Source organism: Neltuma alba, unplaced genomic scaffold (genome assembly GCF_004799145.2).
Source record: "Neltuma alba isolate B1F8T4 unplaced genomic scaffold, ASM479914v2 tig00003474_pilon, whole genome shotgun sequence".
Classification (NCBI taxonomy): domain Eukaryota; kingdom Viridiplantae; phylum Streptophyta; class Magnoliopsida; order Fabales; family Fabaceae; genus Neltuma; species Neltuma alba.
The window spans coordinates 1-72,089 of NW_021633298.1; the positions used below are offsets into that span (position 1 = coordinate 1).

General features: G+C 33.0%; 4 protein-coding genes and 2 pseudogenes across 4 annotated transcripts; 2 read left to right on the top strand and 4 right to left on the bottom strand.

The window, feature by feature from the left end:
- Nucleotides 1-3: 3 nt before the first annotated feature.
- LOC114741706 (putative D-cysteine desulfhydrase 1, mitochondrial) lies at nucleotides 4-3,482 on the bottom strand (annotated as a pseudogene).
- Nucleotides 3,483-5,109: 1,627 nt separating this feature from the next.
- Nucleotides 5,110-15,905, bottom strand: LOC114741704 (bifunctional D-cysteine desulfhydrase/1-aminocyclopropane-1-carboxylate deaminase, mitochondrial-like; annotated as a pseudogene).
- Nucleotides 15,906-17,518: 1,613 nt separating this feature from the next.
- LOC114741705 (mitochondrial import inner membrane translocase subunit TIM14-3-like) lies at nucleotides 17,519-21,289 on the bottom strand. Its single transcript, XM_028929958.1, has 3 exons — nucleotides 21,013-21,289; nucleotides 18,515-18,693; nucleotides 17,519-17,995 (listed from the first exon to the last, which is right to left on the bottom strand). Exons 1-3 carry the CDS (start codon nucleotides 21,013-21,015, stop codon nucleotides 17,839-17,841), a joined length of 339 nt encoding a protein of 112 aa, XP_028785791.1. The 5' UTR covers nucleotides 21,016-21,289; the 3' UTR covers nucleotides 17,519-17,838.
- A 2,276-nt stretch (nucleotides 21,290-23,565) lies between these two features.
- LOC114741702 (probable cyclic nucleotide-gated ion channel 20, chloroplastic) lies at nucleotides 23,566-37,478 on the top strand. Its single transcript, XM_028929956.1, has 13 exons — nucleotides 23,566-23,826; nucleotides 24,648-25,157; nucleotides 26,046-26,237; nucleotides 27,478-27,576; nucleotides 27,711-27,848; nucleotides 28,138-28,386; nucleotides 28,827-29,114; nucleotides 29,917-30,062; nucleotides 33,019-33,096; nucleotides 35,487-35,616; nucleotides 35,801-36,047; nucleotides 36,411-36,573; nucleotides 37,100-37,478. Exons 2-13 carry the CDS (start codon nucleotides 24,663-24,665, stop codon nucleotides 37,206-37,208), a joined length of 2,334 nt encoding a protein of 777 aa, XP_028785789.1. The 5' UTR covers nucleotides 23,566-23,826; nucleotides 24,648-24,662; the 3' UTR covers nucleotides 37,209-37,478.
- Nucleotides 37,479-37,900: 422 nt separating this feature from the next.
- Nucleotides 37,901-43,749, bottom strand: LOC114741701 (uncharacterized). The gene is made up of 5 exons (XM_028929955.1): nucleotides 43,448-43,749; nucleotides 42,149-42,210; nucleotides 39,695-42,061; nucleotides 39,445-39,553; nucleotides 37,901-38,574 (listed from the first exon to the last, which is right to left on the bottom strand). The coding sequence occupies exons 1-5, from the start codon at nucleotides 43,560-43,562 to the stop codon at nucleotides 37,943-37,945; spliced, it is 3,285 nt and encodes a 1,094-aa protein (XP_028785788.1). The 5' UTR covers nucleotides 43,563-43,749; the 3' UTR covers nucleotides 37,901-37,942.
- Nucleotides 43,750-66,158: 22,409 nt separating this feature from the next.
- On the top strand, nucleotides 66,159-69,322 carry LOC114741703 (homeobox-leucine zipper protein HDG11-like). Its single transcript, XM_028929957.1, is given in 12 exon segments — nucleotides 66,159-66,304; nucleotides 66,419-66,536; nucleotides 66,633-66,821; nucleotides 66,912-67,382; nucleotides 67,472-67,573; nucleotides 67,661-67,870; nucleotides 67,971-68,151; nucleotides 68,279-68,486; nucleotides 68,488-68,545; nucleotides 68,627-68,716; nucleotides 68,931-69,098; nucleotides 69,101-69,322. Coding segments are annotated over 12 exon segments (2,163 nt in total).
- Nucleotides 69,323-72,089: the final 2,767 nt, after the last annotated feature.

Here is a 72,089-nt window from a genome sequence, read left to right on the forward strand (position 1 = left end):
AGCTTCAAGTCCATCAAGGAGCCCTTGGACAAAGTCATAGAAGTAATCAGGGCTATCACAAACAGAGAATGCATGCACCTACAATCATGAGGAGAACATAAATAATATTTGCGGCATGCAATAACATGAACTGTGAGTTTCCTAAAGAAACATACTCTAGCTTTCAATGAACTCAATGATGATCCCAAAGACAGACCAGCAATTGTACCCCCACTGGAAATGAACAAAAAGGGATGATGAGTAGATGAAATCATTATAAACCATGACTTTAGCAGATCATGCTCTTTTGAAATACAGTTCACTATTCTGGTACCTAATTAAATCACTTCTCGTGGAAATTTGGCTGTAAGTTGATATTATAAATACACATAATTTAGAGGAAGCTAAACTAACCTATCCTTGTCCTTTACATCTAATTGTCCACAGGAAATCCTGAACTAAAAAACTTTGCAACGGACCTCTTGATCTATTTACTGATAGGAACCCCCCCGCCCCACCAAAAAAAATCATTTAAGAAAAAATGCCTTCACTTGACTATATATCAAGTTGAGGCTCATTAGAATATCCTATAGCGATGTAATAGAAGCCTCCTTCAATAAATAGAGTCCTGTGAAAGAAAAACGCCTTAACTAAGAAAAGATAGATCAAGCAAGCAGAACTCAACCTGCCACATGCTACAACAATATCATCAAAATAAATATTGCTAGGCCCTCTTTTAATCTGCTGCTCAATCTCCCGAACTGCCTGAATATAACCCCTGAATAAAATAAATCAGACCAAACATGTGAGTTTGATAGATAATATAATGCCCAAATTTCAGGACGTAGAACACAATGCAATTCAGAACTGTCCTCAAGCCCTTGCAAATGAGTGCGAAACATTAAACATTCTATCCCTGCTGGTACTCATTAAACAATAAATCAGAACGGAAAGGTCATTTGTTTGTATCCCTCATGATTGTTGATTCGCATAGTAAAGACTTGCATAGACCAGAGAGATTAAGGAAATTAGTGCAAATGAAGAAAAGGGCAAAAGACACTAAAAAGTTATAGTCTCACCATGTCCCTAGAGAGTTTGATCCTCCCACAGGAATAACATATGGTCTCCTCCCTTCCTTTATCAACTTTTCTTTTAGGACATTGGCAAGTGTCTAAGGAAACAACAAATTATTAGTAATCAACAAAAATCATCATATATTGGCCAAAAAGGGGGGGGGTGGGGAAACACAAGTATCAAAATGCAGCACTTTTGATGACTCAAAAAATAGGTGCCAATAGACACAACTTGATAAATATGTGGCTCACAAATCAACTGGTCAAATGAATTTATCTTCACTAGTTGAAAAGGGGATATGAATCTCTATCCACCTTCTGTAAGTACAAAGCCAATTGTCAATGAAAAGAAACCAATTTCCTTTTTTTTTTTTTCCATTTTTGGAATACAACTGATGGTGAAATACAATGCTAATAGTATTTAGAGCAACGTGTAACGTGTGAACAAAAAGCAATCGGCAGTACTGTTGAAATGAATGGTCTTTGTGAAGCACGAAAGAATATCGGCTTCCAGTGCCTTGATAAAACAATTCTCTAAAAAGTTATGCTAAACCACGTTAGTACAAACAAACAGTGTCAGCTGCAATGAAGTGTACAAAGAAAATCTTCACCAGCAACCCAATAAAAAAACACCTTCAAAGTGGCCGTTTCTGTAGCTATTATGGTATCCTGACTTAGTCCAAAGCAACAATAACGCAGCTGCCATAGTATACGTATTTTAGATTAGATATCACTCTTCTACCCTCTACTTTTACGGTATGCCCAACATTGTCATGAACTCATGATGTTTATCTCGCTCCAAATAATACACAAAAGCAATCAAATATAAAGTTTAATCTACATTCTACAGTATAGATTTAGGGGGCCAGAAAAGAACTTGGAAGGAACCAAGCTAATAGCCTTCAAATGCTAGAAGTTTAACATCTTGAGAAATATTTTGGCCAAAAAGAAATATCTCGAGAAATATGTAATTTGTTCATGAATTACAACTATGGGGAAAAAGCACGGTTGGCACCAAATGGCCAATATTCTCACCACAGCACCAATTTTTGAATATTCTTCTTTGGATATAAGTTCAATGTGAGCTCCTGCCAAACGCTCAACTAGAAGGTTGCCAGTCAGTCCAGGATCTTGGTCAGCAAGGACCTGCAAATAGATAAAGGCTTATTAAATATTAAAAACATAAATAAAACCTTATCAGATTATTAGAGCAAAATCTAATTGAGATACATGAAAGAAGAAAAACAAAATGTTAACCTTAGAAATGCGCAGTATCAGATAACAGTCAAGATTTAAATACTTTGCAGCACAGCAGTTGCACGACAGTGATTGCTTTGGATGCCTCCAATTGTAATAATGCAGTCTGCACCTTGTGCTACGGCATCTGCCATCAAGAATTCCAATTTTCTGACCTTGTTTCCACTCAATTGCATTCCTGTAAGGTCATCACGCTATATTGGAAAACTTTTGCAGTCAGTAAAAGACCGGACGGAGGCTAAAAACATGCATCCAAATTGAACAGCTATCCAAGTGAATGAATATCTACAATATACTCAGAAACAGTTAAAATACATAATATGAACACAGGAAACTCAAATGAGGTTCTGACATCTGATCCACCAGATTTTGCTTTAAAAATGATCACATCATTGAATCTTAAAACAAGGTTTTATCCGAAGTGGTAATCAAAACAGGCCTATTAACAAACAACCCTGGACAACGCAAAACCATATCGCCAAAAAGATCTCTTGATGTTTTTGCTGGCATTCTCTTCTCCCAGTGACAGCATCAACAATAACCAACGGTTTAAATAACGTAAACCCAACAAATTAATACCTTGAGCCACACCTCCGTGCCGCTTGGCAAATTAGGAAGATTCCATTTGTGAATTGGAGTGGGAAGCTGATACCAAGAAAATAATTTGCTTTTTCAGTACAACTTCAATTGAAGAATCCCTTTTTTTTTTTTTGGCGCGACAAGCAACCAAACAGAAACTAAGTGAGAATTCAGAAACTGAAAGAGAGAGAGAGTGAATTTGTTTACCTGGGCAAGGGAGAAGATATGCGAAGGTAAGGGATTGAGATGGGAGGCCCAGGAAGGAGGCGAGTAAGCCTTCTTGGTGAGGAAGTCGAAGCCGGATGCCCGGGAAGACTCGTCTGTGTCTGTGGTGCTCCCAATGGCATTGAGTTTAGCATCCATTTTCTGAAAGAATCTAGCGTTGCTGAACTTGAGAGAAGGGGATTGTGACAGGGGAAGACCCTGGGGACTCAATCTGCAGTGAACCAGAGGGTTGGGAAGATGAAGGCAGTAGGGGCAGCGAGTGTACAACATCTCATTCCATGCCAAGTCAACAAGACGATGAACCTGAACCGTAATGTAATTTGATTCCCTCGTTTTGATCGCTCCTTCGTCGCCAAATGCCAAAATGATCCATTTCAGATTTCCCCCCTTTTTTTATATTAATCTAGAAAAAAGGAACATTGAAAAATTGATTAGCATATATCTAAAGACTTTGTGTAATTAATTACTTGTGTTTAACTTATTTTTCTGTAATTTATCCTCATTTATGTGCAATCATCTTCTTCTTGTATAACATCTTCTGAGTTTTCCTTATAAGTAATCCGTCTTTCAAATTATTCTCTTATGTCCCAGTAATGTTTTGTGTAAATTTTTTTTTTAACTTAAATTCTCTTATGTACAATTTATCCTCCCATTTGTAATTTGTCGTTCTAGTAGCCATTTCTCAATAAATTTTTGGATTAAGGTACAATTTTGATTTTGTAATTTTGTCTCTCATCTTTTCAGTGGTATAAAATCTTATGACTAAAGTTACATTAAAAAAAAATATCAGGGTCAAAATTATACTACCAAAAATATTAAAGATAAAATTACATATGAAAAATAAGATCAAGATGAAAATTACAGTTTAACCATAAATTTTCCAATGATTGATTTATCTTCAATTTTTTTTTCTTTTAATCTGGGCGAAAGGGGTTGCGTGTACATAATATAAATATGCAAACCATATCATTAAGTCACATAATATTTATGAATAAGGAGTAATTATTTATGAATAAAGAGCAAATATTTATGATTAAGTCACATAAGATCAGGGTCAAAATTACAGTTTAACCGTAAATTTTCCAATGATTGAAAAATTGATTAGCATATATTTCCCCCTAATTATTTGTATATATATGCTCTTATTTAATGCTTTGTATTTTAATCAAAGAGAGTTAGTGTGCAATAAGAAAAATATAATTATATCAATATAAAAAATATATTATTGAATAAAAATTACATTTTCCTATGCTAAATATGAACTTTGCTTAAAAATTCACTTATTAGGAAAGATATTTTTCGCTAGGAAACTTCTCCTTATAACAATATATTTTCTCATGATCTAAATACAAGACTTATTTTTAAATTCAAAATTTATGTTTTAGATAAATCATTCATATTCAGGTATCCTAATTTTCAGACCAAAAAAACTGACTTTAAATGCTTTTTTGGTAGCCAACAATTTGCTATCAATATGATTAAAATAATTAAAATAACATTTTCCTCCTGCGTTTGAATTAATGACCCTCATATTAACATATAATTTAATTGGATCAAACAGTAAGTATTCTAATTATTAATATTTATTGGGTCAAGTTACATCCTACACCCTGAAAAAAATTTTAGGTGTGTCAAGCTTCCTGAATTTTTTTTTGGCCTTGATCCTAGATATGTCAAAAAATATTTTTGAGTATTGAATGTATCTAAAAAATACTTTGAAATGTTGGATGCACCATAAAATATTTTTAAATACTAGATGCATCCAAGAAAATACTTCAAGATGTTGGATGCATCTTAACCCATGTTTATTTAACTTATTTATTATTGATCAATTAAATATCAACTCAATCTCTAAAATATGAAAAATAATTTGCAGAGCACACTTCTTTTGTGAAGAGTTCATGTACAATTTTCATTATCTTCAAGGATATCCCCGTAAGTTATGAGCATATATTACGTCTCAGATAATATAAGAAAACTGGTCACAGACATTATGCCATCGTAACATCTCTTTTGAGTTTCTGAGTAGTATCAAACACTTAACTCTTATTTATGAGTTAGGGCACTGAATGTATTATAAATAATAGTAGGATATTAGAAAGTACTAGAAAAGTAATATTAAGGTATTGGACGCACCACAAGCAAAATTAAGTAATGGATGCAACTGGGAAAAAACACCACACAGCTGCTGATTCTAGTAATGCAAAGTTGTGGTCTCTTGTCCAGAAAATCTTTCAAATGCCGTCATGCGGAGGAACAGATTCATGAACATCCATTCGATGCCAATTCCCTACCAGTGAAGCCAATTCATCCATCTTTTCAAACAAACCTAGGAGGCCACCAGTATGAATGAAAAGGATCTTTCTCCCTTCCCACTTCTTTGGATTCTCAGACATGTCTCTCAACATTCTGTAGACAGCTTTTCCGCTGAAAGGGTATTAATCAAGATATACATGCCAGTTGAGTAAAATCAGCAGATTTCACATTCAATACTATACTAAACATTCAGTTACCAATTATTTAGTTCTATCCATAGAAGATGAATATAAAGGCCATAAAATGAATGAATGGAGGGTGATTAGTATACTAGAGTAGTTTTGTCTTCGTTCGGTATCTTTGATGTTAAAGAGACATCCGAGATGAGATGTCTGTGTTTGGTCGGCTAGTATAGTGGCACTTAAGATAATGAGTGTCATGTAAGAGAATCTTCTATCCGTTCCATGACAGCTTTTAGAGGCTATTTGGATATTCCCAAAGTCACCTTTTTTAATCACTTTTATACTTTACGAGACAAAAACTCTCTCACATATTATCCCCATATAGCGCAACAAAGCATTGAGTCATATGCCTAGTTGTTTACCTTCCTTCATAATGCTCAAGCCATTTTAGCAAGAAAGCAACCATACAAACTTTGCAAGTCTAAAAAAGATGAGCAAGTACGATATGATTTTCCAGCTCTTAGTCTAGTAAATGGGGAGCTAATAATTGTATACAATCTTATAGGTCAATTTATTAGTTTGAAATAGCTGAACCCGAACATGGAGGAAGTTAATGAAATCATGATGATAGATACCTGTATGATGGGTGAAGAATTACGCCAGTGGTCACAGCGATTTCTTTCAATAAATTAAGCTCCTCTGAGGTGTTAATTGCATAGCCAAGACCTTTGGACTATCAAAAACATAAGAAATTTAGTTTAACTTTCATTATCAATTGATAAGCATACTTACCCACTTAATTTTCCACATCATATTTATTTATATTTTAGATTACACTTCTCATGAATTTTTACTCAAAGATCTCTAGGAGTTAGATTATTGATATCTAAATTATGACAGAGTCGACCCCTCTTCACAAGAAAGTCAATTCTGAACTCACTAAAATCCCTATATTCATTGTACATATTTGAACTAATTAAAACACACTATGCTGCAATTATACATATTATTTTTCGTCTTACCACATCTCATCATTTTCCCTGATATTCTCTTGTTTTCCAATAACTTTTCTTGTGCTCTTGACATCTCTGTGAAGTGAATCTCTTTTCGCAGGCTAGAATATTGAAACAATTATATTGGCATCCCTAAATAATGAATCAACTTATGCTAGCTTTTCCGTTAACTTAAAAACAAAACAAAAATCATACTCCTCCGGTCCTAATTATAAGACCCAATTGACTTATTTGAGGAAATTAAGGAAGTAAGTTAAGTTGGTTATTTATAATAAATAAGTGTTGTCATTCCTAAAATATCCTTGCTAATTAAGTATATTGGCTAAAACTATCATTATTAGAAGGATTATCTGGAAAAAATGCATAAATATAAGAGACAAAATGGATGGGTCTTATAATTAGGACCAAATAAAAAGTCAAATTGGGCCTTATAATAAGGACCGGAGGAGTACAACGCAACAATTAAGAAGAGACTCACATTGTGTACTTCAACAATATCACGCGAGTTAACACCAGCTTCAAGTCCATCAAGTAAGCCTTGAATAAAGTCGTAGAAATACTCAGGGTCTTTAAAAACAGAGAATGCGTGTACCTAAAACCGTGGCGTGAACATAAATTAGTGTGCACGGCGTGCAATAACTTGAAATGTGAGAGTCTTGTCAAAGGAAGGCATACTCTAGCTTTCAATGAACTCAATGATGATCCCAATGACAGACCAGCAGCTGTGCCCCCGCTGGAAAATGAATACATATAAAATGTAACTATGGTTTAACGTGTCATGTACTATTGAAACACAGATTGATCTAAGCATGAATCACAATACAACTTAAATCAATTTCTCCAGGAAATTTGGTTGTAAGTTGACACAGTGACTACTGCATACAATTCTGCAGAGAAATTATTACACTTGCCTACCATGAACTTTGCATACAATTGCAATATCATCCTGATCTAAATGACGTAGGAATGGAGCTTCTGATCTATTAGCCCCATGGGAATGACACTCCCAATATTGGTGGGAAGAAAAATAGAATCAGTCACTTGACTATATCAAGTTGAGGCTCATTAGAATATCCTAGAGCAATGTAATAAAAGCCTACTTCAATGTAGATAGAGTCCTATGAGAGAAAATTGCTGTAACTAAGTAAATGATATATCAAGGAAGTAGAGAATAACCTGCTACATGCTACAACAATATCATCAAACTTAATATTGTCAGGCCCACTCTGAATCTGCTGTTCAATCTCCCGAATTGCCTCAATATAGCCCCTGAATAGAGATAATATAATGTGGAAATTTCAAGACATGGAGCATCGTGCAATTCAAACTACTTAGCACATTGGGGATTGATGTGAAATTTGTTATTTCAAAAGGAATTTTTACGTACTTTTTCTTGCTAATATCAGCTATTGGGGAACCAAACACAATCATAAATATGAGAATATACGTATGATAAAAATTTGCATAAACCAAACAAGTTATATAATCTTTTTACAAGAAGCCTTATCATAACAAATATTAAATATTCCTTTCCTTAATGAAGGGTAATTTAACAAGAAATATAGTCAATATTGCCTTGCTCTGATCAGAATAATTTTCATGCCAGATATGGGAATTAAGGAAATAAGTTAGTACAAAAGAAGAAAATTGAAGACAATAAGTTATAGTCTTACCATGTTCCTAAAGAGTTTGTTCCCCCCACAGGAATAACGTATGGCCTCCTCCCTTCCTTTATCAGCTTCTCTTTTAGAATATTGGTAAGTGTCTACAAGAATACAAAATTATTCGATAAACAATGGTATTGTCTGCAATATACATATGGATCACAAATCAATCCACCAAAATGAATTTCTCTTCATTGGTTAGTAAAGTACAAAGCCAATAGGTGCTATCCAACAGCCAATTTCCTTTCTTTCTCTCTTTTTGGAAAACAAACAAATGATGATGAAATCCAATGCTACCAGAAATTAGAGGAATGCATGACAAATGAGCAAAAGCAACCAGCAAATATTATTGAAAGGTATTTATGAAACAGGAAAAAGATACTTGCTACCAGTGTCTTGATGAAACGGTTCTATGAAAAGTTACAATAAAGAGTAGCAGCATAAACACAGGCAGGGTCAAAAGGAGTAAAGTGTAGGGGAAATATTTCTTCATCCTTCTTCATCAATTAAAAAAATCCTTAAAAGGGGCAGTTTTTGCAGCTGTTGTACTAAATAATGAAGTCAGCTATGTAGTAACAATGAAGTCTCTGTTAAACGTCCTGTTAGTTGCTTTTCAAGTATATTAGAAATCACTCTACCATCTACATTCACGAAACGCTCAACATTGTGACGATGTTTCTTTTGCTACAGGCACTGCACAAAGTAATCGCACATATTGCTTTGATTACAATATATATTGAGGTCGCCAGAAAAGAAACAAAATATTACTTGGAAGGAACAAACCTATCCACCGTATATGCTAGAATCAGTAAAATTAATATCTTGAGAAAAATGTAGTTCATTCACAGACTACCATTGTGAGCACACGCACGTACACATATTTGGTACTAATTAAAGGGCCAATATTCTCACCTCATTGCCAAATGCTAAAAATTCTTCCACCGATAGAAGTTCAATGTGAGCTCCTATCATACGATTGACCAAGAGGTTGCCTGTCAGTCCAGGATCTTGGTCAACAAGGACCTGAAAATAAATAAAGACTCAATTAATAGGATATTAAAGATGACAAGGAAACCTTGTTAATGAAGCAAATTGTTATTGAACTGAATTAAAGAACAAAAAAGAAATTTTCAACCTTAGAAGTGATCAGTATTAAATAAGAGTCCAGATTCAAATACTTTGCAGCAACAGCAGTAGCACAACAATGGCAGCTTTGGATGAATCCGGTTGTAATAACACAGTCTGAACCTTGTGCTACGGCGTCTGCCATCAAGAATTCCAATTTTCTGACCTTGTTTCCGCCCAGTTCCGTTCCTGCAAGGTCCTCACGCTATATTCGGAAAAGTTTTTCCGTTAGTTAAGGACCGGACTCAGGAAAAAAAAAAAAACATCCAGATTGAACATTTATCCAAGAAAGAAAAAGGATCGCAAGTGAATGAATGAAGAGATTATCTGTACAACATACTCAGAAACAGTTAAAATCCATGATACGTACACGGTAACATCAAATGAGATTCTAATAATCTGGTCCATCAGTTTCCTATCAAAGATCATATAATCGAATATCATGCAAACTATTGATCAAAACAGGCCAGTTCACAAATAATCCTGGATAACACAACCACTTTATCAAACCATATCACCAGAATAATCTGTAGATGTTTTTGCTCGCATTCTGTGAGTGTCAGTTTCAATGTATAGAACCATAAAAACCAAATAGATGAAGCGGAAGAAAATATGAAGGAAAGAAGAGATAGAAGGCAGGCCCGAGCGACGAACATATTTGAAAAGTGTAAATTGCAATGCCATAGTTTTAACGATTGGGTGGTGACAGAATGCGCGCCCATGCCCTGGGGTTGACGTACTTCCGTCCTCCCTATCAGAAATTTTCCTCCTCTTCACAGGTGCTCATTATCATAAACATGCAAAACAATGCTACATGTATTTAATAGAATTAGTTTGATATTTAATTTGTTCCTAAATATAAAAATAAGACATATTTATATATTTTTTTCTTTAAATAATCCTTATAGTAGTTGTACATGTTATAATTTTAGCCAATATATATTATTAGTAAAGATATTTTAAGAAAAACAATACCTAATTATTAAAAATAACTAATTTAACAAACATTCTTAATTTATTCAAATTAGTCAACTAATTCTTATTATAAGAGTAGAAGATATAAAGGGATAAGTGAGACTCTGGGAAAGTTAATTAAAAATTAAAATAAAAAAAACGCATTCAATGATCACACTAGCTCAAAATGATGCTAATTTTTTTTTTTTAAAAAAAAAGCCATTTGATGCGTATCCCTTTTGCCATTTCTCATGGTTGGTTCTCTTCAGCTGTCTAATGGTTTGAAATCTCTGTAGCCCTAATGTTAAGCTGTATGCAAATTGACTTGTTAACTTTTGGTCTTTCATCGATCCTCATTTGGGTATAGGAGTTTAGTGCAATTAGACAACATGGGGACCTAAGCGTCGTTTCCTTTTTTCTTTTGTTTTTTTTTTTGGTAGTGCGTCCGTATTCTGAGCCAACTCTTATATCATGGAAAACTCAATAGGCCCAAACTAATCCGTATTAGAAGTATAATAGGAACCATTAAGATTAGTATCCCTAGCCCTTAGAGTGATGTATTCCCACATCTCAAACTCAAAACTCGTGATTAAGCTGGAATGACTCATGCAGTCGATCCAACCTATCGGGTTTTTTTATATAACATGTAAGCATTTTTTTCCCCATACAAGATACAGTATTTTGTTTTTTAAAAAAATTGCATATCTTATTCAAGAAGTAACTTCACCCCTTTTGAAAAAAAATCATAAAAACAGACCATAGAAATTATAATATCACAAATCAGGACCTATTACAATATTTGTATATTGACTTGTAAATAACAATAAATTTTTAACAAAATACCTGACATGCAATTTCACAATTTTGACGGTTTTTTTTCCTATTTTTCCTACCATTTTGTTGTTTTTCTATAACAAATCATTTTGTGGCAAAAAAAAACCATTTAAAGTGTTTATTGTTTCGTTTTTATTTTTACATATTATCCTCATCTATTTTTAAAATAATTTTCAAAATTATCCCCTTAAAAATTTTGGTATAACATTTAAATTGATGATCTCCTATTCTTCATATAAGAGCTAGTTTGACTTTAAATTTGATTGTAAATATAAAACCTCAATTTACTTTGTTTCTCATATTTATTTATTTATTTTAAGATAGTCCTTATAGTAGTTGCACATATAAAAAATTTTATTCAATGGTAATTCTAGCTAATACACATTATTAGTAAAGGTATTCTAGAAAAATAACACTTATTTATTAAAAATAGTTAACTTAACAAATTTTCTTAATCTACTTAAATTAGTCAACTAGCTCTTATATTAAAGACTGAATGTAGTAGATAATTAACAAAATTAAGACAAAGTAGATGAAGAATGAGCACGCAACAATATATTACCTTCATTCTTTGATATAAGAGCTAATTTGACTTTCAATTTAGTCATAAATATAAGATCATAATCCACTTATCTCTCATATTTGTTCATTTTTTAAGGTAGTTGATAAAACCCAATTTCTATATATTTTATCCCACATTAATTCAGGATTTAAATGATAATTTTGAGCTTAATTGGATTTTTATTCATTATTGGATAAATTGGTTGATTTTTGGATTTTGCATAAAAATTGAGATTTTGGATTGAAAATATGAATATTTTGTGCTTTTCTATTTTTGACTTGGAATTAATTTTTCCTATTTTTTGGAAACAAGTCTCATATTTTTAGAAAGACTATTTTTAGAAAGTTTTGCACTTTCTTGCCTAATTTTTGTGCAGATTTAATATTTAATTTTTTATTATATTTGAATATAATCTACATTAATAGATGCACTTAAATTCTTGTAGATCAAGAAAAAAGCATATAGAAAATCCAATGGTGCAAGATTGTTTCTTGGAATTTAAGCACAATCCAATGATTAATATCTAGTGGGTCAATTAATTACTAATGGGCTTGAGCTTTGGATCCGTAAAAATTTCCTTTTCCCTCATTAAACTATTTTCTTTATTTTGAGAGGAGGATTCACGCCCAAGAGGACACCACTTCCATCTCCATTCATTGACGCACAATGGAACGCCTAAGGAGACTTTTCTCCTTCTCCATTCAGCCGCTGGACGTCACGCTTCAATCAAAAATTCACATCTTTTCCCTACGCACAAAAGCCATCCAATCTTCATCACCAACTCCTCCATTGCACGTGCCACATAAATTCAGCATTTTATTATCCATTCTCCATTAACTATGGTGGCCATGATTTCCAACAGCGTGGAGGGAGGAGATAATACTATGGAAGCTTAAACTTATTTAGGAGGCAACTTGAAAGGAGTATGGAGGAGACTTGAGCCTTGGGCTAGCACTTGAAGACCATAAGGGAGTGATGTTCCATTTATCTTTTTAATTCAAGGACTTGAAATTATTTAGTTTTAAATAATTTTAAGTTGTAATTTTGTGAGACAATTTAGTTCTAAGTTGTCACTTTTATTCTTGGATTGGATTGATATTTGGATTTTATGTGTGTTGAGACACTTGTTGGAATTTATGTTTAGGACCTTTGCATTGTTAATTGAATTTATAATTGAGTTTTCATTATGAATTTAATTATCAATGTGGTTTGAATTGCAAAATTTGGGTTCTTTTGCCTCTTAATTGTTTAATTAAGTTGGTTAATTGTCTAATTGTTTAATTGGATAATTTCAAACATAATTTCCAAAATTAATTGAGTTATTTTTTATTGGTTTTAATAAGCTTAATCAACCAACCTTATACTGTTATGAGTTCTCTAATAGTTTAAGGGTTTTTGAAATTGAGGGTTCCCTTTGTTTCAAGTAGGTAATTAAGTTTATTAATTCCACTCTCTTATTACTTCTCTTTGGTCTAATTAACTGATTAAGGTTATGAAGGTTAAATCCATGCAAATCCTAAGTTGTCCCCTCTACCTCACCGAAGAGCAACTTCTCAATTTTCACTTGTTAATTTTCTTTGCTCTTTAGTCAATTTTCTTCATTTATCATTTTAATTTTTTATCTTCAAACAAAAAATCCCCCCAAAATTTGCATTGCATTCATTTAGTTTAATTTAATTTCCATATAGATTTTAGGACATTTGTATCTTTCATTTAGAATTAGAATTTTGCATTTTACTTTAGGTCCAATTTATTGCATTTTTTTATCACCTGAATTTTTATCTAAAGAAACCCATAAATTGCTCTTTGGAAGTAATGACCTAGGTCGATCCTAAACTACAAATTAATTGAGACCTAGTTTAATTGAGTGCTTTAACGACAGAGGCATCATCAGTAGTCATTGTAATAGTTATAAATATTAAAAGTTTCATCAAATGGTACTTCTGACTAATACACTTGATTAATAAGGTATTTTAAAAAAGACGACACATATTTATTATAAATAAATAATTTAACTAATTTTTTTAATCTACTCAAATTAATTCGTTAATTTTTATATTAAAGACTGAAAGTAGTAATAATTAATAAATAATTTAAACGGAACAAACTCTGAACTGGTGCCTTTCACCCCAAGAACATTAAAAGATAGGCATGGATAAGGCACGTACCTTGAGCCACACCTCCGTGTTGCTTGGCAAATTAGACAACATGGGGACCTAAGCGTCGTTTTTTTTTCCGTAGTGCGTCCGTATCCTGAGCCAGCCCTTATATCACGGGAAACTCAATAGGCCCAAACTAATCCGTATTAGAAATATAATAGGAACCATTAAGATTAGTATCCTTAGCCCTTAGGGTGCTGTATTCCCACATCTCAAACTCAACACTCGTGGTTAAACTGGAATGACTCATGCCATTCGATCCAACCTGTCGGGTTTTTTTATATAACATGTAAATATTTTTTTCCTATACGAGATACAAGATTTTGTTTGTAAAAATTTTTTTTGCATATCTTATTCAAGAAGTAACTTCACCCATTTTGAAAAAAAAAAAATCATAAAAACAGACCATAGAAATTATAAAATCACAAATCAGGACCTATTACAATATTTGTATATTGACTTGCAAATAACAATAAATTTTTAACAAAATACCTGACATGCAATTTCACAATTTTCACGGTTTTTTCCTAGTTTTCCTACCATTTTGTTGTTTTTCTATAACAAATCATTTCGTGGCAAAAAAAAAAGCATTTAAAGTGTTTATTGTTTCGTTTTTATTTTTACATATTATCCTCATCTATTTTTAAAATAATTTTCAAAATTATCCCCTTAAAAATTTTGGTATAACATTTAAATTGATGACCTCCTATTCTTCATATAAGAGCTAGTTTGACTTTAAATTTGATTGTAAATATAAAACCTCAATCTACTTTGTCTCTCATATTTATTTATTTATTTCAGAATAGTCCTTGTAGTAATTGCACATATAAAAAATTTTATTCAATGGTAATTCTAGCTAATACATATTATTAGTAAAGGTATTCTAGAAAAATAACACCTATTTATTAGAAATAGCTAGCTTAACAAACTTTCTTAATCTACTCAAATTAGTCAACTAGCTCTTATATTAAAGACCAGATGTAGTAGATAATTAACAAAATTAAAACAAAATAGATGAATAATGAGCACGCAACAATATATTACCTTTATTCTTTGATGTAAGAGCTAGTTTGACTTTCAATTTGGTCTTAAATATAAGACACTAATCTACTTATCTCTCATATTGTTTATTTTTTTAAGATAGTCATTGTAATAGTTATAAATGTTAAAAGTTTCGTCAAATAGTAGTTCTAAGTAATACACTTGATTAATAAGGGTATTTTAAAAAAAACGATACATATTTATTACAAATAACTAATTTAACTAATTTTCTTAATCTACTCAAATTAATTTGCTAGTTTTTATATTAAAGACTGAAAGTAGTAATAATTAATAAATAATTTAAACGGAACAAACTCTGAACTGGTGCCTTTCACCCCAACAACATTAAAAGATAAGCATGGATAGGGCGCGTACCTTGAGCCACACCTCCGTGTTGCTTGGCAAATCAGGAAGATTCCATTTGTGAATTGGAGTGGGTAGCTTATACCAAGGAGAGAAATTTATTTTTAGTAGGATTCCAAACTAAGTTTAAAAAAAAAAAAATTACTTGTAGTTTTTTTAACTCAATTAAAATTTAATATTTGAATTTTAACTCAATGCAAGATGGTCTGTATAGCTTTGATTTAATTGAAACTCAATATCTGAATTTTGATTTGATATGATTCTATCCTTATGATTTAATTAATTTAAAATGTTATAACTTTGATTAGATATAGTGCAGCCTATTAGGTTTTGATTCAGTATAACTAGGCCTATATAGTTTCATTTGCCATCTATCTTAGTTCTTATGATTTTAATAATTTAATCTTTGAATTTTGAATCGATACAACAAGTTGATCTATACTTTATAGGGGGAGAAAAGGGAAATGAGAAGCAAATAAAAAGATAGAGTGAATATACTTACATGGGCAAGGGAAAATACATGGGAAGGCAAAGGATTGAGATGGGTTGCCCAGGGAGGAGGCGAGTAACGCTTCTTGGCGAGGAAGTCAGAGTGGGATGCCTTGGAAGACTCTTCTGTGGCGCGTTTAGGTTCCATCGTAAACGGGTTCTTGGAATTCAAATGTCGTGGTACGGCTTGAGAGCTGGGAAATCACGCAAGGCCAGGCAATGAAGAGTCAAGAGATGAGGAGGGGTCCTGGAGATAAGGAGGGGTCCTCGCCAGTCAGTGTCCTATCAATCAAACTCCTTACTTTATAAACTTACCGACACATTAGTCTTTGTAAATTTGCGACACAGTGCATAATTATTCAATAATCACCATCAGTTTAGTTTCTAAGGTTTCATCTGTTACCAAATATTGAGAATGAGAGATGAGATTGAGATTGGGATGAAAAAAAGCTTTTTAAAAAGTATTTAATATGAGAAATTACTTATTATTTGAGATTGATATACCATTAAAAAAAAAGTGACATTCTCTTATTCCACATATATGAATTTAAATAATCTCAAATAACAAAAAATCACTTATATTGAGCACTGGTATATAATTCTTAATGCTTTCTATCAAGTGGGACCAAAGATTTCTGTGAATGGTCCCTTCATGCTGGATCATCATTTCCAATGGGGAAGGTAGCCGATCGCTATCACCAACGTGGACTTCGTTTGTCTGCTAGACTGGAATTTTAAGAGAATGACAGCATTGATATTAAGAGCAAGTTCTAAATTTACATTTGGTTAAAACAAAAACAAAAAAGGAACTCTCAGACAAAACGTCGGGATTGGCAAAGACGTCGTCGCCGTTCAAAGCAAATGACACGAAGACAGAGAGAGATCAGAGGGAGTGCAAGACGAAAGCAACTTGGCCAATAAGGCGTTCAATCCAAATTTTCAATATTAGTGATATTGAGCGATCGATCGGGATTAGGATTGCAATATTAAATAACTAGAAATATATAAATAAATTTATAAACCATTAAATTTTAATTTCAACCGTTTAAAACTAAAAGAGTGGAAAAAAATATTTTAATACAAATATACAGTTAATGAATTATAATAGCTTAACTTTGTCTATATTTATTATATACTACCTCTGATCCTAATTATAAGAGCCAGTTGATTAATTTGAGGAGATTAAAGAAGTCAGTTGAGTTAGTTATTTATCCTAAATAAGTGTTGTCTTTCCTAAAATATTCTTACTAATCAAGTGTATTGACTAGAACTATTATTGTTAAAAGGGCTATTTTGAAAAAAAAAGTATAAATATAAGAGACAAAATGGATTAGAGTCTTATATTTAGAATCAAAATAAAAATCAAACAGAATCTTATATTAAAGACCCGAGGTAGTAATATTATAATAATAGTTATAAAATATCAAATCTCTGATTCAAAAAAGATGGAGAGATCTCCACTCATCTTGATCCCCCAGAGAAGTGTTATTATGGCTCCATGACCCTGCTCTTATACATGTAATCTGAGTCCTTTTAGAAAGTAGAAACATTTTTTTTCCGTCGAAATCCCATTCATTTAATATCAACAAATCCCAACGAACTAATCTTTTAGGGAAGAACATCAATTGGCTTCATTGGAATCAAACAGAACCATGAACAACGAATTTAGGGGAAGATCACCAGGACTACTACCCCTGGCGAAAAGAAAATTTTAGCAATGAGGATAAAAAAAATTCAACCACAATTTTTTCCGGAGCAGAGCATTTGTGCTTGTCTGATTCAAAGATGATCAGTTAGAAACTGGTTGAAAAATTTTATTGCTTTTATAGTTCTTGCTTTCGAACTTGTACTCCAAGTTGGTGAGAAATGAGAAGGCAATATGGAACCAAGTTTTTTTGCTCCTGTCATATCACCCTAGACTATGAAGCAAAATAAAATAGATTATCAAAATATGATTGGAGAAGAAGAAAGCATGCTTGCCAGACCAACTGCATACTCAAGACTGGTCAAAATTTCACCCATCACCCATCTGCTCAATAAGATATAACAACACTTCTATCAGAGACTCTGTGGTGTGTAAAATCTAAAATGCTGAGGTTCCACCTCTTGACTTCCCCATCAGTACGTCCTTGGCTTCATTTATCTTTGAGGCAAGGTAATGGCTCCCGCCAGCATCAGGATGATTTGCCATCATCACTCTCCTGTGAGCCTCCTTAATCTTCTCCATCACCGTTCTCTCCCTGAAAGTGTTAATTAATTTGAGCTTCAATGTCAGTTGGCTCTAAATACACACAGTTTTTTTTGGGGGGGGGGGGGACAGTTCAATATTTTTCAGACAAAAACATTTGTTTTAAAAACAATTATGCACACCGCCAGTTAATTGTACATATTTGACAAATTCAGGGCCGCTCCAGAAAAAGTTCACATAATATAAATAAGGACAAAACTTAAGTTTATAAGTCAATTTATAAGTGTACACACATATTTATAACTAGCAATGGCAAAATAATAAGATCCGTGCGAAAATTTACAAATCCTAATTTACAATACAAGAGTTGATAGAAAAATTAACAAGTATTTATAAATGAATTTACAAGTGAACACACGCATTTCAACAACCAATAATAGCAAAATAATAAATGGGATTGAAAAATTTAAACACATGGATATAAGCAACTGAACCTGAGTTTTATTTTATAAATAAATAGTCCAGTTACTAAGTGGGTTATCATGAATAGTCTATGCAGACGAAAATATACCTGACTCCCAGAATCAATGCTGCCTCCCGTTTAGTCATAACCTTCTCAAAACCACCAGGATAAAATCTTCGGGCCCGTGGAGTTTTAGGCCAAGCTTTGAATGCTTGCCATTTACTAATCAAATATCTTCCCCCCAACGCAGCAGCTGCCACACTAGTACCCAGGACCAAAGGAGATGCCTATAGAAGTGGCACAATATAGAGGTTATTCATTCATAAGATCACACATGAACGGAAAAAATCATAATAATACTATAACTGAGCAAAAAGGTGTCAAGCTCAACGCATAAGGAATAATTAAGATCTTGTGCCTCTTTTAAGAGAAGAACTAGCATTGACTTCCCATAGTGTCAGCACAGCAATCTGTCTAGTTATAAACAAATAATGGTATTGTGATGATTTACTAAAGTGTAATCAGTAGTTTCTTTTCATTATAGCAATTCTAACAAATCAATTCGATAAAATTTATATGGATGTGCAAACTACTTTTAGAATGAACCATTTAGTGTTACATATCAAGAGGAAATAAAATGACATGAGGCATTTGATTGAAAACTTAGCAAACCTACGTTGAATATCAATATCAGTTTCTTTTTTCAGCAGAGTCTTATTAATAGTTGAAAAAAAAAATTCATCTTATTTTTAAATACAACTAAAACTTTGTTGACTGCTAAAACTATAAAGTATCATTCACCTGAGTTTTATGGCAAAAAAACTTAGGAAAAAGTAAAACATCCCCAACTCTAAAAACAAAAACAAAGTAAAGAGACGAAAATGAAATGGCCGCCATTTCTATACTTTGGTACAGTTGGAAGGGAAAAAAATGCTCGCAATTATCTAATCAACGTCATTAAAACCATGGAATTTGAATTTGGAATTTGAATAAGGAAAAGATTAAAATCAGTAGGACACACTTAAGAAATAGAATGAACCATTTAGTGTTATATATCAATATGAAATAAATGACATGAAGTATTCGATAGAAAACTTAGCAAGCCTAAGTTGAATATCAATGTCAGTTTCTTTTTTCAGCACAGTTTTATTAATAGTTAAAAAAAGTTCATCTTATTTTTAAACACAACTAAAAGTTCGTTGACTGCTAAAACTATAAAACTGTATCATTCACCCTAAATTTATGGCAAAAAAAACTTAGCAAAAGGTAAACCATAGGACATCCCCAACCCTAAAAACAAAAACAAAGTAAAGAGACGAAAATGAAATGGCTCCCATTTCCATTCTTTGGCAAAGCTCGAAGGAAAAAAAAAATGCCTGCAATGACCTAATCAACATCATTAAAACCATGAAATTTGAATTTGGAATTTGAATAGGGAAAAGATTAAAATCAGTGGGTGCACACTACACACTTAGGTCATAGAAGTTGGTTTGCTCTCTCCTACTTTTGAGACAGGGTTTTAGCACGACATGCCAAGCCCAAATGCTAAATTAAATTAAGCCACTACTGTTCATATAAATAGCAATATAAAGCATACATGTTTAAGTTATATAAATTAAAGCGCAGTCAAGCAACTTCTTAGTTTCAGGTGGCCAATCATGCAAAAGTTCTGCTAAACGAACAAGCTCCTGTGGTCCCTGCCTCATTGACATATTCATCTGGTGATTATCGAAAAGAAAAAACAAGTGCAGCCAAAATCAACAATATTTGTCATAAATGGAAGTTTCATATTAGAGTTAGGTGTGGCTCAAAACATAAAAATTGAATCAATGACGAAGCCCAAAAACTTGAATAGTTCGATATAGCACCCATGAAAGTAATCAGGTTCTATCAGTATAATTACTATTTATGTCAAAGAAAAAATTGAGGCAGGTCAATTGTTCTCATTGCATTGCTGTAACCCGCCATTTGCACATCAGAATGATGCATAAACACATTATTATTATGGTTCCGACCATCTACAAACTCCGTAGTTCATGGAAGGGGACAACGATTTCAGGTTTCCCCCCCCCCCCCCTTTCTATGGGAAAACAAGATTTAGAGAATACTGAATACTAGATATACATATGAGTGAAAGGGGTAATATATTCTAAATAACACTGAAGCCGCTAGAACCAATAAACAGTCTGACGGAATATTAGGAAATATTTACTTCGCATATTTAGCAAATTATTTTCAGAACAGTAAAGACACACTTCTTCGGAAAATTAATCTGTTTCTAGGGCTCACTTTTTCTCTGTGCAACAACCCGAGTTAATACCACAACCTATACATTCCATCACGCCAACTCATAATGAACCTGAGATTTCCAAGCCACCATCTTAGACATTCGAAATCCATAACCAATTGAAAACCAAGTTAAAAAGACAGCTTATTTCGTAGGATTATGCAAATGACGAGCCATTATTTAAAAACGATAGACGCCCATCTCTCAAGCTTTTATCTAATTTTAGCATTCAAGAACATGCGAAACTTCTGTCACCAAATACCTTGTTCTCAGGAAACAGAAAACCGAAGGGAAAAAAACTAGAGAAAAGAAAAGTTACCATCGTTATATCCCGGAAACTCTCGCAATGAATCCAACCAAGAAGCACGCTTTGTAGGAAAGGAGATCCTGATGGCTCTATGAAAATAAAGCTGATTTATGAAGTTCCAGAGTGCTGCGGTAGAACTTGCAGAAGCAGAAAATTTTGGAAAGTAGGAAGGAAAGGGAGATATTTATACATGAATAAGTCATGCAGATCACAGGCTCTGGTAAGCATGCCATTCCCAACTTGAGCTTCAAGAAACTCCTTGAACCGCAAATGAAGAACAAATTTGAGGCGGCGACAATTTCCTGAACAGAAAATTCTGGAAGAAATCTTATTTTATTCCATGCTCCATTGAATATATGGTCCAGTGATTTGTTTATGGGAGCCCACCAAAAATTGGGTTATCTCAGCTCACTTATATTACTTGGGCCGTCAGGTGCTGGTCTCAGGCCCACATCCCGCACCAAGAACTCTATAACAGCCGCCGCCGCCGCCATTGCTAGTGTCTTGAGTTTTATTGGTTCTCTGTGTTGATCCTAATGGAAAAGAATTAAGTCATAGTTCTCAAGGTTATGAGTTCCAGTCCTGCTGCTATATGAAAATTGTATTGTAGGCGATTTGTAAGTACTACTGTAAATGCTTTATAAATCTAGAGGAATGTCTTGGTTTTGATGAACTCTTAAAACCAATTTACCTAAATTTTTTTATATAAAAAAAATTCTTTGTTTTTTTCTTAGAATGATATTTAAGTCCTTATAGATGAATTTTATGACAACCATGTCCCAAAATATTTGCAGGAAAAATGAGTAGTTGCAAATGGATTGAGATGGTTATAGAAATAAATGTTATCAAAATTATTTAAAAAAATTACAATGCGTCTCAAAGTATGATAGATTTTCACTACTTTGCAATTGTAACCATATTGGGCGAATTCAGAACTATGCTTTACCTTCATTTGTTGGTCAAGCCTCCTTAAAATTGTCACATGAGAGATCATACTATATAATACTCCCTGGCCTGACTTAGAGATGGAACAAAGCTTAGGAATCCGTCTTTCTTTTTTAGGCCACTTACTCGAGATCTGCGTTAACAATTATTAAATTGTCTAAACCATAATTATGTCCTATGCTTTGGGCCTTAATTAGCCTTAACCACCCCTTTTTTTTTTTGTTCAAAGCATGCGTTGACCGGATCCTCTTGGTAGGTCAAGGCCTGCATATTGTTTTATTACATTGTTATTATAAAAATAATACAAGGGGGGTGGGGAACAACCATGCACATGCTGAATTAATCACATGGGGCTTAAAATATGATTTTTATGTTTACTTCATGACCTACAAGTAACAACAAAATACAGTCACAACATTTTGCAATGCTCATTTGGTTTATAGAAAATCCTTTACTTATATAAATGAGTACTCTTCTTTTTTCACATTATATATGAAATTCAATTATGACATTTGCATTCGAACGAGTGTGGTTGAGAAATATAATTATATTGGTAATCTGGGTGGAATAAATTTGGAAAGAAAAAAAAAAGAAATAATCTCATCCACAGGCACATGTATAAGCATGACCTCTATTTAATTTTAAAGACTAACCTAAAAGTTTTAATTCCACAAAAAGGGTAACAAATCTATATGATTTTACAATGTAAAAATCATAGGTGGTTATAGTATATTTATTTACGCTAAATAATAGAAAACCATATACTTTGGTCATTATGTGATATAATATAATATAATATTATTAAACAAGGGATAAAAGATAATTATTGGGACATAATTTTTCAGTAGACATGCTTTTATTTATAAGACACATTTAGGTGTCTGAAATTTCAACAAATTTTTTATCCCTTTTTTTTTTGTGCGTATAAAATTTTTATCCTGTTAACTACATACTATATTACTGCAATGACTAACTAACTCTACATCGCTCTTTAAGTCTTAGCAGCTTTTAACTACTCACTCTCTCCATCCATAAATAGCAATATTTTTGGGAAAAAATATTTTTACATATTTATTATCTTTAATCAATTTTTTCAATTATTTGTATCTTATACATAGGATAAGAGAGAGTATTATTTAGAAAAATTTCTCAAATTTAATAATTGTAGTTATTGGCCAAATATTTTTATATCAATTAATCGTAGTATTAATGATGGTAGTTGACCGGATTCGTACAAGTCAAGGCCTGCAAATTATTTTATCCTGGCCAGCGTATAGGGATTATCTCAACGTTTTGACTTGAATAATTGAAACCGTCAAGCGCGCAACGTTTCATAAGGGGCTACTCCAAGTCTCCAACTTGTTCACGGGGCAGAGAAAGATCGCTTGGAGCAAAACACAAGACATTCTCCTGTCTTGACCAAACTGCTAAAGTTTCTCACCGTACTACCCAGTTGTCCCCCATTTCACTTGCCAAATAAAAGCATAAAATAATACAAAAATCCAAAGCTTTTCAATGCCGTCCCGCTGGGCCTAGAGAAATAAAGCAATAACCAATCACACGATGCCATGTCCAATTCCAATCCTTTTTTCTTCCGTTCACACTGGTCATGTGGAACTCTTCAAAGTCTTCTCCTTTCCGTCAGCCTCAGCCCCATTCTGTGTTGAATGTGTTCTTTCCCTCGTTCTTTTTCCTATTTACTGGTGCTTTCAACTTGCTTACTTCCTTCCTTTTTGAGATTTCTCTACCCTTCAGGAGAATTTCATCTTCGTTCGTGACATGATCGCCTAGCTTCCTTGACTTTGAATGGGGAGATTCCGGCACTGCCGGCTGTTGGTGAAGTTTTGAGAGTACATTGTCGGGAATTCAACTTCACCACAGGTCTTTCTCTTTCTGGCGTTTCCATTTTCTGGTACTTATCTTCATCTGTTATTACTTGTTTATAGCCCATTATATTGTCTTGCTACTTTGTGCTTCTGTTCTTCCTCTGGTTCTTTGCCATTTTATTCATTATGTTTTATCACGTTCAGTACTGTATGTGTTCGCCCTGGAAACACACATATAGAGGCAGGTAAACTTCGAAAATTGCAAATTTTCGAACATGAAATAGGATTAAATTAATGACACTATTCATTAGTTTGAGAAAGTGAGGGTGTGAATTCATTTGCTGTGGGAATATCGAATAATGATGGAGTATGGAGAATTGAGGATATAGGGCTCCAATGCACAACTTCTGAATCCGTTTACCCCTTATGAGCTGTGAAATTCGAAATCGGCGCCTGGACGTACTGTTACTGATATTAGGATAGTGGCATTCCGGGAGTCTTGCTTATTGGGTTTGACGTTGTGGTTCAAAAAACTAGCATGAATGAAAAACTTCAAAGTTATGGCTGGTTTCTTGAACTATCGAGAGTCAACTAACTACCAGTATATACAAAGTACAAGATTGGATAGTGGAAATCTTATTGTATCAATGTTTTGAATAACGGGAACAGAAAGATCATGAAATGTCGCGAATTCATAAAAGGGCAGGTTTCATATGGCTTTGTCACTCTTTGTCTTTCATGCCACGTTGTCTTCTGCATACTATTTCATTTCCATTCTTTTCAAGTTTGATTAGATACGTTTTGATTTTGGAATCACTGACATGGTATATAAATATCTATATTGTATGTTTTTTTTAATTTTGTATAACATTACAGAATTTCTTGGAAAAGATGGCGGATTTGGAAAAAGATGAGGTGCCAATGCTGTCGGAGACAGAACAACCGTCAGTTGAATTTGGGGATTCTAAATTACGAAGGCTTGTATCGAGGACACGAAGTGCCTCAATATCTATTCCTATGAGCTCCATGGAGCCATATGAGAGAGCAACTAGTCTTGTGGGACATACTGGTCCGCTGAGGAGTGAGAGGAAAACCCCCTTTGTGCAGATGAGTGGTCCTCTATATGTTACCAACAGACATGGGAGTCTTTCCCGACAGAACGTCAATGCCACAGGGAACAAAACAGTAGAAGGCATGACAGAAAAATTTGCTTTGCATGGAAGTGTTGGTAATGATTGGCAGAACAATTATGCCCACAAAAATGAACACTTACTGAGGTCTGGGCAATTGGGAATGTGTAATGATCCTTATTGTACAACTTGCCCCACTTACTTCAAGACCTCTCAGCAAAGGAACCCTAAGGCTTCTGGTTTATTTGATCCCAAGGTGTTTTTTCTTCCTTGAATATACTTTTTTTTCCGATTTAAGAGAACATCTGTTACTATATTTTGAGGTTGCCTTTGATTATATAACTCATGCATTGCCAAACACTTAATTAGGGTACATTTCTTCACACCGTTCATATTTTTTGGCCAATACAAAACATAAATATTAGACATCTCATTGAATTATATTGTACCTCTGTGATTTCTATACTGGCCTGTATTTTATACTGTCTGTATACTGTTCCATTGTACTTTAATATGTTTCTTACAATTCTGATTATATTATTGTGGTTTCTTGACTAAGGTTATAGTGGTTTTAATTGAAAGATCATTGTTTCAAAATTTCGATTGCTCATCACTCACAGCTATGTACTGGAGAAAGGATTTCAGGATTAAACATGTTGCTTGATTGAACTCAAGCTCTAAAATTTGTTTACTATTCAGATTTGACTTATCATTGGTTGCGATTGTTGTAGAGAAGTCAAAAGATAAAGAAAAAAGCTGTAAGTATGACCAAATTCATAAATGATCTGAAAGAATTGTTGTGAGAGCATTAATTCATGTTACGTTTTCTTTGCATGTGTATGAACTCTTCAGTTATCAATAAGACATGTTAGCATCCCCCCACTTTTCCTTTCACCCTAAGCAAGGAGGGGAAGGAAAAAAAGAAAGAAAGAAAGAAATTCTATTACTGTTTTTGTTACACATGTCTACCTGTTTCTCCACTACTTATTTTCTGAAGGCCACTATGGTAAACTTTGTCATATTGTTATGCTTGATCTTCCTCTAGACCGATTCCATTTCTTTCCGTTGATATGTTATCATCAAGAATCACTGAGACATGTTATCTTAGTTACTTAGTGTGCCTTTTATCTTTGAATGCCTACAGTTCCACAATGCTCTCTATGGAGATGCTAAGGGTTGTGCAAGAAGATTTATTTCTTTTCTGTCTTCATATGTTCCTGGAGTTATGAATCCTCATGCTAAAGTCGTACAGCGTTGGAACAAATTTTTTGCCATTTCTTGCTTAGTGGCAATTTTTGTGGATCCATTATTTTTCTTCTTGCTCGGTGTAAAAAAGGTACAAATGTTTCCCTTTTATTATTTAAAGAAGATTCTGTGCCTGTTGTAGTTACTAATCTTTACCTTTTCTTCATAAGAACTATATAAATGAGATTGAAATGCTTTGAGACCCAAGATACTTCTTTAACTGCCACTTAGTTGATATATTCTTGGGAAAGCGCTGAATTGTTTTTCTCATTTTATTTTTTGCTGTTAACTTCAATTCTTAGCTTCTCCTCAGCCTCGTGATATGTTATTGGGAAAGTGCTGCAGTATTTTTCTCATTTTATATTATGCCATTAACTTCAATCATGACTTCTTTTATGTTTGTGTATTTTGGACATGCTTAAGAAGAAAAATACTAGCAGCCGTGGCCAGTTTGTGTTTATATTTATATGGTGGGTACTGACTATAGCTTATAGTCGTTGCCCTGTTGACAACAAGCTAAGACAGAACCTTGGCCATAAAAATTTGGAGAAGAAAAAGAAAAATTCCTGTGGCTTGAATTTAGTTGGGTTCCTGCATATGCTATGTTCTGGGAAGTGGACTCCGCTGGGGCTTTCTGTTTGATATCTGGTCAACAAGAGTTTGTGAAATGAGGACAAGTTGTGGTGGATATGCTGCAGGTTTCTTCATTTTTGTATTATATTCTGTTTAGAATTTATCAATTTAGCTAGAGCAGAGCATGCTTCTTTCCTGAGGTGTCATTTGGATGTGCTGCTCCAAACTCAGAGTTCTTTCCCACCAACATCGCAAAGCATAATGATACATTTTATTGCATGATATTTTCTTGTATGTTGTGTGGGGTCCACCTTCGTTTTTTCTACACTGGAAGATCTGGCCCAAGAAGAATTTTGTCGGCTGGCCAAAGAGGAAAATAAATAAAGTAAAAGAGAAAATTGCAATCAGCGCACAAAGAGAAAGGGGCTCCCTTTCCCTTCATGGTCTTGTCCTTCCAGCTGTTCCTCACATCCTTCAGGACCAGAGTGATATCAAGTTATTGACATTGTATTCCATCACCTGCAGCTGTCTCTGCTTAGCATGATGTGATTGTTATGTCACTTGGTTGTGCCTAAGAAGGCAGCTACCACCCCCCCCCCCTCGGGGTGATAAGAAGGCTGCTAGTTTGTGGGCTTGTATAATGACATCAAGGCATCATAAAGTAGCTTGCGTTAATAATGCCAATGTGTTTGATTTGCTTACAATAATTTTTCAATTCCCTGCATAATTTACTGAACTCGCTTGCTTGTTGTATGCAGATTGACAGATGTATTTTCATCGACTGGAAGTTGACATGGGCACTTGTATCTGTTAGATCCATGAATGATTTCGTACACTTCCTAAATATGCTTCTTCAGGTAACTTGCCGATAATTGTTTTATCAGGAAAAAATATTCCCATATATTTATGCAGTAATATTGTTGTGCCCTAGACATTAATGTTTTTCTGTAATACAAATGAAAAATAATCATTCCAAGTTGCCTCTTGACAGTTTAGGTTGGCTTATGTGGCTCCTGACTCTAGGGTGGTTGGTGCTGGTGATTTAGTTGACCATCCAAAGAAAATTGCTCTCCATTATTTGCAGCGTTTATTTCTTATTGACTTATTTGTTGTATTTCCACTTCCTCAGGTATTTATATGCCCCATTATCCTTTCCACCTCATGATAGCTGTTTTTTTTTTCTTTTTAAATCATCATAACTTGTTGTCTCAGTTGTCTATTGATATGTACCTCCTTTTTTTCCCGTGGTTCCCTTTTTCATTTGTTCTTTGGCACATTTATTATTCAGCATTGTTTTCCTTCTGTTCTAGCTTGGGTTCTATCATAATCCATCTTACGGAGATAGAAGTGAATATGGTTTATAAGTCGCAGGCAGGCCAAATTCCTTGTCATGACATATTTTAGTCAAAATTTTGCAGATAATGATATTGTTTGCCCTACCATATCACTTGGGTTCATCAGGAGCAAATTATGCTAAGAATCTTCTACGTCTAGCTGTCCTTGTTCAGTATGTTCCCAGATTGTGCAGGTTTCTGCCTCTTCTAATTGGTCAGTCTCCAAGTGGTTTCATATTTGAGTCAGCATGGGCAAATTTCTTTATAAATCTTCTCGCCTATATGCTATCTGGCCATGTTGTTGGGTCTTGCTGGTATCTCTTTGGTCTACAGGTCAGTGGATATTGTTTCATGGATAGAAACGGAAGATTTATACTGTTATTTTTAGCTTGTAGGAATTTTGAACAACATTTTTTTAAATAAAAAGTACCTTCCACGCTTACTATGCACTTATAAAAAATTTCACTTGCATGGATAATTTGGTAATCCATGTGTAACTATCACTAAACCTGTGTAGAGTAAGAAACTTGATTCACTTGAATGCATCCAATTTCTATGTGATTATATATAACTTCGCGATAAATGAAGTGTAACTATGGCTTAGCAGACGTGGTTTGTTGTTTTTTGACACGCATAATGAAGTTCAACTATTTCATCTTTGTTTCCTTTGATGCTTAATGAAGCTTAAAGTGTGAAAGAAATAGCGGTATTGTTGATGTTGTTTAGTATTCAAAAATTGACATACCCCTTTTCTTCCTTTTTCTTCATGCCAGAGGGTCAATCAATGTCTTCGAAATTTCTGCCATAAGGAGGAATTTGCTCAGTGCATGCAATTGATTGATTGTGGGCATGGTCATAGAGAAACCCATCAGTCTTCTCTTTTGCTCAATGAAACCAATCATTTTAAACAGACTTGGTTAGATAGTCCTGGTGTAGGCAGTTGTTTCAAAGCCTCAGAAGATGAAGGTTTTCAGTATGGGATCTATGAGAAAGCTGTTAACCTTGTTACAGAACACAGTGTGGTCACGAGATATGTGTATTCATTGTTTTGGGGATTCCAGGTGTGCCTTCCCACTCTATATTCAGTAGTTATGTATCATTTTCCGAAATTTGCATGCATACATAGAAGCATGTTTATTTTGTAGGACTCCTTAAGGAGCTATGGTTCGCGAAATTATCAACATAGATGTTAATACAGTTATGTGAAAATATGTTCATGTTATTTTAGTATCCAAGAAGTGTTAAATAGTAAAACCTACGCTTGCTGACAAATCAGAGGTGTAGATTGTTAGTGCTTAGAACCTGTTAGTGTTGAAATTATGAATATGTTTCATATGCCTAAATAATTTTAATTAATATCATATATAAATGAAATAACTAGGAAATGTACGTTTAATTATGTTATAAGATATTACACACACACACACACGCATGCATATATGCATATTGGGGGAAGGGGGTCTTGGGGTGTGGTAAGGGGGCCAAAACTCCTACGGCTCCCTTCAGTGATCAAAATGGGTGGGGTGCTTGCATGGGGGCTGCCCCTACCCCATGCCTCTCTCTTCCTTCATCCCCACATGCCACATAATAAAGATAATGTATGGAAATAAAGATAAAAAGAAAAAAAGCTGACCATGATGTTAAAATCCAAGTGATAATATGAATAAGCTCATAATGATCCCATAATCACATGCCTCCAAATCTCCCTTTTCAAGCTGGACATAGCTTGGGGCTCTTACTGCCAATCTTCATCATATTGATATCTTGACCATTGGGCTGTTATAATCTCACATTAAAATGAACAAAAAGTGCATCTGAGCAATGCAATCTTTGAAGTTTTACGCCTTTGTGATCTTTATGCAGCAAATCAGTACTCTGGCTGGGAACTTAGTCCCTAGCTATTTTGTTTGGGAAGTCCTTTTTACAATGGGCATCATAGGACTGGGACTCTTGCTTTTTGCTCTTCTCATTGGACATATACAGAACTTCCTTCAGGCTCTTGGACGGAGGTAGAACTCACTATGTGTTACAGGGTTAAGATGCAAATTTGCCTAAGAAGTTTTCACTCAAGAGCGCTGGACACCTGGAAGTTTTTTGGGTGCAAATTTGCGCTAAAAGTTTAAGATTATAGCTACAATCTTAAACTTTTGGTGCAAATTTGCGCACAAAGAATTTCCCGATTCCCAATGCTCCTGAATGAAAATGTTTAGGATAAATTTGCACTTTAACCCTGTGTTATATGCAAATCCTCTTAATTGAGACTCTATGTTCTGTTCATACAATTAACTACTGCTGGCTAGTGAATTCCTCTTAATTTCTGTTTCTATCTAAATCAGACTCTGCATTGAAGCATCTCTATTAGTTCTAGAAAATGCTATGATGTCCTAACTTGAAATGGGAGCGCATAGTAGTTTTGTTGAGGGAATTATACTTTTCCTAGATTCTCTTCCCAGAAAGTATTTGGATTGAGTTAGTAGCATCTTCTATCCAAAAAATTTTCCACTCTTTGAGAAACTGGCTAGATGGCTTGTTCAAACTCCAGTAATTCAGCAGCTCGTGTGCTAATTCTTTGAAAGGTATGGGTTATTAGGAAGATTTTGAAAATTTATTTCTTTTCTTATTTTTGTGGGGGAGACCAAGAAGGATGCTTGAAGAAGTTATAAAACAAGATAATATAGTGAATGAGATATCTGAGCAGTTGTTGATAAAGTCTAATAGCATCATGCAATCTATATGGCTAACCTTATATAGTGGTATAAGGCTATTGTTTTCTTGTTTTTGTGAATTCAGAAAGCATTATATTTTTTTTTTCCTCATCCCTTTTTTCCTCTCAGTTCCCCTTTGTAGTTTATCCAAAATCAATTATCATTGGGAAAACTGTTAAGTTTGCTTTAAAACAAATCCAAACAACCCTTAAAGGCCAAAATCAATTTTTAGCCCAAAATCGTGGTTTTGTTATGAGCCATTCATCACTAGCTTAACAAAATCTATTCTCAAGATCATAATTATAAATCAATTTTATTCAAAATCTATTCTTCTCATTACTAGTCCAAACAGGCCGAAGTTATTTTTCACAGTTAAATTTGTGAACATGTCATTGTCTTCTCTCTTCCTAAAACAAGTGGAGTTGCTGAAGTCATATATGACTGATGGGTGATGTCCATTTCCCAATCCCCTCTGTAGTCTCAATTGTTTCAAGGGGATGTTTGAATGAAACCAAACCGTAGTTTGGAGAATAGATTTTAGAGAATAACTTTTGAAAAAATAACCAAACCATGGTTTGGAGAATAGCTTTTAAAAAATAGTTTTTCAAAAAATAGATTTTGTGAAAAAAAATTATTTTGATAAAGTGAAAATGTTTGAGTGGTTGTTATAATGATCATTTCTTATGTATAAATTACTAAAAAAGACAGAAGTTAATATGATAATAATAGAAAAATTGATTTTAATTTATATTTTTGTTTGAAATTAAATAATAAATTGTATATAAAAAATATAATTAATTAATATTACCTCTCGTCCTTAATATAAAAGCTAATTGAGTATTCAATTTGATTCTGAATATAAGATCCCAATCTACTTTATCTCTCATATTTATCTATTTTTTATATCACAAACTATGGTTTTATACCTTCAAAAGCAAAAAAATTTCCCTTTATGAAAAACCATCGTTTTAGACCCCAAACCATGGTTTTCAATTCAAAAGTGATTTTGCCAAAAATCATAATGTTTGACTACATTTTTTCAAACCATGGTTTTTAATCAAAAAGTGATTTTACAAAATATTGACATATTTGGATGGTTGGATCCCCAAACCATGGTCTCAATTCCGTCTCAATCCCAAACTGTTGTTTTACTTGTTACCCAAACAGGCCTCAATTCCTTTTTCATTTGTTTTTCCCTCTTTTGTTGCCAAGTAGAGAAATTCTTGTTTGTAATGCTGTGCATACAAAATTGGAAAGGGTCATGTAAAATTATTGTGAATACAAAAGAAATTAGTAGACCTGGTCTACAAAAAGACTTTGTATAGATTCTGCAATATGGTAATGCTCTTTTTCTTTCTTTTTTTTTCCCCTCTCGCTATAATTCTTTGTTGGGAAATTTATAAAACTCCTTTACTATTATTTATTATTTACATTTATTATTTCAAATTATGTTCTGAAACAAATCTAATATTGTATCTCTCACATCATAAACTCTTCATTACTAACATATAAAGCACTGGGGTCCCAAAAATAATTGAGCCGTGTCACGTTTAATGCACTTCGAGCACTTGTGTCAAGGACTTTGGGATGCGTCAAATTACAGCCGCATGACATGAATGCCTCTTAAGTTCAACTTCAAGTTTCTTGGATATATACCATGTTGGTTCAGTGATAATGGAAGAAACCGCAAGAGTGTTGAATGGCACATTTTAAGCAAAAGGAGTAGCAACTGATTTTGGCTAGACACAGAGTAAACTGAAATTTATACTCTTCCCACTCGCAAGATTTACCCACTTAGGTTTGGGTACTGAGATTTTATGCGTATTTATAGGGTCTGGGCTTAGTTAGGATAATACCTCTTCCACTGGCCTTTTTTGTGCGTGTGGGTGATTGATAGATGCATTTTTAGTTATATTAATTATATTAATTTAATACATCGGAAAAAGAAAAAGAAATTACCATTCACATAACACTATATTGCTTTTAAATTATATTGAAAATTGTTTGACACTTTTTTTCCCCTTATTTCATATGAATCATTTTATTTAAATGAGTCTTGTCTTGATAAATATTTGTTCATTTCAAATATTTTTTTGGGTACATGGATCTGCGTTCAAAGGTTTATGGATCAATGGTGATAAGGAATTTTTTACCCACTATAGTACCCAATCTAGATCCTACCCGTCGTGGTTTCTAGTCAAGTTCAGATGTATGCATGATTATATTATGCCTGCTTTATTTTCTTCCATCCCTTTTGTAGGAGGCTAGAAATGTCACTTAGACGTCGTGATGTGCAGCAATGGATGAGCCACCGGCGCTTGCCTGAAGATCTAAGAAGGTATCCATTTTCTTCATCATTTCAGATTGACAAAAAACGTCATTAATTTAAGTTGTTGCTTGCTAATTCTGGACCCTTTCCCAAAACTCTGCTTGACAATGTAAATAATGGGTGCATAAACAACATTTTTTATGGATAAGAAATGTTATGGCCAAGATCCATTGAATAAACAACTGAAAATTCAAGTACACATTTAAAACAAAATTTCTTCCAGTATCTATGTCTGTCTGCCAAATGCTGTTAAGTACTTGCCTATGTAGTTTGTTAAATATGATTAATCACTGTGTTATGTAGATTAGTAATGTGTTTATGGGTTAAAGTGTATCGAATACTCTAGAGTATTTTGTGGTGCATCCAACACCCTGAAGTAGTTTTTTAAGTGCATTCAGTACCAAGGCAAAAAGAGAAATATGGACGCATCTGAAAAATACTTCAAAGTGCTGGATGCATCACAAAATATGTTAGGATGCTAGATACATCTAAGAAAATGCTTCGAAATACTGAATACACCTTAACCTTATATTTATTGTCATTGATAACATACTCAAACAGTGAATGTGAAATAATAGTTGAGACTTGAGAACAACAACAACAACAAGCCTTATTCTACTAGATGGGGTCAGCTACATGAATCACACGACGCCATCGTGCTCTGTCAACAACCCAGTCCTTAGATATGTTATTGACTAAGAGGTCTCGTTCAATGACTTCATTAAGCGTTCTTCTTGGTCTTCCTCTATTTCTTTTTATGGGACTCCATCTTGTCTGATCCACCCTTCTCACCGGGGCCTCCAATGGCCTTCTCTGCATATGTCCAAACCATCTTAAGCGATTTTCAACCATTTTCTCTTGGATAGGTGCCACAACGACTCTTACTCTGATATTTTCATTTCGAATCCTATCTTTTCTTGTATAACCACACATCCATCTCAACATCCTCATTTCTGCTACCCCAACTTTGTGCTCTTGTTTTCCTTTTATTACCCAACATTCACTACCGTATAACATAGCTGGTCTTATAGCAGTCCGATAAAATTTTCCTTTAAGTTTCTCAGGTACCTTATCACAAATAACTCCGGTAGCTTTCCTCCACTTTAACTAGCCAGTTTGTATTCTATGAGAAACGTCTCTATTAATTTCCCCATCCTCCTGTATAATGGATCCTAGGTATTTAAACTTTGATACTTGAGGAATGATTTGCTTCCCCATCTTCACCTCCAAATCCCTATTGTCTTGCCTCCCCCCAAAATCACAATGCATATATTCTGTTTTGTTCCTACTCAAGCGGAAACCTTTCGACTCCAAAGTTCTTCTCCATAACTCTAATCTAGTGTTAATCTCTTCTTTTGATTCCGCCATAGAACTATATCATCCGCGAAAAGCATGGACTTAGGAATTCTTTCTTGAATAGGTTCAGTTAGAACATCCAGAACAATGTTGAACAAGTACGGACTCAAAGAGGATCCTTGATATAGGCCAATCTGAATAGGAAAGTCCTTTGTCTCACCTCCAGGCGTCCTTACACTGGTAGTTACCCCCTCATACATATCTTGTATGGCTTTGATATAAGCAACCGTACGCCTTTCTTTTCCAAGGCCTTCCACATTACTTCTCTTGGCACACGATCATAAGCTTTTTCTAGGTCAATAAAAACCATATGTAAATCCCTTCTTTTACTTCTATATCTTTCCAATAACCCTCTTAGTAAATAGATTGCTTCCGATGTGGATCTCCCTGGCATAAATCCAAATTGGTTTTCTGAAATAGACTTGACAACAACCTAGCAAAACTATTATTGTGCAATTAATTTCCTTTTTTATCACACTGAGTAATCAACAATGATTTACTTTACCATTTATTCATCCGCGATCATGTTGTTGGCTGTTTTATATTCCTGTTTTCTGTTTTGCTTTCCTGTTCTGCCTTCGTTTTTGCTTAGTTTTAGCAGTTGCTTATTTTACTGGGGATCACCTCATATTTTAACTTCCCATTGTATTTTGCCAGTCAATTTTCTAAGTTCTTTTTACCTTGTACCCTAATTTAGACTATAAATAAAAGATGTCAGAGAAGTCAAACTCTGACCTATTCAATCAAAGTGAACCCATATATCGTACTTTTCTAAATTATTTTAACATTACTTGTATGCATTGCAATTATTTTTGTCTCCTGAATTACATTCGATCTCCATCAAGGGTGTTGACATTATCATTGTCGATACGCCCACTGTTGATTTTTCCTTACTAAAGCATAGTGATAACGATGAGTTCTTCGAATTTTGCATGTCAACTGCTTTATTTATCTTCTCTTTTGGTAATCAAGATCATACAAATTTATGGATCATATTGTCAAGTAATACACAGTTCTACTCATATTATTGGTCTGTTATGTAGGAGAGTAATACTGGCTGAACGATATAATTGGGCTGCAACAAGAGGAGTAAATGAAGAAATGCTTCTGGAGAGTTTGCCGGAGGATCTTCAGAGAGATATTAGACGTCATCTCTTCAAATTTGTTAAGAAAGTGAGCACATGACTATCTGTTACTCAATTGCTGGTCATAACTTGCACCAGATTATCCTGCTTTAAACCCATTTATGCTTGTAGTTCAGATGTGTGGTTCGTTAAAAAACCTGCTTCCTTAGGTCTATCTTATCTCGTGTTTTTGCTTTGCCTCATCATATTCTAATTATCTAAAACATGCACAGGTTCGAATTTTTGCCTTGATGGATGAGCCTATCTTAGATGCCATTTGTGGGAGACTAAGACAAAAAACATACATCAAAGGAAGCAATATTTTGTATCATGGTGGTCTGATAGACAAAATGGCGTTCGTTGTGCGTGGAAGATTAGAGAGCACTGGAGATGATGGGATCAGGGTTCCCTTAGTTGAAGGGGATGTGTGTGGTGAAGAACTCTTGACATGGTGTCTCGAACATTGTTCTGTGAACAAAGGTATGGGAAAACCCGATGAAGACACCGTAGTCTTGTTAATTGATTTTAAGTGCTAACCTCATGGACTGAAAATCTAAAAGTTATGCTGTGAAGGCACGTGAATATTTTTATTATTACCCGTAACACTTCTTTTTCTTCACGCAAAACCCTAGACCCTTGAGCCTGAAATGTGGAAGCTCAATGTGTAATTGGGAGAATATGAGAATGCAATAGGTGAACTGTAGACTACTCATTAGTCATGGAGGCGCTGTACTAATATGCTTTAGAACACAATCAGCTCAAAAGCTTTAGTTGAGAGAAAAACGCATGAATGGTTTTATTATAATGTATAGCAATAAGAAATTAACATGGTATACCCTGCAGATGGTAAAAAAGTAAGGCTTCCTGGACAAAGATTGCTCAGCACCAGGACTGTACGTTGCTTAACAAATGTGGAGGCATTTTCACTCCGATATGCAGACCTTGAAGAAGTCACTAGCCTTTTTACAAGATTCCTAAGAAATGCGCGGGTTCAAGGAGCCATAAGGTGATCTTTCCTTCTATGGTTTGCCATTTGTCTTTCAATTTACAGTGAAGGCCAAGTATTATGCTCATCAGCATTAGTTAAAAATGATATACGATGCGACTTGACCTGTTTAAAATGTTGGGATCAATTATAGTTTACTAAGTGGTTTGCTTCATCACCAATAAATTTTTTTTTCCTTGCCATCCACCACCAATAGTTAACTATCTTGTGATATTATTCCATTTAATTTCAACAGAAATAACTGTGTAAGTAATGTGTAAGTAAATGTTAAAAGAAGAAACAGTTTATTATATATAGCATGTTTCCATTCGACCTTTGAACTCCTAATTCAATTTTTAATTGTTAGCATAGTCCGTACACCATGCATAAATGAAACATGGTTTCAGCAATATGATCATTTATTGGCTCAGCTCTGACAGCATTCAGTTTACATGTTGCCACATGGACTTGTTCCATGGTGAAAGACTTGTATTAGTCTGTCTCAAAATCCATGCCTGCGTATTTACTTGGTAATGGTTGATGATAGGTATGAATCGCCTTATTGGAGAAGCCTTGCAGCAACTCGCATTCAGGTTGCATGGAGATACAGGAAGAAACGTCTCAGTCGTGCTGATACCTCGCAGTCAAATCTTTAGCTAAAAGAGTAGGATTTACTCTTAACACATCTTGTAAACTCGACTATAGCTCGTATGATGTTCAGCTGCATATCATGTAAATTCGCTAGCTTGTTGCCACATGCATGTAGTTGCTGGATGTTGTATAATTAGACAAATGGAATTATTGCATGATTTAATTAGATTCAGTTTGTATGTATGATATCCAATATCTTGTAAAATTAACCCCTCCTTGCATGCCGTTGAGCGACTAGAGGCTGAAGTTCTTAATCGAAATTTATTTTTCAAAAATGTTGAAACCTGAATAAGACATGCTACAACAAAATATGATCGATCTGTTTAAATTGTTCAGTAAATGGTTAACACAATATAAAATTATCTGCAAAAAGAAAGAACACAGAGAGAATCAATGTAAAAAAGCGAGACTAAACGTCATCGTCAAAACAGAAGAATAAGCACTTTTACCACCGTATCAAAATTTATAACATGATTTTCCTTCTATAAATAACAAGGAGAATGCATTCAATTCAGCATGCAAAAATCTGAATGTTCATTCATCTGACACCCACCCAAAAAAAAAAAAAAAGCTGGCCTCAAAAAAAGGAGCAACCCCGGTCCCCTTGCGAGTTTATGAGAAATCGATGTGAATGAGAAAATCAACAATGAACAGACACCCCCCCCCCCCCGGGGGGAAAAAAAAGGAGCAAACCCAACCTCGGGGGGGCAGGGAACAAGGACAGCTTAGCATGTAACTGTTAGTGTGGTCCCCCTCGAACATTCGAAAGTTCCCGTGTAATCTCATCCAAAAGTCCATTAAGGATATGCTTTTCCACAACCCTTGTGACATCATATTTTTCGAGGAATGCAAATGTCTCCTGGTTCCAACCCAAGTCCCACATACAGTTCATGTCTGGATACTTGTTGTACACATCATTTTCAAGCATTGTAGGAAGATAGTCCTCAACATGAACAGGGGAAGTTCTGTTCCTGCCATAAAACTTTAGCTTTTCCATGTCTTCATTCAACTGCCTAACCAAATCATCTAATGATCCAATTTTGATGGGACTGATTGATGCCTTTAAGCAAGGATGGACTTTGAGTTCTTGACGTATCCCCTTGCGTTTCGTCACTTCATAGCTGCAGTCTAATATCAGCTTGCTGCCTCCTTCATCTTGATTGTCAACGACACCACAGCCTCGAAGAATGCTAAATGGAATGTTTAGCTTGAAAAGTGCTTCTGCTGTGTTGAGGAACGGTTGACTCGTGACTAAGATCCATTTGAGGCAGTTTTCACTTTCACTGAGTGGCTCTTGCATTCCTTTTTTAGAAATTCTCTGGACTTGCTTTTGTGAATGGTAGTTTATGTCAATACTTTCTTCATGAACTCCTGCAATGTATAACATAATTAATTCGAATATATAAAACTTTGCATGATTTCTTAAGTCCTATGAAAAGAGGTAGAGGAAGATTAAAAAGAACAATCAAGGGAGTCATTGAACACGACCTTTTGGTGAACTACATGTCCAAAGAGTGAGTTATTAATAGAGCATAATGACATGACTTGATTCATATAGCCAACTTCAACTAATGTTATAAGACTTGTTGTTCTTGTTGTTGTATATAACGTTGCTTGATTTGTTTAATCTATATGTTCCTGGTGTTATCATTGTATTGATTTTATCGAGATTAGTTGAAATCAATATATTTCATCAAGAATAGGGTGAAGATGAAGTGCTATGACACAACTAGTAATAGTAGTATGACACGAGATGCAGGATTTAGAGATTATATTATCTGTTTTACTGAGATCAGTTGAAATCAATATATTTCATCAAGAATAGGGTGAAGATGAAGTGCTATGACACAACTAGTAACAGTAGTAGTTGTAGTAGATGAGACACGAGATGCAGGGTTTAGAGATTATATTTTCTACTGTAGGCTTCAGGTGTCTACAATGAAAACAGGGGTGAGCTTGTCAATATTCTAGTATCTTCTCTCTTGGTGATATGGGACCGTATCAGTATGACAGAAGTTGTGTTGATCTGTTTCTGAGAAAAGCATCTAACAAGCTGAGCAAGAAGAAAACGAAACTATGGTGGATTTTAAGGGAAAGATTTTGGCTTATATGTAAATGAACGAAGATGATGGCTTAGAGCAGGTAAGCAACTTTTGTAATCCCTTAGTCCACAACATCATACAACTCTAAAATACCAGAAATTATTTCTCATTTTGAAAAGAAAGTCATCTATAAACTCACCGTTTATCGTAGTTGGTGCAATTTCACAAGACTCAAATTTTTCATCTACTGCCAAAGGAGTAGCTAGATGCTGCTTGTCATTAGCGTCCACCGACTTGACATTTCGATACTGCATAATTTGCAACAAGGATTATGTCAGCTTTATTTGCGTTTTATTTTTTGGGAAGGAATCCTATAACTGCTTTGGTTCTTTTATTTATAAGTTGCCAATGAGTGAATCTATTTTAGATGCCAATGAAATTTATCTTACCGAATTATTGGGAACCAAATCTAATAATTCTTGTTCGCCTTGAACTTTCTCACCATAAGAATTGTACAATGTAGGAGAGAGTTCTGCTTTTGGATGTGGTTGTTGTCTCACATTCAATGGTTCAATGATAGATACTGAGTCATTGGAGCTGATGATGCGAGCGTCTGCTTCTTTCAACACGCTGGCCCTTTCTTGCTTAGCTTCCTTTGATAAATTGAACTTATCAGATTCAGATGGTGTTCGTCTCATTTCTTTTAAATTGGGACTCCCCTGTTTCACTTTTGCAGTGCTATGAACCATTGTTCCATTTCTTCTAGTCAGCACCTCCTCAATCTTTTCAGTTGAGTCAGCTTTTTTCTTTCTTATATTCTTCACCTTCTCATTGGCTAGTTTATGAACACTTGTTTGATCCATCATTGTTGTGAAGCCATGCTTCCCTGTAAATGGTTCAGATTGCTGATTTCTTGGAGAGGTAATTTGACCTGGTTTCCTGTTGTTCACTTGTTCCACTTTCACATTGAACTCATTGGATGCTTCATCCTGGTTTAGATCATTATGGTCGTGAACTAGGAAAACTTCTTGTTTCATAACGTCAACATTTTCTGCAGAAGTGTGCTTAAATGGTGTGGCTTGGCTTGTGAGTGTTTGCTTCTTCAGTGAATTGGCCAGGTCATGTGAAAGTTTTGACGAATTTTTCAAAGCTGCTTCGCTCCCTTTTTGTATTCTTAGCTCTAACATATGTTTTTCACGGTGCTGGAGCTGCTTTTCTCTGTGGTGCTGTTCTTCTTGTGGCCCATATTTCAAGAGCGCATAAGGCTTTTGAATTCCAGAGTGATTCTGAGACTTCTTTTGATTGGTTGCTTCCTTCTTGTTCATGTTTTTCTTCACCGGTTGAAGAAAAATACCAATGTCTTCTTTTTCTTCCTGCAATGAAGAGTCAACTTCTGATCTTTCATGACCCCGCTCCAGCTGGGCTAGCATGTTATTTAGAAGCAGATCATTGGTTCTTCCCTTTAATGCCACTTTCTGTTCTCTGTTGGTTGCCTGAACCTGTTTTCTTCCATTGGCATGAACATCCTTTCCACTTTCTCTATTCAGGGTCATTTTATATGAATTGTTATGCTGCTTCTCTACTTTGATGGCTCCGTTGGATGCTTTTATTTCATGCAACTCCCTCCATATCATTTTCCCGTTTTTCACTGCCACCTCAGAGCTTGCTTTTTGGATGATCAAGTTTTCATCTGCACCATACAGCAGCTCCTTTTCCTGTGTTTTAGGCACAATGACAGGTTCTATCCCTTTTTGCTGTTTTGGAGGCACCAAATTCTCTGTTTTTCGGCTCTTCAATTCATTTTTCTTGGCAGAATGCTTGAATGTCGTCCTTTCTATTTTGTGTGGAGAACCTGAATCCTTCTGAGAGGGATTTCCTGATTCCACTTTCTCCGGAATATTATCCAGCCCCATTAACTTGGCTATCACATTTGGAATCCTGGCCTTCTCTGTGTTGGATTTCATTGAAGCTGACTGATTTTTCTGTTCTGAAAGGGCATTGATATTCTTATCATCAGAAATAGAGCTAGTTGATTGCCTGTGGGGAAGCAATTTCGATACGTTAACATCTTGCTTTTCATTGCTCAAGTTTCTTCGTTCTTTAGAGTAAGTAAGAACAAGTGGCCTCTGCGTCAAAGCACTGTTTCCAACCTCTTGAAGCTTATGAGAATTTCTCGAGGACTCGTCAAAGGAGAATCTTGGTGGTGCCAGTTGTCTTTGCTCAGAAGTCATGGTTGTTCTGTCATCGTCATCGTCATCATCATTGTCATCCTCTATAAATGTAATCCGATTTTTCTTCTGTGAGTTCTTCATGGAATCTGAACTTTTCTGCAGGTCTACTAACATCCTCAGAGACTCTTCCAAATCCATAGCTCCTCGTAATAGTTCCTTTGCAAATTCTATCGAGTATCTATCCATGTTAAGATCACCATTGGAGCAGGCTCTCAATATCTGGTTTAACTTCTGTACACCTTTGGATATCTCATTGATCTGCCCAGGAGAGGAAGTAGGGAAGTGATTTGCTGTAGCCAATTGCCTATCCAGATTGCTTCCTCTTCCTATCTTGCTATACTCCATTGTTCCCCGTTTAATCTGGTGAAGGAAACCCATCATTGAGCTAGTGAGAGAAGAATCATCTCTTCTCAGCTTCCCTCCATTATCAAATGCATAAGCCAAGGCAAGGGATATATCACTCAATTGCACTGAGCTCTGACCTCTCCCGTACACTACAATCTGATCCGAAGCTTTTCCATTGTTTGATGTTCTATGGCTTCTGCTGCTAGGCCTAGTCAGCGTGTCCCCGGTTCTGGAAGTAACCTGTGGACGATGACACAATTTCAACAACAGAGTTAAAGCAAATTGCTTTAATGCCGGCTCAGAATATGCAAATGCAGAATAACTTACAGCTTCAATAGCTTTTGCATTCCCGGATCCTCTGTATGTTTGCTTGGAGTAGGCATATGCATCTGTAGAAAGTGTAAAGATTTCAAACTTTTCACATATAGGAATAATGCAATCATAAGCTATCTTGTAGGGCTCATTTGATATACAAAAATAAAATAGAATGAAATGAAAATAGTGATTTTGAAGATAAAAATTATTCTCTTCCTTTTGCCAAAATAAAAATTATTCTCATGTCTGTCTTAGAAGAGTAATAAAAAAAGAATACAAAATGTTCAATAACGACTAGAAAGGCGTGCTAATAAAAAATAGTAATTAGGACATAATAAATGTCAGAAAGAGACCAAGAGAAAAAAAGCTTTTCCCCCTCTTTTTCATGATACTAAATAGGCACCACCAAACTATGGCATCCAAAATATCTGCATGAACTTTTCTCTCCGTTCATCGGTACTCTTACCCATAAATTTAGAATCGCTATGTATCAGAACTAACCTATCAGAAAAGATACTGACTTGGTTCATTTTCAAGTTTTAGAAGTCCAAGAAAGAAAAGCCGATTCTATTAATGTTTTTTTGAACTTTGGCTTCAGGATTTCAACCTATCTAGGCTTGTAAGTTGACTTTGGTTCATTTTTAACTTTTGGAACTCGAAGAAAGAAACGCCAATTCTTGAACTTATTCTTCAGAATTTTGACCTGTATAGGCTAGTAAATTTCTAGCCAAAAACAAAAAAATATAGGCTTGTAAATTTTAATACTAACCCAGAAATTCAGAAACGAATGCTGGGCATGCCCGAACGGAAAGTCAATCCTCATGGCTTCACAATTATTTCCCACAATGCAGTCTCATTTAATTATAGTAGACAAGCTTGTTAATTAAGTAGGCCGGTTATGTAGTTAAACATGCATCTTACTACCAGGACAAATATTTATTAAAAAAAAAAAGCAAAAAAGGTGGCCCAGACCCCAGAACACAAGAAATGATTCCAGAGGAAAAATTTAGGGAAAATAAATTCCAATCGCGAACAGGCATTTTGGGGGATCCTTCCAATATAAGAAGGGATGTGGCTAGAAGACGTTTACTCTCGCTGATCACAGCATATGGCACCAAGAAGAGACAACAAAAGCAGTGTTATATATATAGCTGACAGAGAAAAAAAGTCTAAATTTATAAATTTTGAGCTGTATTCTTGTCATAAAGTACAAACTATACACGAGTCATACAGAATTCCAGCAAATTCATTAGACAAATGAACGGTTAACAGGCTCCCAAATAGAAAATGCAGATGTTCCAGAGGACTTACCTATAGGAAGTTGGTTGGATTGGGTGGTCCTCTGAGACTGAGAAGCAGTATTGCGTTCTTTTCTCAGGCGCAAATCATCAAGCAGCTTCTGTGCAAAATCTGATCTCTTAGCCATGTTCTAATTCTCTGCAACACCAAATGCTGCAAGATGGAGAAACAAAAGGGTCCTCACGACAATGAGAAGGGGTTAAGCCAAATTCATGGAGACACAACAAGAGAGTAATAGTTGAGGGAATGTGGTGATCCTTCAATGGGTGAGAGGATATTATCAGAGGTGGGTGAAGGGAGAGGTCAGTCATCAAGCAATACATTAGTGATATGAATTTTTGTCACTGAGAAAGATTGACGTGAAAGTTATAGCTCTCTCTCTCTCACTGTTTCAAATACCATTTCACATATTTGAGTGGGGTGCGTGTATGTGGGTGTAAGGATCTAACTTTCATTCTAATCTAAGCAAAGCCTCAAGTCTCAAGAGGGAGCTTCCTCCTTAAGTTTCTCTTGACTTTGGGAGACTTTTCTCATTGAATTTTTCTTCTCAGATATGATGGGTCCAATGGCCATTCAAATCACAGAATAATATATACACAACACGCACAAAAATTTTCAGTAGTTCTAAATCAGGTTAATTGGATGTCTGCAAAATGAGTTATGAATTTTCAAATATGTAATAAATGGGTAAAAATGACCAATGCCACGTTTTAGTTAAATACTACTTCCAATCCTTAATACTCTTCCGGTTCTTAATATAAAACATATTTAACTAATTTGATTAGATTAAGAAAGTTAGGTAAGTTAGATAATTATAAGTAACATGAAATGTTTTTCTTTAAGCACCATAATCATCTTTTTTAACATCATCTTTTCATCTTCAACTTGATCATGGTTGAGGGAGTATCTATAGGAGTAATTTAGGAAAAATTGATAAACATGAGAAATAAGTCTTATATTTAGGACTAAATTAATCAATAACTAGATCCTATATTAAGGACCGGAGGAGTATAAGAGCTAATTGGGGATTAAATTTAATCATAAATATAATATTTCAATTCTCTTTGTTTCATATCTTTTTCCAAAATGTCCTTTCTAATTATAAAGATTTCTCACAAAGAATAATTCCAATCATCTAATTCTCATGATTGAAAAGAATAATTTAGGGAGACCACTACATATATATAATAAATAACCAACTTAACTATTTTTTTTATATCTCTAAATTAATTATTTAATTCTTATATTAAATACTGAAAATTGTATATAACAGTAAAATGTTTTATTTAAAAAAAAAAAAAAACACTAGACATGAGCACGGCTCATGGCGCACACGTCAAGTAGTGTCCTTTCTCACGCACGTACGTTTGACGTGACACTGATGGATAGCGGTGTAACGTCTGCATATGTATGTAGGATAACAAAGAGAGACTTCCAAGTTGTTGGATGCTTTGTTTTGGTCCCAAAACATACATGCAAACGAAGAGTGCGAGTCTGATAATTGATTTATATTTATTTTTCAGTAAAAATACGATTAATTTATTATATTTTTTTTAATATGCAGCCCTGGTCAGTCTAAATTTTTTTTTTTCCTTCTTTGCCCTGACCCATGTCAAAGTCAAATACATCTTGATAAAATTGCAAAACTTTGGAATCTCTCAAAAACACTTAAAAATGTATTTTCAAAGTACGTCAAAATAAAATTCTTCTCACATATTTATCTCAAATTTTTTAAAATTATTTTTAAAAAAGTAATCCAAATACTTCCTATACACAAATACCAAGTGGAAATGTATATGCGCCCTATTAGCATTAGACGCATCAGCTTTAGACGTGCACACAGAGACACAAAGCAAATTCTTTTCTTTTTTTTTTGCTAAGCCCAAATATTCTCTTATTAGAGTGAATTTTGTTTGAGCTGATTTGTGTGTGTGTATGGACATGTACTTAATTCATATAAAGTTTTGTAACATCTGATTTTGTTATTTGTTAAGAAATGTTCAGAAGCATGCATAGATGGAAATGACATTTCCTAACTTGATGATAGCTATATACTCCTCCGGTCCTTATTATAAGACCCAATTTGACTTTTTATTTGGTCCTAATTATAAGACCCAATCTATTTTGTCTTTTATATTTATGCATTTTTTTTCAAGATAATCCTTCTAATAATGATAGTTTTAGCCAATATACTTAATTAGCAAGGATATTTTAGGAATGACAACACTTATTTATTATAAATAACCAACTTAGCTTACTTCCTTAATCTCCTCAAATAAGTCAATTGGGTCTTATAATTAGGACCGGAGGAGTATGTATATTTTCAGTTTTTAATATATGATCTAATTTTCAGTTCTTAATATAGGACATAATTTGAGAGTTAATATTTGTCTTATATATAAGACTTATTTCATATTTTTATTATTTTTTTTCAAATTAACTTTATTGATATATCCTCAACAATAATCTAGTAGAAGAGGAGAAAAGGGATTAACTAATTTAACTAACATTTTTAATTTATACTACCTTTGGTCTTCAATATAAGACCTTGTTTGATTTTTATTTTGATCATAAATATAAAACCCCAATTTACTTTGTCTCTCATATTTATGTATTTTTTCTAAGAAAATATTTATAATAGTGATAGTTTTAGTCAATACACTTGATCAGTAAGGATATTTTAAAAAAGACAATACCTGTTTATTACAAATAACTAATTTAACTTATTTCTTTAATCTCTTCAAATTAGTTGACTAATTTTTATATTTAAAACCGGAGGTAATATAAGTTAGTTAATTAGGTTATATCATTGGATGAATTCGTGATGGAGATATTTTCTTCTCATCAAGTAGGTGCGACGTTGGCAGTTACTGCTGTTCCTTCAACTGCGTAATGAGTTTTTTTTTCTTTTCCCTGGTACAAACTGCAAAATGATATGGCGCAGTTTAGTTTTGCCTTCAGGCCCAAAAATATTTTAGTTGGGCCTCGTAAGCCCATAAAGTCCAATCACAAAAATAAGGCCCGTACTCTCACCCTCATAAAGTCCCATAAAGCATACATTTTTACTTCCTGCTATAATTCTAGGGGAGGATTATTATAATATCCCAAAAAATAAAAAATAATTATTAAAAAATCTCATAACAATTGTGTAACTCGTAATAACAAGTTTAAGTATAATAAGTGACAACATGTTCCAGTTGATCACTTGTCATTAAGATTTTTTATTCATTGTAATTCTATCATAATTCTATTAGAGAGAAAATTGTTTTACTTCTAAAAAAAATATTTATGTTTATTAAGACTAATATTTTTTGCCAACTTACTAAGACTAATAACACAGAGCAAGCCCAATATAGTTGGGGCTAATTCTGATGTCATAGGAATGGCTTTAGAACCTATTGTGGGGTTGATATGTTTTGAACAAATTTGATCTTTTCTCATTTTTCTAAAAGCTTTTAAAAGTAAAGAAACTTTTATACTACACTTTAAATAACAACAAAATTAAAACCAAAGAATAAGACGAATATATCACTCAAAAATGAAGCAGAAATATAAAAATCAACTTACATCAAATTTAAAGAGGAAATCAACTTATATCAAATTTAAAGAGGAGCAACAATTAGAGGGGGGCCAAAAAAATGGAATATCAATTTCAACTGATTGTTATAAAAATTTGGTTGTTAATAAAACATAATAACGCTATCTATGTAATTAATCACATCTGATAAAATAAAACTTGTTCTTATTGTACTAACTCAAAAGAAAGTCGTTTTTTCTTTTTAAGATTTCAATCTCAAAAGTATGATTTATCAGGTTAAAAAAACGCTATCATCAAGAAAAAATCTCAATAGAAGCGCCAACTGCTGCTCGACCTTGTCCATTTTGCTGTATCTTATTCAAGAAAAAACACTTTTTTTTTGTATTATATGAAATATCGTACATATACATATATTATTCACACCTCATAAATAATACATCACTTGTAAAAAATTCATGTGCGTTTGCCTGTGTTTCTAGCTGCAAATGGATTTTAAGAGAAGCTGAGAAGAAAATCTAGGAAAAAAACTCACCCAAAACAGTAGCCATATTATATATGAGTTAAACTCTTTTTAAATTACTTCATTATTATCCTATTTCCCGACCAATACAAGTCAATCCAAGACGATGTGTATTAAACGGATGAGTGAGGAAAATAGAGAGAAAATGTATGTAATATTTATTTTCTCTTATATATATAATCGTAACAATAATAATGAAAAAAAAAAAAGCTGTGAGAACCCATATAAAATTAAGGAGAGAGTGTTGGACTCTTTGTTTATCCAAACCCATTGGTCTCCTACAACCTAAAGAAGAAAGGATAAATATCTTGAAGTAAATTAACTTATATGCGAAGGTGGGGAAAGATAATTAATAAACAAGTTTAGTTTGAACTAATTAATGATACGCGGAGTAGAACCATCCAAATTGGTTAAAGAATTTAATAGTCGACCAGCAGCTTCATCATCAATACTCATCAAACCCTTTGCTTTCTCCCCTCAGTCGAACATCTTCATCATCCATCTCTCATTTTTCTGATCTCTCTTCCAAAATTTCAACCTGTTTCTTTAGTTCCATCACACATTGATTAGGTGTGAAAGACAAATCACATAAATGTCATTCAAATTAAATTTGGTACGTTCTTGTTTTTATCTCATAGTAATATGTGTGTGTGTATGCATGTATGTATGCATATACTCTCTTTAGTCTATAAGGAACCTTCTGGAAGAAATTCTTAATCTATAATATAAGTCATTTGGAGGTTATTAATTACTATTTTCCAATGTTACTCCAGTTTATTAGTGATAGACATTGGATATAGAGAGAGAGAGAGAGAGAGAGATTAGACAGATTTAAATACAAGCGAAGTTGAAAATTTTATTTAAGATTGAGATTTAATGAATTAACTACTCTTCTTTAATAATTCTAGTAAAATGATCGAGGGTAACTTGTATTTTGAACCAGAAGAAATATATAGCTTTTATAATAACAACAAAAAAAAATCATGGGCTATACATGCTTGTGCATCTTTACAAAACCTATGTATCTATGTATGCATATATATGAATGTATATGTAACCTTAAGGAGAAGATTGATATAGATATATAATAGTGATTCGTACTAATTTGACTTGGATTCATTAGTACTCAAGAAAAGAGATATAAGAAATATAATTAATTGATTGTAAATAGTTAATTATCTTTAATAAGTTCATATGTACTACCTCTTATTTAGATTATATGAAGTTTGAAGAGGTCACATTGTTCACAACAAATCTGATTTTTTTTTTGAAGTACTTCATCATAACAAAGTAGAGAGATAAATAAATAAATGGAACTACCATTTTCTTTATTTTATCTCTCCCTTTTATAGCCCATGCATGATTATAGAATCCAATTCTTCATTGAATAATATGATTCATTATAAATATTTTATATTTGATATTGATGACCAGAACCCAATCAAGGTACAAAGAGAAAAGTGTAATAATTAATTGATTGATTGTATATATGGCTATGTTCAACGCTTGTTTTAATGTAGATAGGTGCATGCATGAATGAGTAAAATTTCTACAAAACCAACAATATTAATATACTTTGAATGCTGAAAATCTTCGTTACCAACATTGTGTGAATGCCATTCATTTGATTTTGCCTCCTTTAAACTACTTACTGTTTCAAGTCTAATTGGATATGTTCATCAATGTTCGTAGATGGCCCTAGAAAATATGAAGCAACTAACAAACTTAATATATTTTCATATGATCGACCTCTGCCTCACATTAATTGATTCTATACATATGTTTCTTGCTAATTCTATTTATAAGTTGCTTCTAATATATTTTATCAAAATTAAGAAAAACTTAAAATTTCATTAACTCTATCTTTAAATTTAACAACCTTTTTCAAATTTCATATCCCTATTTTATGCACTTCTCGAGAAAACAAATAAAGAGTAAAATAGTATATTTATATTAAAAATTTAATAAAATGATTTATAAATAAAATTAAAAAACTTTTTAGTCTTATAAATAGAATTAAAGGAGTATTTGATCTCTCGATCAATGATGAATCATATTGTTGAAAAACTTCTTCGTGGATTTTGATTTATTATAAACAGTTGAAGTGATTGTGTCACTATTAAAATCGATCCAGCTTTCAATATTGTTGAGTAAACACGTCGCTTGCTAGCTAGCTAGTTGGTTTCAATTATATGGATATGAAAATTTTGAGATGCTGCTTCTTCAATAAGAAGAAAATGAGATCATGATACGTAATAGGCCCAGTTTTATTAATTGTAAGAATTAATTACGGGACATGTAATTTGAATTCGTGCGCAGAAAAGGTTACTTCGGCCAAAACCACGTAACAAAAATCCAAACACCCTCTTAATTAAACATAATGTGTGATATATTTGTGATTTAAATTCAATCAAACTATGATGGACATAGAAACTTCAATTTCTTCTGAAAATTGATTATGTGATGCTGAATTATATGATTTGTTGATTTATTTATAATTTAATTACAAATTATAATGATATACTTACATTATATACGTTTTTATTGAGTAGTTTTAAATAATAATGATACACATATAAGAATTTTTTTCAATAAATTTTTATAACAAAATTGATTCTGTAAATTATTGACCTTATAAATATTATTACTTACTTTAACCAACACCAATCGATTGGAAAATGAAGATTCAGCAAGAAAAGAAAAACATTTTACGTTACACATAATGGTAATTATAAAAATGAAACTTTGTTGTTAATAAAAATAATGTCATTTTGTGACCACAACAAATGAGATGTTGCCATACATACCCGTGGGGGCACAATGGTATCCTTTTTCTTCATTTTAACGTACATATATTAGTGAGGTGAAAAAAGCTTTTGGCTGTGTGTGTGTGTAAAGAAGTTCAATCATATGCGTACATCATATTTCTTATATCATAACTAAAAACATCTCTTTAATTGGTGATGATGAGACAAGAAATATTATTGTTAATTTTTTTCCTGTAATTTTTTTTATTATATCAGCATGATTTAATTTCAATTATCATAATTTGCGATGATGTTTTGTTATTACTAAGTTGCTGATAAAATTTTCATAACTATGTTATATTTTGTGACGAATATCAACACTAAAAATAATATTCAGTTTTCCATATACCTACTTAGAGAAAACGAAAACATCAATGGATTACAGAATTAATACTTTCTTCTATCCTTATCATCACAAGACCTTTTTTCCAAGAGATAGATGGTCTCAGTATTATAAGAGTCATTTGATAGAGCATTATTTAGATTTTTTTTCAATATTACCATTGTTTAAAGTTATTAATTGCAAAGAGATCAGAGGATATAAGATAAATATGAAAGCTTTCTGTTTTAATATAGATAAAATTAAAAATTCATTTCTTTTTTCTTAAAAAAAACAGAGTTAAAAACTCAGTCATCTTCTCTCTTAATCCTGGTGAGGTAGATAGAGGTAAGGTGGTACAAAAATTAAAAAAATATAATATTCAATAAAATAGGCAATGCCTAACTTAATATCTAGGTGCCAATTTGAATTAAGATGAAATTAAAATTGGGTTATTTAGTGGTGATATCGAATAGTCAGCACCAACTTTAGTGTTGCAAAATCAATATTCTTTGCTTATACTCTCTAGCTAGAGGGGACCACTTCTCAATGTCATCATCATTAAAGTCTAAAAGATATACTTAATCAAATCACATCGAGAATAATATTAGCTTCTACAAGAAGAGTTTTTTTTTTTCTGGTGAAAACAAGAATTTTGATAGAAGAGGGAAAATGACAATCTAATCCTTATAATAAATGTGGTCAAGTTTCATGAATTTGATAAATTATCTAAGAAAAAAAAGTTCTTTACCACATAAATGACAATTCTGACTTAGATGAGAAAGTTAATAGCAGCATGTTTATTAGTTCTAATCTTCCCGTAAAATACACTCCCGTACACGCACATATACTCTTTCTAATCATAAAAGTTAATCGAGATATGTAATTATGCTTCAATATAAGACTTTGATTCATTTTGTATTATAAATTTATTTTTTTTTCAAAAATATTTACTAAGTGCATATAATAAAGGAAATTTTTCATCAATAAGGGTAATTTTCAATACAAATTATTAATATGTATATTTGAGAAAATTAATCAGCACATATTTATTATATTACAAATAGTTAAATTAATTTTTATAATTTTTATAAATTAATTATCTAACTTCTATATTTAGTACATGGAGGAATGCATATTCGTGACTGTGTTGGCCCCACATCATAAAATTTTTGAATCCTATATTCTACATATGTACTCCCTTCAGCTATATATTTTGCTGTATGACATATTGAAGGTGCAAAATTATTATCGAAAGTATTTATAGTTGAAATTTTTTTCCTCCAATGAGATTGATGGCATAACGAGGTTATATAACTACTCTAATTATGTTGACTTTTAGTGACAATTAAAGAGTGGGCAAAAAAAAGTGACAATTAAAAAATTTTCACTGAAAATTATCTTTAAAATATTGTTTTTAGTAAAATTACCTAAATTCTCATTTATTGGAGCAAAGCAAATTAAATTAAATTAGGTGACTTCAAACTCTTTACTAACACTAAATTTAGTCACCACACTAAATATATCAGCTAGTCAGCTACGTGCATTCAGTAGGAAATATTCTTTTTTTAATTGACAAATAAATTCCACACTTCAATATCCCAATTAATGGGAAATTGATTCCATGATTCTTTGTTACTATTAATTATCAATATGGTTTGAAATATGAAAGATATAATAGCTACTGAACTATAGCTTGTGGTTTTACTAATTAGAGCTTGACCATATTAATTAATTATCCCATGCATATATAATAAAATGCGCAGTAGTAACAAACACATAGGATCCTCTATACTTAATGAAAAGTGAAATTATTATTCATGACTATAGCAATTAAATGTGTGTGATACTTTATGAAATGAACTTGCTTCATTTAGCTGAGTGAGTGATTAAATGCATGCCATAATTAGAGTGGTTTTAATTAATCAAAAATAAAAATGGGTACGAATTTTTTTCCCTCAAGAACAAACATTCATGATAGCACAAATGGGTGTGTGTGTGTGTGTTTGTGTGTGAAAATATGACAACTAGGTAGCTTCCTATAATTATAATTAAATCCCACCTGCATAATTCATTTTGCAGATGATGAGTTATTATGATGGTAATATCAAAACAGGAAGAGATCGTAACAAAAACCAAAGAAGAGTTTCATTAAAATAGTATGTTCATTAATGTAAAGCCAAATTAGTATTGATGATGTGGTTTGGTTTATTTGGCTTTGTCCTTCTTCTTTTTTACTAATTTGAATTAACCTACAGTTTAAGAGCAGTGAATCAGGAGATGTACGTGCCCAAAAAATAAAGTTTATATTAAATATCCTGCAACCTTAAATCAAAGCCAAAATGATAAAATCCGATCATTTTGTCATATTAGTACTTAATTAAGAGCTATAGCTAGGCTGGCTGGCTAGCTTAGTTAGTATACATATATTTATGTTGTTTTTCAAAGGCTCTGTTTTGTTGCATATACGTACATTAGTACTTTTAATTATTCTTATTTTTGATACCTTGATACTGTTCAGTTGATTAAAATTTACTTTCAAAGTAATTCTCAAAACAATTGCATGGAATTGAAGAAATTGTCTTTAGTACATATAGAATATTGCAAAGTGGAAATTATTTGATATGTGTGTGTATATATATAGAATAAAATGAAAAGAAAATAATCTCATGCATGGATGACAAATACTGCTTGTCCTTCATAGTGTGGATTTGGTGCTATCTTATTCCTTAAATTTTAATTGGATAGAATTCAATCTCTATGGTTTTGACTTAGGTAAAACTTGGTCCTAATTCCTGAATTTTATGCAACTCAATACTTATAGTTTTGGTAAGTTAAACTTTTAGTCCCTAAATTTTGTGAAATATTTACTTTTACTTTCTGAAATACAAGGATGCTAATATGGTTAAACCAGGGGCTGAGTTATATCAAGTTAAATTCAGATACTAAGTTATAAGCGAATTGAAATTATAAAGATTGAATTGCAATGAGTTAAAAGTTTAAAAATTAATAAATTACAACCGAGTCTTTAGACAAAAAAAACATTACAACCAAGTCAAAACTACTATAAGGGCAACAGCATTAATTTTTCCTGGAAAAATATTTACCTGTCAAAGTAATGGTAGATGTATAATAAATATTACACTTTAATTTAATTCAATCCCTTGGTTTAATATTTGACAACAACCCTAGATAATATCATGTACTTTAGGACTTTAGGTTATATGCAGTGGCAATAGAACTCAATCGGCTTTGTAATTATCGATGTAATTAGTGTGCTAAGCTGGAGATGGAAATAATAAAGGTGGCTAACTTTCTGACTGCTATATGTTAATTATGGGTGCTCCTCTTAATTAGACAAATTAAAGGTCAAAATCGCGTGTTAAAAATGATGATCTTCATTTATTTTGTCTCGCCAAAAAATATCTTCATTTATAAGCATAGTGATATATAATTAGGGTTACACAATTCATCAAAATAATTACTGGTTATACATACATATATATATATATATATGATATATGATATGCTTTATTTATCAAACCAACCTACACATTTACAAAAGCATAATTTACTGATTTACTTCAAAACAAGCGAGACTAGATTAGGTGATAAAAGAATCATCATCACAGAACAAAGTTTCAAGTTCAAGTCTTGCGATTAGACTTGATATAATCAAACCTAGACCAGTAGGTTAGCTTATAGATTGTTCGCTGAAAAATAAGTAATAATGCACTTCATAATTTTGTTCTTTTAATTTAAGCAAGCATTTGGGCATTTTATAGCCTTCTCTACATCCTAATTAACTTAATTAATGATGGTTAGTTTGTTCGATTTGAAAATTATTACGAGAGTGGACAATGATTAAGTTCACACAGAGCATTTTGGGTTTTCATTGATATATGGTGAATGCTTTACAACATTTAATCGAGACGTCCGGAAATTCCCTAATTAAAATAGTAAATGAGTCATATTTGTGTGTGTGTGTGTCTCTCCTGCGGGCATATTCATTACGCACATATATACATACATATGTATAAATATATATATATATATATAATCAGGTATGAATTTGTGATGCACAAACATCCATGGAAGTGATGAAATATTAATTTACATAGGATTAAATATACGAGTATGTAACAGTAGTATTAGCCGGCTATTCCACATAAATGGGAGATTATAAGTGAGTAGCTAACAGAAATTAAATGCTGGAACCCCCTCTCACAGAGCTAGTGATTGAAATAAATGAATTGTGAAGAGTGATCAGTAAAATGATTGCATGAGCGAAATAAATAAATTAATACTCCTCCTGTCTTTAATGTAAGACCTATTTAACTAATTTGATTAGATTAAGGAAGTTAGGTGAGTTAGTTAATTATAAAAAATGTGATATGTTTTTCCTAAAATATCATAATCATCTTTCTTAATATCTCATCTCCCTCTTCTACTTGATAATGGTTGAGGGAGTATCCATAGGGATAATTTAGAGAAAATTAATAAATATAAGAAATAGGTCTTATATTTAAGACTAAAACCAACTTAATAATTAAATCTTATATTAAGGATCAAAGGAGTATATTAATTAAGAAAGGGCTAGTTTGAATATTAAAGTTTCATTGAAGACGTGTGATATCAGCCATTAGTGTGAACGTGTGCGATGTAGGGCAAAACTACAACAGATTCTTAGGTGTTTGTCTAGGCGCCTCTAAGGCCCCACTTCGCATGGCGTTTTAAATCCCTTATAAAATTATTTATGTAAGTCGAAATAAAGTTTCTCTCCTGTACTTATCTGAATATCTCGTATTCTGTGAATCATAATTAAAAAATTACTTATAAATCATTTCAAATCAGTCACAAATTTAAGATGTCTTTTCAAGCACTGTGGTAGAAAATCAAATCCCCTCCCTTTCTGGTTTGGCGAGAGAATATGGTTCTGATCGCTAAACCCACAGATGATGGTTAAAACTAGACATTATTTCACAAATATGATGCTGTCATGTTAGTTGCAATATCAAGAACGAAGGGCCCATTAGAGAACGTTGCTTGGTCTGGATGGTTAGAAAGAGCGCCCACGGTATGCGCTCGTCTCCAGGTCTCGGTTTCGACACCTCACCCTTGCCTTAACGGGCAAACTCCGGATTAGTCAGTCTCCTTCGGGGGGTCGGATACCGGGAGGCGAAAGCTACTAAAAAAAAAGAACGAAGGGCCCATTAATCTTATTCAAAAGTGTATATTTTATTTTCAACAGTTATGAAGTTAGATAGTACTCCTCCAATTCTTAATATAAAGCCTAATTAAGAAATTGATATTAGTCCTATATATAAGACCTATTTCATATGTTGATCAATTTTTTTTCTAAATTAACTCTATTAATATTCTCTCAGCAATGATCAAATAGGAAACAAAAGGAGGGAATTGAGATAGATATTTAGGGTGTTTTAAAAAAAAAATCATATTAACTAATTTAACTAACATTTTTAATCTCCTCAAATTAGTTAAGTAGATCTTACATTAAGAATTGAATAAGTAATTAAGCAGTTGAATACCATTAAATATTAGTAGGAGTAATGTCTAAACTTAAAATCTCATGAATAAAAAATACCATGTTAGAAGAGTTTATTTCTCATTTTCTCTTAGTTAAGAACCTATATATGTGAATTATAAATTTAAATCAGTCAATAATATCAAATACCAAATGGTGATGAATTGTTAAGCATATGTCTCGGTCTTCTTATTGCATTATCAAAGTGACAGTTTAACTAAGTATGTATACTCTCTATGATCCTTGTTACAACATATCTTTAGATATATAGTTCTTACTTATAAGGTAGTATTAATTAAATTTTTCTAACATTGCCTCTATGTAAAGTCATTAACAATGAGATATAATGTAATATAAATTTAAGAAAGTTCTCATTTAAATATGATAAAGTAAAAATTTTATATTCTATTTTCAAAAGGAATATACTTCATCTATTTTTAAAACAACACCTTATATATAATAAGTGACTAATATGCACAATTAAACTCCCAATATAAATATTACTTTTGGTCCTTAATATAAGAGCTAAAAAACTAGCTTATGAATACTAAAAAGCCTAGTTAAGTTAGTTATAAATATGTGTTATTTTTTTCAAAAATATCATTAATAATTATGTGCCATTGGAACTACTAGTGCGATTATCATGGAGACTATTTAAGAGCAAAATAAATAAATATGAAAAACAAAATAAAATAAAATTTTATATTTAAAATAAAATAAAATTTACAATTAATTTTTATAAAACTACTGTTGACTATTACTCCTCTAATCCTATTTATAAGTTACTTTCAACATATTTTACACAGAGCAAGAAAAACATTAAACTTTATTAACTATTATTTAAAATTTAACAACTTTCTAACTTTATTCCTATTTAATATATATTATACCTCATGTAAATAAAATCAATAAAATAATAAATAAGAGATAAAATTATACATATTAAAAATTTTTTTAATATTTTATAAATAGGATTAAAAAATATCTTCTTTCTATTTTATAAATAGTACTCCTCCGGTCCTTAATATAGGACCCAATTCTTGAGTTGGTTTTGGTCCTAAATATAAGATCTATTTCTCATATTTATCAATTTTCTCTAAATTACCCCTATAGACACTCCCTCAACTATAATCAAATAGAAGAAGGAGATGAGGTATTAAAAAAGATGATTATGGTGTTTTAGGAAAAATGTGTCACTTTTTTTATAATTAACTAACTTACCTAACTTTTTTAATCTAATCAAATTAGTTAAATAGGTCTTATATTAAAGACTGGAGGAGTACGAAAGAGTATTTTGTTGCAGGCAAGGCCTGGGGGAACCCTAAAGTTCATATTCATTATATTATTTTAAGTGCAAATAAGTAGAATTAAATGGCTTCACATATGAGCACCACGATCTTTATGCAGTGTCTTATCACTTTCAACCAACCCCACGAACCCCCATGAAAAGTTACGACTTAGAGTAGCCTCATAGGACAATTGCTTACTGTAGTTCTGATCTCCGCACACGATGCCTCGTCGCATGCATAAATAATTTATTTAAATTTAGGATATATAATTCATTATAAAAATAGTCAGAATAATATATTTATTTTTTAAAATTTAGCAGGTATTTTTTTTATTATTTTTCAACAATAATTGTCAGGCATAAACTTGTTACTCAATAACACCAAACTTCTCTTTTAAGTTTTTGTTTTTTTTAGTATAGAATTGTGAGTTCAAACCCTAAAAATTATGATAGGCATGTGAACTATGATTAAAAAAAACAAAATGTTGGTTTAGATTGATAGTAAAAATTTTAATATTCACTGATAAGTGATAATTTTTTCCAGCAAAACAATAATAAGTGATATTTTAAGTGGTATTAGTACTTGTTTGGATGATTAAAGAATAAAGTATGGATAATAATACTAATAATATATGGGAACATGAGAGGGATATATATATATACACACATATATATTAAGGTGGCTGGGAAGGACTGGTGGTGGCAGGGTCTTGAGATAAACACAACAAGCAAACTACAGATATGCAGACAACTCAATTTGTTGAGGGGATAGTTGCATCTGAACTGAAACCCTAGGACACAATTAATGGATAATACCTTCCCCACTTTTCTCAGGTACATATCTCAATAATGATCCTATTTAATCTTCCTTCCTTCCTTCCTTCCACCCTCTTCTTTTTTTTATTTTCAAACTTTTAGTTGAGATCTTTAATTTCAAATATTGGTGTAGATAAAAGTTGTTTCTGTACTATGCTAATGTTTCCTCCGGAATCATAAAAATAAGGCCCTGCGCATTATTTGTATATTAACATATTGTTATTTATTATGATTTCTAGCTACCATAAAAATTCTTAATTGGTTTGAGATATTGAATTTTTCTAACTCCGATCGATTGAGTTCTCATTATGTAGTAGTTTTGAGAGTCTAATTCATGATTAAAAGTTGCGCGATTTTTTTATCTTACCAAAACTTATAATCAATATATATCAATATAATAATCATCATCTACACCGAGTCATGTTAATTCATAAGTAGATCATTATAACCACGTTATACTACCTCCGGTCTTTAATATAAGAGTTAGTTGACTAATTTAAACAGATTCAAAAAACTAGTTAAGTTAGTTATTTATAATAAATATGTGTTGTATTTTCTAAAATATCCTTACTAATCAAATATATTGGTTAGAACTATCATTATTACAAAGATCTAGACTACATTGGAAAAATAATAATAAATATGAGAGACAAAATAGATTAGAGCTCTTATATTTAAGACCAAAATAAAAATCAAACGAGCTCATATATTAAGAACCGGAGATAGCATATAAACTTATAATTATCATGAAATTTGATATAATAAACTAAATTAGTCTTTATAATATTTTATAAACAATACAACTTGTTATAGATTTTGCTTGGTGTAGTAGTAGTGATACTATACTATTTTAGTACTCATTCCAATCCTAAATATAAAACTCATTTTGTAATGTAAATTAAACTATAAAATAAATCTTATATTTAAAATCAGAGAGGTATTTTATAAAGACCGGGGCTCGGTTTCTCTTTAGATGGACTTGAAATACATACAGATTTTGAAACGAAGATCTATCTAATATGTGTGACTCACCAAAACCTATCTCTCTCAATCTCTCTCTCTCTCTCCCCACTTGTATGGTTGCAAAAGCTTAGAGAAAAACCACACTTATATGCGCTGTTATGCTAAGAGAATGATGATACTGATATAATAATGATATGTACTGATGACGCGCGCGTGTGTGTATATGTACACATATGGACATTGATGGGAGAGTTAATCAAACTATATAAAGCAAGGTTAGGTCATTTATCTAACCCTAGCACGTGTGCTGATTAGGGCTAAATAGGCAAGCCAAATTAGGGCTAATTAATTAAATATATTCTTTCTTTTTTTGTTTTTAAGAGAAGCTTTGAAACTTTCAAAGATTCATAAATATCATTCTAATCATATTTTTAACATCTAGGGCGTCTGAGGTATACCAATTACTTTAATACGTCTTTATGAGAGTTATCATTGATGCAGTACAAGTTAAAGAACCTGACGATGAATCCAAATGAAGAAAACACAAAGAATAGATACAATATACCGATATATATATATATGGATGATAGACTATGAAAAACTTTAATTTGAAATGCATTAACTTGGATGATAACTTGGCTAGGGGGCTGCCTGTATATGTGTGTTATCTCTGTCTCTATATTAATTGCTCGGGAAATTAATTTGTTTTAAAAATGGCAATTTATGAATATCAACAGTCAAATTCATATCCCACTTTTAATAGATTAAATGTTTTTTTTATAAATACATTATACTTTTAGGTCAGGTTTGACTAAGAGAGTCAGTCAATACTCAATGCCACAATTACCTCAACCAAGCTAATTCCCAAGCCAACCCAACATTACACTAACCAGATTAATTAACAGCAAAACTTCAATAGTGATCTCCTAATAACCGAATACTACCTCAAGTTCTAATTATAAAATCTAGTTTTCAGTGTAACTTATGCAGTAATATTATTTGAGACCTCATGCTTTAGTGATCATAACCCTTTCTATTAGGATCAACTATTTGTTGGTAATGAATTTGAACTTTAAAATACATGGAAAGAGATAAAGTATATGAACCATGTTTTGTTCGAAGACCAAAAGACATTGAATTTTTTTTTTCCAATTAAGGTATTTGTAGATATCTAGTTAAAGATTTGGCCATTAATAAAGCATAATAATATCATGTTGTTCATATCATCGATCTTGCTTAGTGTGACAATACTTTGTTGTTGTAAGATATTTGTAGAGAAAATGGTTGCTTTGATATTGATTTTTATTTGATAAATATCCAGTTACAAAAATGAATATCAAGATTAGCACTATTATTTTATGTGAAAAAAGACAACATCACTTCTGAAAATATAGTTATATATTATATGCTACTCAAATTTTACATCCAATCTTGCTGGGAAAAACTTTGAAGCTTAATCAGCACAGAGGAGCACATTGCTTCAATGTTCTGAAGATATTATTTATTTACTTTCTTTTTTTCCTTCTGTTTTCCTAGTAATTATTGGTTCATCTTTTTTCATGGCTATTTTTAATTCTAATTTTTGATCTTCTTCTAATATCATACTTTGAACTTTTACTTTTTCCTTAATACTCATAGTAAGTATTACTTTATCTTCTTTTTATTTTATATTATAAAATGAGTCTTATATTTAGGATTAGAGGAGTATTATCTTGCCTTTATTTCAAAAGAAAATAAAAATATGTTAATCAGAAGGAATACAAAATTATAAAAATAAATAAAAGAAAAATTGTTCGGGATTGAATAAAAGTTTGAGTGAGTTGAATTTTGAAACTGGCAGGAGGGTCCTCAAGAGGATTTTTTTTTTTTTTAACCTTAAACAAAGAAGAGGCTAAGGACAGATTTTTTTTTTTTTTTTGGGTAACCTTAAATAAGAGGAGATTAAGGACCAGAGGAAAAAGGGGGAAGAGAGGAGGGGTAGAGGGGTCGCCGCTCCGATCGAGAAATGGCGGGAAAAAGTGATTGGGTTGGGGTGGGGTCCACGCTGGGTTTGGGGGAAGAAAGGCGGGCCCCACAATTTGATCGCATTCAATTTACAGTTTGAGAAGAGAAGAAGGCGTTGCTTTTTCCCCTTTTGTGTTCCAGCCCACCTTCTCTTGCCCTTTTGTTGCCTCTTCCATGTTTCTCCTCTTTTCCCACACTTTTCCTCATCCTATTTTTTTTTTCAAATTTATTTTAGATTAATTAAAATATAATCATACAAGTTAAATAATGATAATACTTAAAAAAATTTCTTTAATTATTAATTGAATCTCAAATTTTAATTTAAACAGCTCAATTCTTATAATTTATAATTTATTGATTCTACATAAGTTATCCCTTAAACAGCTATATTCCCATAACTCATTAATCAATTAAATATAAGAACTGAATTGTTTTCAGTTAAAGTTTATAAATTGAATTGATAAAATTTTAAGAACTGAAAATTAAATTTTCTATCAAATTATTAAGAATTAGTTTGCAAATTTTATATTTTATGTTTTTATTTTTTTTTCTGTACTGGCTAAAAAATTAAACTACACTCCATATCACGCATAGAAATTATAGCATGTCTCAATGGCATATAAATATGATATTGATCATATCCTGATATAAATTATAGTTGACTTTGTGCAGTTTTTAATATAAAAACTAATTGAATAATTTAAATAAATTAAAAGAATTAATTAAGCTAGTTATTTATAATAGATATATATTGTCTTTTCTAAAATATCATTACTAATCAAGTATATTAATTAAAACTATCACTACTACAATGACTATTTGAGAAAAATAAATAAATATGAAAAATAAAATAAATTATGATCTTAAATTTAAAACAAAAATAAAAATTAAACAAGTCTTTATATTAAACATCAAGATAATATTTCATAATTAATTATTTAAAAAGGGTAAATAAGTATGCTTCAGTATAGATATGAAAATTGAAAGCTGGAAAGCATTTTGGTGAGAAATTGAGAAGGCGGCTATAACGGCGGTGGATGTGCAATCGAGAGTTACGGGCTACTGTAAAAGTAGGGGCCCAATTATGACGTCATTCCCTTTTACTTCTTCCAAAATTGGTGGTCACACGCCCTTCCACCACACTTCGTCCTAACCTTCTAATTCATTTTAGCTCATTTCTAATTTTCTTATGTTTGCATTCGGAATTCTTAAAAAAAAAAAAAAATTCCACTTTTCAAATCAGCCTTAACTTTTTAGGCAGAGTCATTCTTCTATCATTTTAAAATAATCATGTCTAAGATATTATTAAATACTAAATATAGATTTTATTTATATCAATTGTGAAAAATTAGTTTTTTTTGTTAGACTCAGTTTTTACTGGTAAATCAACCTCATATCATTTTCAACAGTTTAAATGAAATTTCTATCTCTCTTTTTTCCGGTCAAATATGAAGAACATCAAAATAATAACAATAAAATACAAAATTTTATTAGTAAGAAAGATCTGAGGTATTTTTACACATTGAAAGTACCGATATTCTGTGGGGATTTATATATAGAAATTATCAATACTCAAATTTTGATTTTTCTAACCAATAAAATTTTTAGATAAATGTTTCTCACATATTTTTCCTTTTTCTTCTTTATTGTTGTGCGCAGTTTAGTATTTTAGATAAAAGAACATGATATGATGTTTCCACCGTCATTTTCAGGAATCCCAATTTCTCTTTTGTTTGGACAAATATTAGCAATTTCTTGTCAACTGCTTCCAAACAAGTATATCAATCTCATCGTTATTTTTCTAGTAATTAAATTCAAGCACTAAATACTCTATATGATAACAAGTTATTCTGGATTCCTCTTCAAGGAAATTCAAGGATGATTTTTTATTTCATTTTACAAATAAATTATAGATATTCAGTTTACTGAATATTTTGTTATGTGTTTTTTGTTGCTGGCAATAAGAAAAGAAGGAATATAAACAGATTAATTTCATGTTAAACAGGGTTGAGATGAAGGGAAGAGAATATAATGTCATGATCTTAAAATCGTATGAATGTATTTTACATAATTTTGGAGAATTAACAACTAGAGTTAAATGTGCTTCTCAAATTTTAGTTAGCAATCTTTCAAACTAAATCATAATAAAATATATATTTCTCTGGGTAAAATATCACAATCACACAATTCAATTAAAATTAACCATACACATGGCTATTATATTCTCATTTATAACGTAAAATTAAAATATAATAAAATATAGATACGCTTTTTACTTCATACAAATTTAAGTGCCTCTTTTTATTTATGTAAATTATAGATATATAAATTACCTGCACTTTATTCTTTATAGTGTAGAGTCTGTAGACTTAAGATAAGTTGCCTAACAGTGACTGCTAAATTAATAAACATGCCATGTACATAAATCGTATCTTTATATATGGACACTGTGTTATATTTAAAAACTTTTAATAATGAATTCTTAATTTAATTTGATATATTGAATATTCATGCACAAAATTAAAACTTGCCATTTAAAGCCTTCATATCCTCTTGATATATTTGTAATAATGTGGTTTTGGATAATAAAGATTTCGTATTCAATGTGGCTAAGGAATTTGAATGCTCTTCTACTAGTAGTTTTTGTTCTGTTCACTGTGTAATCACTTAAAATTCATGCATTTTACTCTAATTTAGACTGGGGCAAAATAAAAATAAATTGAGAGATATTCCTAATGTTCATACGCCAAAATAATAAGGAAAGAATTAGCCCAAAAAAAAAAAAAGATATGGGATGATTAGTCCTAGAAAGAGACAAAAGGAGATTCAATCATCAAAGTTAAGTAAAATATATGTTTGATCATTTAAATTTATATAAAATTTTAATTTAATCACTTATAACGTGCTAACTCCAGTCTTAATTATAATATCTTATTTGTAGTTTACAAACAAAATATTATAATTAGGATTAAATGTAATATATGATAAGTACCCCCTCAATGTTAGTACTGCTAATCTAATAAAAAAACAATTATTTTCTTTTTCTTTTTTGTTATTAATTGTATACTACTTGGTCAAATGATTTTATACTAAAATCACAAATGAGTGTAAGAGGTAAGGAAATTTGATTTAAAAAAAAAAGGTTGAATCTTTGAGTTGCATAGAAACAAATTGTTCAGTAATTATTTCTATTTTTAATATTTCTAACGATTAGATTTTGAATAACTGGGAACGATTTTAGTATTTTTCTGAAATTATCCTGTGCTCTTTTTGGCTTATTTTGATTGATAATTGATAGTATTTCGATCATGCCATATTTGGGACAATACAAAATTTAATAGCGCATTAGCCTCATTCTTCATTACCATTTTGAATATTTAAATATCTAAATGGGATTCTGCCCTCAATCAAAGTTCCACATCTTGACTTTTTATATTTGCAGTATTCTTTTTTCTTCCCAACTCTTCTAATGGAAGTACGCACAAAATTTACTTTTTCTTTTATTTTAGGGACTTTTAAGCTTTAACATAGGTAATATCAAGCTGGCAAAAGAAAAACATGGGTAATATCAAAAGGTATAGAATTTTCAATAGAAAAAATTCAACCATCAAACACTTCGCTTTTAGCTAAAAATTCTCCACAGAAGCATTATCAATGTGGCACTAGGTAATTGGTAATGAGAAATTAATTAACATAATTTTCTAAAAAAATTTCAACAAAATAAACTAAGGAGGTGTTTGGATACCTTGAAAAGTGCTTTTCAGAAGCACTTTTCCGTAAATCAAGATAAATTTCTTCATATATTTACCTCGTAGATCGTAAAATCACTCTTAAAATTATGATTTGGTTTCTATCTAAACACTTTAAAATTTTTTTTTTGCAAACAAACATTCACCTTCTCAATTCTCATCCCCATGAGGTCAAAAACCCTTCTCACTCCCCAAAAAGGAATGACATGTCACAATATGATTGGTTTTTGGAATTGCAGGAAAGAGTTGATAGCAGAGGATCCAGGACTCTTGAGACGGGGAAGGCAACGTTTGACTTTTGCGTCCCCTTTGTAGTGTGTGTACGAACCAAGAATGGGGAAAGGGAGGGGAGAGAGAAAGACGTAGCTGAGGAGACATAAATGAGGTAAGAGAGAGAACGTGGGGCAGATCCGTCATTTGGTCACCATAAGCCGCCGAGAAAATATCGCACCGGTCACCGGGAATGGGCGGGAGCTGACAAATCAACCGGAGACCTCATTTATAGCTCAACGGGGGACACACCTGGTTTTGCTTGTACCACTCACTCATCCACTTTTGCTGGAGAGAGAGAAAGAAATAGAGAGACAATCAAAATAGAGAGACTTTAAAGGCCCTTCCTTTCTTGCTCGGAAAAAATGCTTTAAAAACCCCCATCAGTTACACTTATGAGAGACACTCTCTGTGAAAGTGGAGAAAGTGGTGGGTATAGAATAGATGGATACTATACATACACACATCATATCATATCATATTAGCTGCTAGCTGGTTTTAGTTTTTCTTTCTTTCTTTCCTTTGTTTCTCTCTTCGTAAATTAGGCCATAACTCCCTCCTTTCTCAAATCTCAAATCGTGCCGATATCTTTGATCAATCATTCAGCCGTTTCTCATATCGCTTGAGAATCTTCGGGTAAATGGGTATGTTTGTTCATTGGTGATTTGCAATTTGCCTCCTTTAAACGTAATGCTCTATTTTGTTCCCACCAAAAATCACTCTCCTCTAACCCTTTCTTCCTTCTTCTAAAGCTCCTTCATTTTTCCATACCCACAATTCAAATTTTACTTCTTTTAATCCTTCAATGTCATGAGACTCTCTGATTCACTGCTAAAACTATTACTATTTTTTCTGCTGCTACACTGAGTGAGTGAGAGAGAGAGAGAGAGAGAGAGAAGGCGGAATGGAGTACGGGAGTGGAGGCGGTGGTGGGTCCCCCGGGGACCACCATCACCACCACCACCACCTGCTGCACGACGGTTCTGATTCACAGAGGAACAAGAAGCGATACCATCGTCACACAGCTAACCAGATTCAGAGGCTTGAATCGTAAGTTATCGGCCATTTTGTTTGTTTCTTGTGGCATGAACGGTTAACTTTGGATGTTTGCTCCGATTTTTATGACCTCTTGTCTGTGTCTTTTTCGTGATGGGGGAATGAAAGAATGTTCAAGGAGTGCCCCCACCCAGATGAAAAGCAGAGATTGCAGTTAAGCAGGGAACTAGGCTTGGCCCCTAGGCAGATCAAGTTCTGGTTCCAGAACAGGAGGACCCAGATGAAGGTACTATTTTTCCCCCCTGTTTCCTCCGTCACTTCAAAATTATTGCAAGTGTCTTGTTGTTTTAAACTGTTGCTTGTTTTTGGTTGTGCAATTCAGGCCCAGCACGAGAGGGCTGATAACTGTGCCCTTAGAGCAGAGAATGACAAGATTCGATGCGAGAACATAGCTATCAGAGAGGCCCTCAAAAATGTCATTTGCCCTTCTTGTGGTGGCCCTCCTCTTCACGAGGATTCCTATTTCGACGAGCAAAAGTTGCGTTTGGAGAATGCTCAATTGAAAGAAGAGGTAACTTCAGAGAACAAAAATAAATTAAAAAACCTATCCTTGTTCTTCATCCTTCCACACTCGATTTCAAAACTTGTGTTAATTTTGCAGCTCGATAGAGTATCTAGCATTGCGGCTAAATACATAGGAAGACCGATTTCTCAGCTCCCTCCTGTGCAGCCTATTCATATTTCATCTCTGGACTTGTCGATGGCAAGTTTTGGGAGCCAGACTATGATGGGTGGTCCCTCCCTTGATCTCGATCTTCTGCCTGGGAGTTCTTCATCGGTTCCGAGCTTGCCTTATCAGGCGGCCTCATTTTCCGACGTCGACAAGTCCCTCATGTCTGACATTGCTGGAAATGCTATGGATGAGTTGCTCAGGCTTTTGCAGACTAATGAACCCTTGTGGATGAAGTCAGGCACGGATGGGAGAGATGTTCTTAATCTTGACGCTTACGGAAGCATGTTTCCCAGATCGAGTAGTCACCTCAAGAACCCCAATGTTCGGGTCGAAGCGTCTCGAGATTCTGGAGTTGTGATTATGAATAGCTTGGCTTTGGTCGACATGTTTATGGACCCTGTGAACCCTTCCTCCTCCTCCTCCTCCTCTTCTTATAACCGTTTCTTGATTATTATAATATCATGACTAATAAATTAATAATTCTTCAGAACAAGTGGATGGAGCTATTTCCCACCATAGTCTCGATGGCATCAACGATTAAAGTGATATCTTCTGGAGTGCTCGGTGGTCATAACGGCGCTTTGCAATTGGTACACTGAACGAACTCCAGTGTTATTAATTGTTTTTCTCCCTGAATTAAAATCTTCTGTCTGACATTCTAAATTTTGTATAATCAGATGTATGGAGAGCTTCAAGTGCTTTCTCCACTGGTTCCAACCCGAGAGTTCTATTTTCTGCGATACTGTCAGCAAATTGAGCAAGGCTCATGGGCGATTGTGGATGTTTCTTATGATTTTCCTCAAGACAACCAGTTTGCTCCTCAATTTCGGTCTCATCGATTCCCTTCTGGCTGCTTGATCCAGGATATGCCTAATGGGTATGCTAAGGTCGGTCTTGTCTTCTCCAATTCCACTCAAATTATAAGCGTACTTTGATTTCCGATACCCAGAAAAGGCAATCTCCATAAACTAATTTATTCTCAAACAGGTGACTTGGGTTGAACACGTAGAGATTGAAGATAAAACACCAATTCATCGTCTTTATAGAAACCTTATTTACAGTGGTTTGGCATTCGGAGCAGAAAGGTGGCTTGCTACACTTCAAAGAATGTGTGAAAGATTCGCTTGTTTAATGGTTACTAGCAATTCAACTCGTGATCTTGGAGGAGGTAATAATAATATATATATATATATATATATATAATAAACACATGTGCCTCGTTGCCGTATAATATCTACCCGTGATGTTTAAGGTTTCTTGCTTTACTATGAATATTGTGTTGTTTAAAATTTCAGTGATTCCCTCACCGGAAGGCAAGAGGAGCATGATGAAACTTGCTCAAAGGATGGTCACCAATTTCTGCACAAGCATCAGTGCATCTAACGGCCATAGATGGACTACGCTTTCTGGGTTTAACGACATCGGCGTCAGAGTCACCGTCCATAAGAGCTCCGATCCCGGCCAACCAAACGGCGTCGTTCTCAGTGCAGCCACCACCATCTGGCCCCATTCCGCCCCAGACCGTTTTCAATTTCTTCAAGGACGAAAGGAAAAGACCTCAGGTGCCTATAAAATGCTTCAATATCTCACATTTTCATATATATGTATATAATTGTTTAATGTTGTGACATTCTTTTGTTTAGTGGGATGTTCTTTCGAACGGGAATGCTGTGCAAGAGGTTGCTCATATAGCCAATGGGTCTCACCCTGGGAACTGCATATCTGTTCTTCGAGTAAGACACAGTTCCTTGTATATTTATATATTTCGAACTTACACTTTTGTTTTCTTTTGATGACAAGAGATGTATATTAACTATTAGGCCTTAACGTTCCATGACCAAGTGTGATGAAATGAGGGCTAAGTTTGACTTCCACTAAACTGGATAATGTTTTTTGTTGGGTTGACTTTGATTCTTGACGTTAACATTCATTCACATGTAATAATAGGCTTTCAACACGAGTCAAACAAACATGTTGATACTGCAAGAGAGCTGTGTGGACTCATCAGGATCCCTCGTGGTGTACTGTCCGGTGGATCTTCCGGCAATCAACATCGCGATGAGCGGCGAGGACCCATCGTACATCCCGCTGCTTCCGTCGGGGTTCACGGTGTGTCGCCGGACGGGCAGGTGGAGCAAGGCGGAGGAGACGGAGCGTCAAGCAGCTCAAGCACAGGAAGGAGATCAGGTGGTGGGTCACTGATCACGGTGGCGTTTCAGATTCTGGTGAGCAGCCTGCCATCTGCGAAGCTGAACTTGGAGTCAGTGACGACCGTTAATAACCTCATCGGCACCACTGTGCAGCAAATTAAAGCAGCCTTGAATTGTCCTAGTTCCTGATTGATTCATGATCATCACTACACCCATACCCAAAGAAAAAAATTTCAAAAAAGAAAACGTTTATATTTTTTGTTGGGATTTAAAATTTTTTTTGGATGTTTGTGTTATTGAATTTAGTGGTGGAAACTGGAGTGTCCTTAAATATGGTGATCAGAGAAGGGGTTCAGAGATCAGAGACTGTTTGGTGGGGATTGGAGAAGCGTATTGAAGGCAGTTTTGCGGAGTTGGTTGAGGAATATGAATGCAAAATGAAGAGAAGAGCAGAAGAAGAAGAAGAAAGGCCTCCCATCATTTACTGCTGCTCTTTTTGCTGCCTTCATTACATTACTCTCGCCCCCGCTTCCTTCCATATTTCTTTTTGTCTTTTTGTTTTGTTTTTGTTTTGGGTGGAAAGGGCTGGCTTTTTTTTTTTTTTTGAAATCTTTTTAGGAATTGTTTGGAGGAAGAAGCTGAAGATGAAGAACGAAGAGTGAGTCAAGAACGCACCATACGTGGTCGATGATGAAGAGTACTATGATATTTCTGCAGAATAGGATCTGCTTGAAGAATATGTATGGTTCGGGTATTGACTTTCTGTTCATAGACCTTTTAATTCATATCACTTTTATTTTTCACAGTGCAACTCTCTCTGCGGTTGGCTTTTAGTTTACTTCCTCCTCTTTATATTATGAGCTTCATTATTTATCGATAATAAAAAATGAGTTAAGAGTCATAAATAAATTAAAAATATAATTTTATTTTCAATTATATTTTTTTAATAAATGAGAAAAATAATGAAAGAGAATGAGTGAAAAAATATGACAAGAGAAAGAATAAATGATTAAGTGTTAATATAATATTTGATGATGAAATTATATAAAACCTCCCTGAAATATGAGTTTGACATTTAAAGTTTAAATTTAACATCTCTAACCTTTTATCTTTTTAACATATGCCCCTTACTGTTTAATAAAAGACATGTGGCACTTGTATGGCATCCTACATGGCATTTGATAGTTTTATATTAATTATATGTTTTTCACATAGGATTAAATTGTCATTTTATCACCAAAATAAACCCTTCTTCTCCTGGTGTATCGTCGCCGTCTTCAAATGTCTTAATGGGCTTCAGAACATCAAAACTGATATGCGAATGGCCGAACTCTTCCTGTATTCAGGAACACGCAATTCCAATTAACGCAAATAAATTCAAATGGGGACGATAAATATGAGCGAAGCAATAATTATAATTAAGCTAAGCTATACTTTATTCCAAAAGCCTCCATATAATCAATAACTTATCTGATGTGTAAATGGAGAAAAAAATTTAAACCTCTACTTTTTAAATCCCAAATGAAAAGAGGCATAAAGAAATTTAATTTAAGGAAGACAACAAACGATATGTGCGAGCAAATTTAAGTGACTGATTTTTAGATCCAATCATGAGTTTTGGCAATGTGAGTGTTTGTGCAATTACCCGATATTGAATGTTTCTCCTCGCAAAAATCCATGTTAAAGGGCTCGTACTCAATTGAATTGTGATCCAGAGGAGAAATAGGCTCAATTTTCTTCTTGTGGACAATAATGGGGTTGTCGTGAGAAACTAGGAGAAGGGGGGTTTACTTTAATGATAAAATGACGGTTTAGTCTTTATGTGAAAAATATATAATTAGTATAAAATTATTAAATGCCATGTAGGATGTCATATGACATGTCACATGTCTTCTATTAATCTGACTTGACAATCTTTGTTAAAAAGATAACAGTAAGTTAACGGGAAGGGCTTGTGTTAAAAAAAATAAAAGGCTAGGCAAGTTAAATTTAAACTTTAGAATGTCAGGGAAGTTATATGCAACTAACTTATAGTTCAAGAGGGTTTTATATAATTTAGCTATAATTCTTGGTTCCTCAGGTTTGGTTTCATTTTGGTTTTGGTCCATCAAATATCATACTATAGGTTTTGGTCTTTCAAAGGGTAAAATTGTCCAGATTTTTATTAGATTATGGGGGTCAATGACCCAGTGTTAAATAAAAATGAATTTGAGAGGCCCAAACCTGTGGTTTGAAACTTGAGGGATCAAAACTAAAATCGCAAACTTGAAGAATCAAATATTATATTTACCCAATAATTAAAGACAAGTTAAAAAAGTGCGTTAAATGTTAAAAAAATCACAAAATTATCATACTTTTTTTCAAATTTAAAACTTATAAATAGGATGGAAGGAGTATTTGTTTAGTACTCCCTCTATCTCTTTTTATAAACAACATTGGAGTTCATCATGTAGATCAAAATGTTAGTTAAAATTAGTTAAAAACAATAAATATGTAAAAATTAGAAATTCTTTCACTAAAATGCTTTTATTTATGAGGGACGGAGTATAAAAAAAGAATAAGAAAATATTATAATAAAGAGAATTTGAAAGAGAGAAAATGTGTGATGGAGAGATAATAATTTGAAAAATAAAATAATAAATATATTGAATATTAAAATAAGTAATTAATAAGGCAAAACAGAGAATTTGTTATAAAAATTTAAGACAACTTGTAAATGTTACTTATATCTAGAAACAAAAAGAAGATATTTATTATTGTTTATAGAAAAGGACTGAGGGAGTATGTTTCTCACACAGATGGAGATTATATGAAAATGGTGCTTGGTATTTTTATTCCTTTTGATTTTTTTTTTAAAATGTCATAGCCTCTCACTATTTCAATTATTCGCGGATCGTTTGGACCCCCATTGGGTTTAGAAATAACTAGAAATAGAAATTGCAAAAAAACAAATTAA

Coding starts and splice junctions, on each gene's coding strand:
- LOC114741702 (XM_028929956.1), top strand. CDS start 24,663: ATGGCGGATTTGGAAAAAGATGAGGTGCCAATGCTGTCGGAGACAGAA. Junction 28,387..28,826: donor GGTATCTCTTTGGTCTACAG/GTCAGTGGATAT, acceptor TCTTCATGCCAG/AGGGTCAATCAATGTCTTCG. Junction 30,063..33,018: donor CTTCAGGCTCTTGGACGGAG/GTAGAACTCACT, acceptor TCCCTTTTGTAG/GAGGCTAGAAATGTCACTTA.
- LOC114741705 (XM_028929958.1), bottom strand. Junction 17,996..18,514: donor GCATTGATTCTGGGAGTCAG/GTATATTTTCGT, acceptor TAACACTTTCAG/GGAGAGAACGGTGATGGAGA.
- LOC114741701 (XM_028929955.1), bottom strand. CDS start 43,562: ATGGCTAAGAGATCAGATTTTGCACAGAAGCTGCTTGATGATTTGCGC. Junction 42,062..42,148: donor ATGCAAAAGCTATTGAAGCT/GTAAGTTATTCT, acceptor CATCGTCCACAG/GTTACTTCCAGAACCGGGGA. Junction 39,554..39,694: donor ATTTGGTTCCCAATAATTCG/GTAAGATAAATT, acceptor CAAATTATGCAG/TATCGAAATGTCAAGTCGGT.